The sequence below is a fragment of the Antechinus flavipes genome, chromosome 1 (assembly GCF_016432865.1).
Source record: "Antechinus flavipes isolate AdamAnt ecotype Samford, QLD, Australia chromosome 1, AdamAnt_v2, whole genome shotgun sequence".
Lineage (NCBI taxonomy): Eukaryota > Metazoa > Chordata > Mammalia > Dasyuromorphia > Dasyuridae > Antechinus > Antechinus flavipes.
In genome coordinates this window covers 302,967,644-303,039,732 of record NC_067398.1, presented here as the reverse complement: position 1 = coordinate 303,039,732, position 72,089 = coordinate 302,967,644, and the positions used below count along the sequence as shown (strand labels likewise).

Below are 72,089 nucleotides of genomic sequence, written 5' to 3'. Positions count from 1 at the left end.
ATATAATATTTCTGTGCCAGATTTGTGATCTGTGTATTAAATTCCTCTTTCTATCTAGATTTTTAAGTATTGCCTTTTTTTTGGTAACCTCAATACATAGCACACAGTAGAGGTTGTATATGTTTATTGATTGCTATGTATTTTTATATAAAACATTATTCCACAGGTGCTTTTATCCATTCTCATTCTTTTGAATAAAGTGTATATACCTGAGCCATACTCTACTCTTTTTTTTTTTTTAAACTGAGGCAATTACACACATACACACACATACACACACGCCTTCGCCTACACCTACACCTACACCTGCACATACTTGTCGTGATTTGTTGCGGATTTGTGCGGGGGGGGGGGGGGCGAGGAGGGGGGAGGGGAGAGGAAATATAGATTGGGATTAAGTGACTTGCCTAGGGTCACATAGGCAGGCAGTGTTAAGTATCTAAAGTCGGATTTGAACTCACACCCTCCTGACTTCAGAGCTAGTGCTCTAGCCACGGCACCACCTAGCTACCCCCATACTCTACTCTTGAATCTTATTCCACCAACCATAGTTCCTTTTATCCATTTTCCTTATTTTGAATAAAATATGTATAACTAAGTCATACTCTACTCTTGAATCTCATTCCACCAAGTCCCAGTGATATCCATGAGATCAAATTTGTCTTTTCTAGCTCATAATAATATTAGCTATCATTTGCATAGTGCCTTATAAATATCTTCTTATGTTATCCTCCCAACAACTTTGTGAGGTAAATGCTATAATAATTATTATTTCCATTTTATAGTTGAGGAAACTGAGGCAGATAGATTAAGTGATTTGTCCAGGCCAGACTTACAAGGCTAGTAAGTATCTGATGCTGGATTTGAACTCTGGCCGAGTACTCTATCCCCTGTGCCACCTAGCTGCCTCATTCACCATACTTTATAGGTTTTTATATGGAGACATCTGAAATTTTACTGATGATTTTCTTTTTTGAATATCTTCTATAAATGACTGGTACTTTTTGCTGTTTTTCTTCTGTATTGTATTTTCAACTTTCTTTGGTCCAATCTCAGTGTTTTTTAGATAAATAAAATGGAGCCTTGGGAGATTAAATGACTTACTTGGTAAGGTCACCCAAGTAGTAAAAGGCAGAGACAGGATTCCATTCTAGGTTTTCTGATTCCTCACTAAGATAGTTCCCAAAATAGTATTGGCAATACTTTGTGGCTTTAGTTATTATACATGTGTAATACTGGTTATTCAAGTGCTTCGTGTCTTCCTCATTTTGCTGCCATCTCCAAGCACCAGGAAGAAGTAAAAATGTGAGGGCTCCTTTATCATAAAGAAGTAGCATAAAGTTCTTAATGTTGCTCTGCAGATGCTCTATGAGAATTACACCAGAAGAAGCCCAAAGGAGAGTTTGTGGAAAACATGCCCGAGACAAAGCATTGGCAATAAAATTGCTGCATGATGACATTGATCCAGGGCTCTGGGGACAGCAGAGGATGTTGTTGGGAGTTTTCCATTGACTATTGGTCTCCAGATTCTCCTGATGATTGGCTGCTATCTCCACGGTGGTATTTGTAGGGGGAAAGTTTATCTGTCTCATGGTGGGTGATTCCATTTTCTTTTCCTTCTTTGTGACTTTGATGTTTTAATGGTGGGAGGAATAGATTTGGGGCACATAGATTCTTTTGGTGAAAATGAAGTTGAAAACTCAGATTTTTTTGAGAAAAGCTTCCATTCTTGAGAAATTAAAATTTGAGACCTGTATAGACCTTATAGATTGTTAACTGCTTGGTAGATTTAATGTTGTACTTTTAAAAAGAATTCCATTTGGTAAATATATTCTACTTGGTCACATAAACTTACAAAGGGGATATATATTTTTTAACTGGATGTGGGTAGAGTCATTTGGATAAAGTTATAAAATAACTTATGGTAACCTTTGCATTTTTAAGCCTAGACTAAATGAGAAGAGATAGAACTTGGCTGTAGAAATCTGGGTTCTATATGTACCTCAAACAATATGTTCTTGAACAGCCCAGAGGAATTGCTGGGAAACTAGTGTTGGTAGTTGTGAGGTAACAGGTAGGATACAGGCAGACAGTCCAAGTCTTCATATTTGTGAGAGAGACTGAATGGGATTGGGAATGCAAAGCAGCTCCTAATTCAGACTAATACCTGGTTGCTCATATAGAGTTTTTATCTCTGAGCTGCTCTTTGAAGTCACATCCTCTAGCCTTGGTAGAAAAGCTGTCACCATGAGATCTAACTTGTATGGGACAAAAATATTTCATATGTGAACTCTATCCACCTGCCTTTTGCCTCTGTGCGTATGTTTGGCAGCTATTTTATCTGAAAATATCAAAGCTTACTTTTTTTAGAATTGTGTACAGTTTATACTTATATAGAGACTTTAGTCAGAATAAGTAAAGGACTTTTTCCTGTTACAATAAATGACTGACTGAATGATTATGTGAAGGGGAGTGGGGAAATTCTGGCCCTTGACAATTTTTTCTGGTCTATGGTTTTATCAGGTGGTATAATCGTGACTGAGTCATTTCATCTTGTTTATTGGGTCCCAGCTTTTTTTATGGCAAAATAGGGGTGATCATGCTTGTGCTTCCTAATTTGCAGAATTGTAAGAAAATAGAAAGGCCTTTTAAAAAGTACCCTAGCAATGTGAGTTATCTTGCTCTTTTCATCTTAGTTTGATGGAGTCAAACTAGAAAAGTCCTGTGACAGGTCACTTTCCTGTTGTTATTCTTTTGTGTTTAATGTTCTATGGACTAATGAGCATGTGGTGATAATAATAATAATTATTATTATTATTAGGAAGACTCAGGATTCAGACATGGAAGAATCTCAATTCATCATCATAAAAGAAGAGTGTTGAATTGTGTTTTTCCAGAAAGCTGTGAGCATGCAGCTTGGGAGTAATCATAGGCTTCAGATTTCATTATTGTTTATAGCTTTAGTGATAACTTTTGCAATTACTTTCCGTAATCATCATAACCATCTTATCTGATTCCTTGTTCCACGCAGTCATGAAGTTCCTTTTGCGCTAAAGTAACAACAACAAAGCCAATTCATGAAAATGAGACTTTCCTTCATCTAGTCAATGTTACACCTGGCTGCTCTAGGGATGAGTCCCTAGATATTGTGCTTTATTTCTCTCCCATCTTTCCACTCTCCTCATCTACAACTAGACCTTAGGGCAGGAGTTCTTAATCTGGAGTTTCTGAATTTTTTTGCTTATTTGTATTAACAATTCAACAATTATATTCAAGCATTATACTTGTCTTTCTTTGTAATTCTATATATTTTGTTTTATGCATGAAAAATATTCTGTGACGGGATCCATAAGTTCCACTAGATTGCCAAAGAGGTGTATGATGTAAAAAATGTTAAGAACTCATGTTATAGGGCCTTTAGCAGAAAGGCCTTCCATCTATTTTGTCTGTATGTTATATGTAACTATTTATTTATATGTCGCTTCCTCTTCAGGATCCTTGAATGCAGGGACTGTTTTTAACTTTCTTTGTATCTCCAGTATCTTTTTGCCTAGCACATTCCAAATTCCTTATAAATGTTTGTTGACTTATGTTTCTTTTTCTATCTTCCTATTCTCATATTCAGTTAGCTATATCTCAAATCTAGCTCTTTTGTGATTTGGGGATTGTGTTAGAAAATCAACTTGACAAGGAATAAAGATTTCATCATATAGTTTTTGATGAAAACTGTTTCTTATGAAGTAATCCAAGTTAATCCCTTCCCTTTAAACAATAGTTTTCCCTAAACAGGCAGTTTGGGGATAGCCCTCTTGTTCCAAGAGTTATTCACAGTTCAGAAGCAAACTTCAAATGAATAAAATTATTTCCCTTTTCTTTCTCCTACCAAATCTTCTTGTGTCTTCCTTTATCTCATTTGGAACCTTCAGATATGGCATATTATAGCATTCAGATAGATTTGCCTTGGTTTCATTCAGCCCTTTGCCATGAATTAGGTTTCCAAGGTCAGTCTCTTTGCTTCTCCATTTAGAATGATAAGGAAGGGAGTGAAGGGAAAAGAAGAAGGGGTTATTGTAGGGTGGGAAAAAACCTGATAGTTTGGTTTGATTAAATGATACTCTTACATTTTTTTAATCCTTATGATTAAAAGTTCTTAGTGGCTCATATTTGACTGTGGGAGGAGTAGTTTGTCATCTGAGATGAGCTGGGTTTAGATCTTCTCTGGTATGTGGAAAGCAAGATGTTCCTTTGAATTGTACTCTTGGCCTTCTTGTTCAGAGATATCTTTTCTGGCTTCATTGGCCACTCAAGCATATTACATTAAAAAACTGAAGCTCTATGGTGGGATGCCATGGCATCAAAGAAAGTCAAAGTGTTATAATTATTGTTGTTAGCTTAAAAACTCTCTAGGATGTTTGATCAAATCTATTCCCATATTCTGTTGCTGAAATAGAAATCTCTTGACAAGTACTTAGAAGTCTTGGCCTTTTGAACTATTGCCAAAATATGACTACCTTCTCTATAGCAATCCCATAACAGTTTATTATAATCATGAATAATAATTTATAGACCCTAAAATGCTATACAAATGCCAGCTTTTATGCTTTAATACTTTCATGGATCTATGATTTCCTTCCTGTGGATCTCCTATTCATTAACATTAGTTTAATCAAATAGAGTGTTTGCTCTTATTAGCTGGGATTTGACATTGATAGACTGACCTTGCCTTAGGTCTACAGCAGGCTTTTGGGGTATTCTTGGAGTCATAAGTTATTATTAAGCCAAGAAGGCAGCCACCTATCTAGTTTAATTTTGGGGATGCTTCAAGCTAACATCTCTCATCTGTAGAAGAGGTGATTAGTTTCTAAAAAACTCTCTTATTTTGCAACGAAGTAATTTTACCTCTTAAAATGCATGTATCTCTCAAAAAAGGTCACCCAGTTACTTACATGTACAGTGGAATATTAATGAGTTTCTGCTAACAGAACCATTTCTTGATAGCAGGTTTGGATGGAGATTTGAGAGAATAGGAGGATAGTAAGCATAAAAGCAGGGACTTTGAAGTGAAGGTACCTCAGGGGCAGGAGAAAAACTCAGAAGGGGTGTTTGGCAGCATCTTTTTCATATATAATCCAGGGTGCAAATCTTTCTGCATACGATTCTTCAGTAGAGAAGACATTACTCAATGCTCATGGATATGGAATTGACAAGACCTTAAGAAAAGAGAGACCTTACTTCTTCTGGGTTCCAACTTTGAGAGAAGACAACATATGTCATACCGACTTCTTCCCTGAAACAAGACTGATAAAAGATCAATATGTAGAGGGAGTCCTTTACCAAGCTCTCACCAACTCTTTCCCCTCATGTATCATGTTATCAATCCCTAGTCATGATGAGAATCTTAATGCAAATGGAATTGAACCTTAGGTTTACACATATTTTTGCAGAAAACTGGCTTTCTTCATGAGAAGCTGTCTTAGCTTGCCTGGAAAATCAGATTTTGGTCCTTCAAATCTCAAGCTGTGGCTCTGATGGTTGTAGTATTTCAGAGCTGTTCCTGTCAGCTTTCTTTTTGTTTGCTACACTTTTCTCTTCCTACAGTGGAATGTGTGAGGAGTGTGAGATCATATGATTATCACTTCGTGATATCCTGCTTAATATATATAATAGGGAGAGGTCACTGGAGTTTGAAACGGGGGCCAAATTCAGACTCTGACACTTACTAGCTGTAACCATGGGTGTATTATTTAATTTCTCTGAGCCTCAGATCCCACATTTGAAAAATGAGGGAAATCAATCCAATCCAAGCATTTATTATTGATTATGTACTACTGTAGTATATAGTTAGAAATTTGGCCTCAAAGCCAGGAAGATCTAGATTCAAGTCTAACTTCTGAAACATACAAATTATGTGATCATGAGCAGGTCCTCCCAATCCTCTAAGCAACCAAGATTGGAGTATTGGTGAAGAGAATTTCTTCATCTTGAAATTCTCCATATCAGTGAAACTACAGCTCCAGTTTTTTCCCTTTCTTTATTATTTTGTGCCAGGTGCCAGGGCTGCAAAGACAAAGTGAAAAAGTTCTTTCTTTTAAAAATCTTGCATTCTCTCTCTGTGTGTCTTTGTCTCTGTCTCTCTCTGTCTCTGTCTTTCTCTGTCTCTCTGTTTGTCTGTTTCTCTCTCTCTCTGTCTCTCCTCAAATTATTATGTATATACTAATCTATTTACATGTTGTATGTCTTTTGCCTACCAACACATATACATATGGGGGGGGGTGAGGGAGGAAGGGAGAGAAGAAGGGAGGGAGGGAGGAAGAAGGGAGTGACAGCTTTGACAGCAGAGAACATCAGAATAGGTTTCTTGGGGACATCTAAATTGAGGCTAGAAGGAAGTGAGGTATTACAAGAGGTGAAGGTAGTGCATCACAGGCATGAGGGACAGCCTGTATGAAAGCAGAGAAGTAGATGAAATACTGAATTTGGAGATAGCCAATAGGCTGACTTGGCTAGAATATAGAATGTAGGGAGGGGAATAATGTAAATGAGCCTGGAAAGATAACCTGGATCAATTTGGGAAGGGTCACCATTGAAGATTTTTGAACAAATAGTGACATGGTGAGAGTTGCTTTTTAGCAAGGTTATTATGGCAGTTCTGTGAAAGTTAGTTTGGGGAAAGGGAGAATCTGGAATCTGAGAGTCCAATTAGAAGGCTAATAATATAAGAACATTAGATGAGAGGTAATGAAATCTAGCATGGTGTTTGTGTGAAGGGATAGATGGAGGAGTCATAGACGTTACATGATTGGGTATGATTGCTGAGAAAGAGGGAAGAGTTGGAAATGACTTTGAAGTTAAAAACCTAGATGACTAGAAGGATGGTATGCTCTCAAAGAGAAGTTTAGAGGATGGGTGGGTCTTGGGGAGATTAATGGAATAGGTTTGTTTTGTGTCTCTTGAATTTGAGAAGATTATGAAGTATCTAATTGGATGTGTCTAATGGGCATTTTGTAATGCAAGCTGGAGTTCAAAGAGACTCTGTTATTGAATGAAGATCATCATGGAGTGACCTGCACAGAGATGAAAACTGAAACCATGTGAATTGATGAAATCATCAAGAGAGGCTATAGATGAAAAATAAGCAGGTTCAGGATTCCAAAGGAGAACTGCCAGAATGAGGAAGTGGTCAATGAGAAGTCAGGAAGAGTCATCTTACTGAGTTCAAAACTGAATTCAGAGCTTACTCGCTGGACAAGTCACTTAACCCTGTTTGCCTCAGTTTCCTCATATGTCAAGTGAATTGGAGAAGGAAATGACAAATCATTCCAATATCTTTGTCAGGAAAACTCCAAAGGGGTTCACGAAGAGTTGGAACATTAAGAACAAAATTAATTCCTCTGCCTGTGATACTTGAAGCAAAGAGGAAAATAAGATGACTTTCTCATTTCTTAAGGTCAATGGATTTAAATTTGGAATTAATCTTAGAAGCCTTTGAATTGAACTCCATCATTTTACAGATGAGGGAGCTGAGGCATAGATAGATCAAGTGATTTTTCCAGAATTATACAGCTAGTAAGTGTCTAAGAATTCAGGTTTTCTTGACTCCACATTCAAAGCTACTTTTCTATAAAATATATGCCAGTTGAGTTGTCATGATATAGAAATAGGGAAAACTCAGCTTTCTACACCAATTAACTAGACATGAAAAAATTTTGCTGTAAGGCAAGCATACCATGTCTGAAGGAATCTCTCCAAGGACCATTGTTGAACCCTTTCATCTTGCTAATGTGACCTAGACATTATCACACTCGATTCCCACTTTAGCAGCTGAGACTTGATTATAGCTTTCTGTCTTTTCTGTGTTTGAGACTTGATAGTACTTTTGCCTTGACCTTTTTCTTTCTTGATCCCTGTTATCCCAGGCCCCATTTTCTCAATGTCTTACTAGGCCTTATACTTGCTGTGGAGTAAATTAACACACATAATTATAAAGGACCTACTGCTTTGTACATTGTTAATCATTATTCTTTTTTGAAATTCTTTTCATCAAAATTTCAACAAATTTCAGAAATGAATTGGCCAAATATAACTTATTATCATTATATATGTACATGATCATTCCAGTGTGTGAGATTCTGTATTTTGGTCATTTACCCTGATGACAAATATCTGAACCAGAATTTGAATCCAAATCTTTAAATTCTACATCCAGTGTCTCCGAATGACTCCTCTAATGCTTATAGTCTACACATGTGGAAGGCCTTCTCTCCATCTTCAGGAATTATGTGCTCAGGATTTAGCCTAATTAATCTGGAAGAATCAGAATTTACTATGAACTGGTAGAAGAGAATCAGAAATAGAACTCTAAATAGAGGAAGCTCAAATTTCAGGGCCTACTTCCCTCTTTAGTGAAATAAGTTTTCCTCATAGCCAGGCCATTTTAACTGATCATTAACAAAGTCCTCTTTGATGAAACTAAAAAGTATTTCTCTAATCTCCCCCATTCCTTTTTATCTGTCCATTCTCCAAGGTTAGGCTCAAGACCACAACTCCAACTCATTTTACATATGAGGAAATTGAGGCAAACAGGGTTATATGACTTGCCAGTTGTCACACAGCTAGTAAATAGCAGAGGCTGCATTTGAATTCAGGTCTTCCTGACTCCAGGACTGTACCACTTACTATAGATCCTGTCAAAATCTAAACCTTCCTATAGAATAGCAGAGAATCTATCCTTCTCTATCAGAGGGATGTTTTAATGTTTAAAAAAATCCCACAAAACTTCCTGGAGTGTATTAATGAAAAATGATCTATCAGTGAAATTAATTTAAGAGATTTAAGCATTCACAGGGGACTAACAAGTCTGCACCTGTTCATTTGACACCTTTTAATAGATTCTTTAAAAAAAATTTCTCCTTCTTCCCTGAAGGTGCCTGCTTTGTGACTTGAGCAGTTAAATAAATGTAAGGTAGGAGAGAGACATGACTTGTTAATTAAAAACGTTTGCTATTTCAATGTTATAAAAAGAAGGGCTTGGCAGAGCAATGGGAGATTGGAGGAATTAGTTGAGAGGATTCAATGATTGGGCTTTCTAGTTGCAGCGTAAAATTGCCTAGAGGGCATGGAATAGGAACATGTATTCATTAGCTTTCTATTTTTTAAATTAAATTTTATTTTTTCAATTAACCACTGTACATTTTCTCTTCCTTTTTCTTATCCTTCTCTCCTAACTGAGAAAAACGGAAAACAAAACTTCTGTGACATTTATAGTTAATCCAGACAAATTTCCCCATTGGCTACGTCCACAAAAATAATTGATAATCTTCATTGTGTTAATAATTTTCTATCAGAAAGTATCATTGTGTTGATTAGAGTTCCTAAATCATTCAAAACTGTTTGTCTTTATAGTGTTATTATTGTACAAATTATTCTCTTGACTTTGTTAACTCTGTATCAGTTCATACAAGTTTTCTCAGTTTTCTCCAGAACTGAGCCCTTTATTATTTCTTTTTTTCCCCCCCATCATTTCTTACAGCACATAGTATTCCATCATATTCATATGCTCTTAACTTGTTTAGTCATTCCCCATTAATGGGCAACTGCTCCAATTCTTAGCCACTGCAAAAGAGCTGCTATAAATATTTTTGTATATATGAAACTTTTTCCTCTTTCATCTTATTGGGGTAAAACTCTAGTTATGGGATCAGTTGGGCAAAGAGTATACATAGTTTAGTTACTTTTTCAACATGATTCTTTTTTTTCTCTTTTTTTATGGAAAACATTTTTTTTAATATTTTATTTTATTTTATTTAATAATAACATTATATTGACAGAATCTATGCCAGGGTAATTTTTTTTACATTATTATCCCTTGCACTCATTTCTGTTCCGATTTTTCCCCTCCCCCAGATGGCAAGCAGTCCTATATATGTTAGATATGTTACAGTATATCCTAGATACAATATATGTTTGCAGAACCGAACAGTTCTCTTGTTGCACAGGGAGAATTGGATTCAGAAGGTAAAAATAACCTAGGAAGAAAAACAAAAATGCAGATAGTTCACATTCATTTCCCAGTGTTCTTTCTTTGGGTGTAGCTGCTTCTGTCTGTCATTTATCAATTGAATCTGAGTTAGGTCTCTTTGTCAAAGAAATCCACTTCCATCAGAATACATCCTCATACAATATCGTTGTCGAAGTGTATAATGATCTCCTGGTTCTGCTCATTTCACTTAGCATCAGTTCATGTAAGTCTCACCAAGACTCTCTGTATTCATCTTGCTGGTCATTTATTACAGAACAATAATATTCCATAACATTCATATACCACAATTTACCCAGCCATTCTCCAATTGATGGGCATCCATTCATTTTCCAGTTTCTAGCCACTACAAACAGGGCTGCCACAAACATTTTGGCACATACAGGTCCCTTTCCCTTCTTTAGTATTTCTTTGGGATATAAGCCCAATAGAAACACTGCTGGATCAAAGGGTATGCACAATTTGGTAACTTTTTGGGCATAATTCCAGATTGCTCTCCAGAATGGTTGGATTCGTTCACAACTCCACCAACAATGCATCAGTGTCCCAGTTTTCCCGCATCCCCTCCAACAGTCATCATTATTTTTTCCTGTCATCTTAGCCAATCTGACAGGTGTGTAGTGGTATCTCAAAGTTGTCTTAGTTTGCATTTCTCTGATCAATAATGATTTGGAACACTCTTTCATGTGAGTGGTAATAGTTTCAATTTCATCATCTGAAAATTGTCTGTTCATATCCTTTGACCATTTATCAATTGGAGAATGGCTTGATTTCTTATAAATTTGAGTCAGTTCTCTATATATTTTGGAAATGAGGCCTTTATCAGAACCTTTAACTGCGAAGATGTTTTCCCAGTTTGTTGCTTCCCTTCTAATCTTTCAACATGATTCTTAACTGTTTTTCAAAGTGGCTGGATTAGTTCATAACTCTACCAGCAATATATTAATGTACTTATTTTCCAGCCATCCTTCCAGCATTTGTCATTTTCTTTCTTTCTTTCTTTTTTTTTTTTTTTTGACAATTTTGCTAATTAATTAGCTTTCAGTTAGGGTTTTTTTTTTTTTTTAGTACTCCTTGCCTGATACTCTGTTCATTTTGTGTCATGGTGGCAGTTGAAAACCATCATTCTTGAAGTGCATAGAATGAAATATTTTTTAAAAATCTCTTCTCTAAGGAAGGCTTCAATCTGATTCAATCTAATGTAATTTATTTCAATTCAGTATTTACTAAACTTCTATAATGTTCATCAAGACAATGAACTGGATATACAAAGACAAAAAATGAAACTTTTTTTTCCCCTCAAGAAGCTTACATTCTGGTGGGTAGACAGAATATATTTAGTAATAAATATCATTCAATCAATCACTAAATATTTATGAAGCATCTCTTATGTGCCAGGCACTAAGGATACAAGTACAAATGAAACAATTCCTAATCTCAATGATTTTTCACAGAGAGAGACAAAGAGAGAGAGACAGACAGACAGACAGAGAGAAAAAGAGAGACAGAGACAGAGACAGAGAGAGAGAGGGAGAGAGAGAGGGAGAGAGAGAGATGGGGTGGAGGAGGGAAGGACAGCTTTGACAGCAGAGAACATCAGAATAAGTTTCTTGGGGAAACTTCCTATAAAGAAGGTTTTTGGAAGATTCAAATCAAACAATCCAGAGAAAGCTGAAGTTAGATAGAAAGTTGAGGCAGAGATGAAGCTAGAGCTGAAATTCTTAGTTTTATGCCCTTTAAGGCTTCTATATGTTTATCTGTGACTAATATCAGGAATATCCAGTAGGAAGAACAGAAACCTTTTATTTGAGGGAAAAGTATAGAACAATAAATTCAGAATGTATCTATTTAAATGTGGGTAAAGAAGGCAAAAACTAAAGTGAATTAAGCATTTCTTTAAAATACTTGGAGCTTCAATTAGCTTAGGGGGAATTGGGACTCTGTCCCAGGGTCTCCAAATTTAACCAGTGTCAATAGCACTTTTATTCCTTCAGTTCATAGAGGAGAAAACAAACTTAGTACCAATTTAGTTAGTAAGACTAGTTAAAATAGGAAGTTTCCAGATGGCCTTGCTTCCTTGCCTGAAACCTTACTTTGCCATGGTATACTATATACTATATACTAGGTGATTTCTTTCAGGGCCTATCCTTACCCTCTCTAAGTGACAGTTTCTCCTGTAGGAGCTATTGTCCTTGTGTCTCTCCTTCTCCCACTCATACCTCTGGCTTAATGTTTATACTGATGTGCATTTTTGGTTCCTTTTGATCCTATACTAGATTTGCTAGTTGCAGCTCTTAAAATAACATCAGAAACATGAGTGCAACATTACCAACTTTGTTTTGCAGAGACTAAAACAGAATGTTTCAGATTAAGAATAGTAATGCTTGCATTACAGGTATAGAATACTTTTGAAAAACTTTGTAATCTTAAAAGTTAAAAAAATTTTTTTTTGGTTTTTTTGCTGAGGCAATTGGGGTTAGTGATTTGCCCAGGGTTGCACAGCCAGGAAGTATTAAGTGTCTGAAGTCAAATTTGAACTCAGATCTCCTTACTTCAGGGTTGGTGCTCTATCCACTGCACTACCTAGCTGCCCCACAAAGTGTTTTCTTAAACGAACATAAATCTCCTAACCTCTCCTAACCATTAGTCAGTCCCACTGCTGGGGGTGGGGGGCGGAGAGGAGGGGGAAAGAAAAGCCAAATTCTTTATAATAAATATATATAGTCAAGCAAAACAAATTCTCTTATCTGTCATGTTCAAAAATATGTCTCATTCTTCACTCTGAATCCATCACCTCTCTGTTAGGAGATGGATAGCCTGTTTCATTGGTCCTCTGGAATCATGGATGGTCATTGCATTGGTCATAGTTTTTTATAGTTTTCAGAATTATTTATCTTTACACTATTAGTATTATATAAATTGTTTCTCTGGTCTAGCTTCCTTCACCCTGCTTATACAAGTCTCTCTATAGTTCTTTGAAATCACCTCTTGCTTAATTTCTAATAGTACAAAAATATTCCATTATCATATACTATAACTTGTTCAGCCACTACCCAATTAATAAACATTGCTCTCATCTCCATTGTTTTTGGTCATTACACAGAGAACTGTTATAAATGTTTTTGTATAAATAGAACTTTTTCCTCTTTTTTGTTCTCTTTTGGGTATGGGTTTAGAAAGAAATGCTATAGTTGGGCATGTACTGTTTAGTAGCTTTTTGTATGTATTTATAAATTGCTTTTTGGAATAGTCATACCAACTCATAGGTCCATCAGCAGTGCATCAATAGACCAGATTTTTTATATCCACTCCAACATTTACCATTTTCCTTTTTGAGGATTATATTTGCAAGTTTGATAGATTTGAGGTGGAAATTCATAGTAGCTTTAATTTTAATTTTTTTATTTAAAAAAAATTAATTGTATTTTATTCTTCCAAATACATGCAAAGATAGTTTTCAACATTCATCTTTGGAAAACCTTGTGTTCCAAATTTTCATCTGACTCTTCTTCTCTCCCCCTCCCCAAGATAGCAAACAATCTAATATGTTAAACATGGGCAATTCTTCTAAACATATTTCTAGATTTATTATGCTAAGCAAAAAAATCCAATCAAAAGGGAAAAAACCCACAGAAAAAGTAAAAAAAATACTCAAGCAAACAAACAAGAGCAGCAACAGAAAGGCAAAAATACTATTCTTTGATTAACATTTAAGTTTCCATTGTTCTCTCTCTAGATACGGATGCTACTTTCCATCACAAGTCTATTGGAATTGCCTTAAATCACCTCAATGCTGAAAAGAGCCAATTCTATCACATTGTTGATCATCACATAATCTTGTTGATGCTATGTATTATGTTTTCCTGGTTCTACTCACTTCATCAGTTCATGTAAGTCTTTCCAGGCTTTTCCGAAATTAGCCTGCTTATTTGTTTCTTATTTCCATTTCATTCATATACCATAATTTATTCAGCTATTCCTCAACTGAGGTGCATCCACTCCATTTCCAGTTCCTTCCCACTATAAAAAGGACAATCACAAACTTTTTTGCCCACACGTGACTCCTTTTCCCTTTTTTTTTTTTTTTTTTTTATGATCTCTTTGGGATACGGGATCAGTAGAGACATTGCTAGATCAAAGGATATACACAGTTTGATAGCCCTTTGGTCATAATTCCAAATTGCTCTCTGGAATGGTTGGCTGATTTCATAACTTCACCAACAAATGCATTAGTATCCCAGTTTTCCCACATCCCCTCCAACATTTATCATTATCTCTTCCTGTATTCTTAACCAATCTGAGAATGGTGAAGTGGCACCTTAGAGTTGTCTTAATTTTCATTTCTTTAATCAATAGTGATTTAGAGCATTTTTATATGACTTTAATTTCTTTAATTAAATTAAATTAATTTAATGTCTTTAAAAGAAATGGCTTTAATTTCTTCATCTGAAAATTGTCTGGTCATATGTTTTGACCATTTATCAGTTGGGAAATAGTGGTATTCTTATAAATTTGAGCCAATTCTCTACATATTTTAGAAATGAGGCCTTTATCAGGAGCATTGAATATAAATCCCCACTCCCAGTTTTATGCTTCCCTTCTAATCTTGGCTGCACTGTTTTTGTTTGTACAAACCCTTTTTAATTTAATGTAATCAAAATTATCCATTTTTCATTTCATAATATTCTCTAGTTATTCTTTGGTCACAGACTTCTATCTTCTCCACAGATCTGAGAGGAAGACTATTCCTCATATGCTAATTTGCTTTCATATCATGTCTAAATCATGAACTCATTTCAACCTTATCTTGGTATGGAGTGTTAGATGTTGGTTAATGACTAGTTTCTGCCATATTATTTTCCAGTTTTCTCAGCAATTTTTGTCAAATAGCAAATTCTTATCCTAGAAACCAGAGTTTTTGGGTTTATCAAACATTAGATTACTATAGTCATTGACTATTGTGTCTTGTGAAACTAATCTATTCCACTTATCAACTACTCTATTTCTTAGCCAGTACCAAATGGTTTTGATGACATCTGATTTATAATATAGTTTTAGGTCTTGTATAAGCTACTTCACCTTCCTTTATAGTTTTAATTTTTATTTCTTTACTTATTAGTGATTTGGATGATTTAAAAATATTGCGATATATGTTATATAGATATATAAAATATTTATGAAAAGTGAAAATTTATCTTAGTTATTGATTTTCCCTTGGATTAGACCAACACATATTGTGTGACTTATTGTCCTCTGGTATCAACAGAAGACTATTCCAGATTTCAGCTCCTGGGTTCTATCCTATTGGCATTCATTCTAGTCTCAAGTATTCTAGTGTCTAGTATTTTCTCAAAGGTCCCAGAAAAGATTATTAAATAGATGCAATTAACATATCCCTACATAGACTAGAATGCTGCTCTCAAGGATTTATTAATCAATCAATCAATTAATTAATCATCAAGCATTTAATAAGTATCTTCTATGTGCCAGGCTCTATGCTAGACACTCAGGATAAACACAAAATAAATGAAACAATTCCTACTTACAGAGCTTATATTTTCAATTTAGAATTCCACAAATAATACTTTGAAGCAGTGATAATTTTCCCCTGAGAATCTTCAAATTGGAAGGGACCTCAGAGGTCATCCAGTCCAATCCATACCTAATTGGAGCATATTTAGGCCCTTTTCCATATAATAAATTTTCAAATACTTGAAGAAGGTCATCTTATTTCCTCTATTTCCTTTCTTTCTCAGGTTAACCTTCCACATGTGTACTTTTCATGCATTCAAGTTTTTAAAACTGTTAATTAATTAATTATTTTTGCTGAGGCAATTGAGGTTAAAGGACTTGCCCAGAGTCACATTAAGTGTCTGAGGTCAAATTTGAACTCAGGTCCTCCTGTCTTCAGGGCCCAAGCTTTATCCACTGTGAGATCTAGCTGCCCCTTTTCATGTGTTCTTTAGATTCTCATGTGACCCAGTCTTCAGGTTTTTCATTATCTAACTGCCTTCCTCTGAATGTGCACAAATTTGTCAGCATCCTACCTATAACATGGCATCCAGAACCATAGATGATATTGCACTGGTATGGTCTGATCAGTGCAGAAAATAGTAGGGTCCCCCAATTTATTAATGTATGAAAACTCTCTGATTCATCCATATCACTACAGAACTTATAAGAGATTAAAGAAAATGGAAAAGGATTCTATGGACAAAAATAGTTAGAATATTTTTTTTATTAGTGCTCTTTTTCCTAAACTTTAAACTCAGGGGGATGTCTCTTAACTGGGGTTTGACGTGACAAATTATGGTATATTGAAGCAATGAAATATTATTGTGCCCTTAAGAAATTATGCAATAGAGGAAAATGGGAAAACATCTATGAAGAGATGTAGACTATAGTGAGCAGAACTAGAAGGACAATTTATACAGCGATGACAACATTATAGAGAAAAACAATTTTGTAAGACTTTAAAACTGATCTATTCAGTGATAAAATCTGAGAACCAATGCACCTAAAATGCAGAAGACATAATTTTTGAATGTGGTCAATGTAGGAATTTGTTTTGTTGGACTGTGCAACAGTCATTTGCTATGAGATTGTTCTTTTTAAAAAAATGTTCAGTTGAAGGCAGTGGGCAGTGTGAGAGAAAAATGATAAATGTTAAAATGTAGTTTAAAAATAAATTAAAAGAATACTGTGAGATTATAGGATCATAGATTTAGAACTGGTTACTTGTCCCAAATTATACAAGTAGCATTAGGGAAAGTTGTTTGAATCCCAGTGCTTTTTCTATGGTGCTTATATAAAATTTCTTGGTCCAAATACAGTGCCTCCCTTAATGTAGCTAAAGATCGTTAGCTTTTTTTTTTTCTTTTTTGTCTTTTACCCTTTGATTTACCTTACCATGGTTTACATTACCCCTTGGATTCATATTGAATCTTGTTCCACTAAAACCTTTGGAATCTATTCATTAATTAAATATGAGTCCTTTCTAGGTACACAGGGAATCTGCAATGTATTGTGAGAATACAGATATATGTAAAATATATTCCTCCTGAAAGCTTTTGCTCTGGAGGAAAATAAAACCAGAGTGAAAATGAAACAGGATAACAATAAGGAAACTGTTACAAGGCAGTTGTAGGGAATGAATGGGATAAAAAGTTCTTTATGGAATCACAGAATCTCTAGTAGGGGTGGGGCTTCAGAGATCATCTGGCCCAGTGGTGTCAGATTCAAATAAATTGACAGGCTATACACACAAGGATCCCTTTGGGCTGCAAATTAACTTAGAAAACCGCACATTAATCTAACTCATGTCTTATTGTATTTACATTAATTTTGTTAATATTTTCCAATTATACCCTATAGTGGTTCTCTCCTTACTCAGGAATGTTCTGAGCTGCAGTTGCTGCCTGCTGGCTGAATGCTTGACACCTCTGATCCAATCTAACCAATCCACTCAACAGAATACTTTCCCCAGAATCTCTAATAAAAGGTCACTCAACCCATGTTGAAAGCTCTCTAATGAGAGGAAAGAAAGCAAGATAGCTCATTCTGCATTTGAATAGATCTAATTGCTAGAAAGTTTTCCCTTATATGGAATCAAAATCAGCCTTTCTATAAATTTTACCTTTCAGAAGTTGTAGAGAGAAATACTTCAGATCTAAGGAGCCAAGAAGGATGAGCATAGATGTTACTGGAGCATAAATTCAGAGCTTAAAGGATCTAATATTCTAATTTTTCAGATGAAGAAACAAGATTTAGAAGTTTGCCCAAGATCATACAGCTAGTAAATACCTGAGGTAGCATTAGAACTCAGATCTTCCTGAATCTAAGCCCTGAGTTTTATTTCCTTCACCATGTAACTGACCTTTAAAATGTGATCTAAGAGTTGGGGAAGAAAGGGAAAACTGGACTAGGGAGTTTTTAAGTCTGTGTAATGGATAGACTGAGGAAAGGAGGAATAATGAGAATGTCAGGAGTTTTCTCCTAGGCAGTCCTCCTCAGCATAGTAGCCTTCCTTCTATATAAGCACTAAGATAGTCCTGTGTATTGTCTCCTCACATCTTCCCTCTTCCTTGGGTACTATAAAGAACAAGGCTCTGATATGAAGGATGCGTCTTAAAAATTAATATTTAGGCCACTGGAAAATCAATATACTCTCTATCAAGGAAATAGTCCTGTTATCTCTCTTTTATTGCATCCATTTCAGGGACAAATGGAGGCTTTCATACTGGATGTTATCTGTTCTCTTTCAGCATAAAGCTTGTAATAAAAGATGATGGTATAAAAGGTGTTGTCCATCTACAGAAAAAGAACTGGTAGAGCTTGAATGCAAACCAAAGATATATTTTCTTTATTTTATTTTTCCTGTTCTTTTTGTACATGTTTTCTTTCATATGTAAATTACATGGAAATGTGTTTTTCATGATTGCATATGTATAACCTATGTCAAATTTTGCTTTCTCAATGGGAGGGAAAGAATTTGGAACATAAAATTAAAAAAAGTTAAAGTTGTTTTTATATGTAATTGAAAAATATTAAATAAGATAAGAAATGATGATGTTACACTCTAGATATTCTACTGGCATAATTTTCTAAGTTGTGTTTATCTGGAAGGCTGGAAGAGATAGTACTTTTTTGAATACAATGGCTCTAAAGTAATTTTGAAGTCTTTCTTCCCCTTTCCCTTCCGCCACTGATCTTTTTTTGAGAAATCATCTGATGAACATGTGCTAGAATGGGGAAACGGAATAGAAAAACAAATCCAGACAGAATTAAGGGAATGCATCGGATGGGGCAGGGAAAGATGAGGAGCTGGGGTCTTAGAGATCCACTAGAAAGATGATGGAGCTAAAGCAAAGCTTTTGAAAGAGATCTCATGTGGCAGCTAAGTGGCAAAATGGTTAGAGTACTACCCCCTGGAATCAGGGGACCTGAATTCAAATTTGACCTCAGACCTTTCTTAGCTATGTGATCCTGGGCAAAACATTTTTTTAAAATTAATTATAACTTTTTATTGACAGAGCCCATGCCAGGGTAATTTTTTTTTTACAACATTATCCCTTGCACTCACTTCTGTTCCGACTTTTCCCCTCCCTCCCTTCACCTCCTCCCCAAGATGGCAAGCAGTCCTATACAAGTTAAATATGTCATAGTATATCCTAGATACAATATATGTGTGCAGAACTGAATAGTTCTCTTGTTGCACAGAAAGAATTGGATTCAGAAGGTAAAAATAATCTGGGAAGAAAAACAAAAATGTAAGCAGTTTACATTCATTTCCCAGTATTCTTTCTTTGGGTGTAGCTGCTTCTGTCCATCCTTGATCAATTGAAACTGAGTTGATCTCTTTGTCGAAGAAATCTACTTCCATCAGAATATATCCTCATACAGTATCATTATTGAGGTATATAATGATCTCCTGGTTCTGCTCATTTCACTTAGCATCAGTTCATGTAAGTCTCTCCAAGCCTCTCTGTATTCATCCTGCTGGTCATTCCTTACAGAACAATAATATTCCATAACATTCATATACCACAATTTGCCCAACCATTCTCCAATTGATGGGCATCCATTCATTTTCCAGTTTCTAGCCACTACAAACAGGGCTGCCACAAATATTTTGGCACATATGGGTCTCTTTCCCTTCTTTAAGATCTCTTTGGGATAAGCCCAGAAGTAACACTGCTGAATCAAAGGGTATGCACAGTTTGATAACTTTTTGAGCATAGTTCCAAATTGCTCTCCAGAATGGCTGGATGTGTTCACAATTCCACCAACAATGTATCAGTGTCCCTGTTTTCCCACATCCCCTCCAACATTCCACATTATCTTTCCCTGTCATTCTAGCCAGTCTGACAGGTGTGTAGTGGTATCTCAGAGTTTTCTTAATTTTCATTTCTCTGATTAATTATGACTTGGAGCATATTTTCATATGGCTAGAAATAGTTTCAATTTCTTCATCTGAGAATTTTATGTTCATATCCTTTGACCATTTATCAATTGGAGAATGGTTTGATTTCTTATAAATTAGACTCAATTCTCTATATATTTTGGAAATGAGGCTGGGCAGAACATTTAACCCTGATCTGTTCCCCTTGCCTACCCACAAAGAAAGAGAAGTCTGGAGCTATATAAGTGAGGAGAGGATGGGGAGAAAGGGAACTTGTTAAATCTAAAAAAAGGTAACAAGATAGAAGTGTGGTAAAAGAAATCGGGAAAGAAGGTGTTGAGGAATTTCTCAGCCTAAGTTCTTTGAGAACCCAGATCTAAATGATTGGAGGACAAAAAATGAGCAACCAAACTGAAAGAAAAATAGATTAGATTAAGGAAGCCAAGCTAGCTGATCCCATCTTCACGGCATAGAGATTTGGTATACATAGAAATTTTTAGTCTTGCCTAGTTCTCAGCATATCAGCAGCATTTAGGGGAATTTTGAATGCACTAATGGGATTCTTCGTGATGCTATAAGCAAATTGTTCAGGAAAGTGCTTAACTGGATACAACATTTACAGGGTTGTATGAGTATCATGTACACTAGGACTTGCCTGAAGGCTTTCTCTCTGGGAGATTTACCAAAGTGGGTGAAACAAAAATTTGAAAGTGGAAAGTGATGGCTGAGAGTTGTTTTTTGGTTTTGAAGGTTTCACCCTTTTTAAAAAAAAGTCTTCTTTAAGTTGTTTCCATCAGTCAGAGAGGCTAGTGAGATTAGAGATGGCAGAGATACTATCATTCATTACTTTTTCAACTTAACTAGAATGTTGGGCTTTTTTTTTTTTTTTTGACATCTTCGTGACAGGTTTTCCTAGTGCACTCTGACTGAGATGTGAGCTACTTCTTGGTACTGAGTGTGGGATCCCCCTCCAGGGAATAATCTGGTTGGATGTCACTTTCTTGGTTGCAGTAGAAGCAAGGAGGGAAAGATAGTAGCCTGAGACTCTAAACACATTGTTCAGTGATCCATCATTTTGGGCATAAGGCTAACTCAATTGGAAGAGGGTACCCATCCTTCCATAGAATCCCTATAGAGGTAAGTATGGTAGAACACTATGCAACAGTCTTTCCATGGGTAAGAGTATGATAGTGAGTTCAGATTTCCTCCAGGAGCAGGGTGGTGGAGCTAAAGATAATGACCCTGAGGTTTGCTCTGTGACTAATAAAAATATCTCACAGTCTCTGATCAGTTAGCTCAAGATAAACCCAACATGGTATAAGAAAAACAATAATCTCCTGAACCTGCTACTTGAAGAATCCATGAGGAAACTCTAAATTCCCTGACAAGGACCCTCCCTCTCAGAGTGAGAACAACAATAACCACCCCAAACTTCTTTCCCTGCTGGTGGGGAGTTTGAGCATCAACTAGCCTCCTATTTCCCAGAAGTCTTTCTTCTTCATGTCTCCCTTAGTCATCCTAGTATGAATCAGCCCACTGTCCAGGTTTAGCTTCCTTGACCCTTGTTGCCAATGGTCCTACTAGACACAAATGACTCTATGGAAACCCTCCTGCTATTAATTGAGGAGAAAGGGCTAATTCTTTCAGAGGCTCCTGGAAGGTGCCCAAATCCACCTGAGACTCCAGTGAACTTGTTTCCATTATTCTCACTGACTTCCCTTCCTTTTGTGATCATCTCTCCTCTATAAAGTGAGTTTGCTTTACTGTTTTATTGTGAACTCTGTGCTTCCCATTTGATATTTTGAACCCCCCCAAAGTCTGTTACAATATAGGTATATACTGAGACAATGCCCCGCTTTTTAAATTATTTATAAATATATAACATTTTATGGTTTTTAAAGGTCTTTCTTCACAACAAACCTCCAGGCATAAATAGTACATTTGTTATTATCTCCATTCTGTAGATAAGGAAATAGGTTTCCAGGGATGAAATTATTTGTCTAAGGTCAAGGACTGAGCAATGATTTTATTTAAAAGATTTAGAACTTGGGATTATTTAGTCTACCCCCATCCTACTTTATAGCTGAGGAAACTGAAGCTCAAAGGAATTAAATAATTTCCTGAAGATCATATTAATGGATACTTGACTTAGTCAAGGTGTCGTATGGTTAGTATTCTTTCCATTATACCACACTATCAGGTTGTGGTTCCCTGAACAGAACCCAGACATCTAGTTTACGGTTTGTCTCTGATATGAACGATTAATAATTGCCTTAATTAATTAATAACTAATAAATATACATAGTTTTAAATTTAATGCATTACTAATATTTTCTCCACTACTTTTTAAAGGCTAGACAATAAGCAAAATAAGAAACTAAGCCCTGATTAATAACATTTGATGATTTCTGGGGTATTAGTGCTCATACTGAAAAATTAGCAATCAGTTTGTATAGACATTTCAAGCTGGCTCTAGCACATTCCTAGGTATATATCAGTCAATAATCCAGATATATGATTTTAGAAATATAGGATCAATCAATCAAATTAATCAAGTGGCAAAACAGAAGATTGATAGAGTCTGGGCCTGGAATCAGGAAGACTCATCTTTCTGAGTTTAAATCTGGCCCCTGGTACTTACTAGCTATGTTACCCTGGGAAATTCTCTTAACACTGCATGTTTTCTCTCTCTCTCTCTCTTTCTCTCTCTCTTACTGTCATTCTCTCTCTCTCTTTCTCTCTTCTTCTTCTCTCTCTTTCTCTTTCTTCCTCTCTCTACCTCTTTTCTTTTTATTTCTTTTTAAACATAGCTTTTTCTTTTTTCCAAATACATGTAAAGATAGTTTACAACATTCATCTTTGCATTCACTTTGTGTTCCAAATTTTTCTCCCCTTCTTCCCCTCAAATTTTCCCCCTATATGGCAAGCAATCTAATATAGATTAAACATGTACAATTCTTCTGAATATATTTCTATATTAATTATGCTGTGCAAGAAAAATCAGATCAAAAAGGAAAAGAAAAATGAGAAAGAAAACAAATAAACAATAGCAGCAACAACAAAACGGTGAAAATACTATACTTTGAAATCCATATTCAGTCTCTATAGTTCTCTTTCTGGATGCAAATGGTTCTTTTTATCCCAAGTCTATTGGAATTGCCTTATAGCACCTCATTATTGAAAAAATCCAAGTCTATTGCAATTAATCATGATATAATCTTGTTGTTGTTATGTACAATATTCTTTTGATTCTACTTACTTCACTTAGCATCAGTTCACGTAAGTCTTTCCAGGCTTTTCTGAAATCAATCTGCTTGTTATTTCTTATAGAACAATAATATTCCATTACATTCATATACCATAATTTATTCAGCCATTCCCCAATTATGAGTATTTACTCAATTTACAATTCCTTGATTCTACAAAAAGAGCTGCTATAAACATTTTTGCACATGTGGGTCCTTTTCTCTTCTTAAAGATCTCTTTGGGATACAGGCCCAATAGAGATACTGCTGGATCAAAAGGTATGCACAATTTTATAGTTCTTTGGGTATAGTTCCAATTTGCTTTCCAGAATGGTTGGGTCATTTCATAAATTCATCAACAATGCATTAATGTCCAAGTTTTCCCATATCTCCTCCAACATTTATAAGCTGAACCCATCCTGGGAAGAATCCTTCCAAGTTCTCCTGACCTCAGATATTGCTTTGAGGACCCAGGAATGTGGTTGGACTCATCACACTGGAGTCAAAGGACCTGTGGATGCTCCATAAGAATGGACTATAGAACCTAATCCTACAGAGGAATTGAAAGTACATTTAAAAACAAAGACTCATTAACCTCGGAAGCAACTGATGCACTGTGTATATGCAGATTTCTTTTGACTTCTCTGATTTGGGGTATCGTGTTGGGATTGTTCTATATGTTTTGGACAAAATATTCTGCCAGAACTATCTTATTACATCTCAATGGTAAGACAGTCCTCTCAGAATCATGGAGCCAAAACCAAAGCTTTTGTCTTTTCCTGTCATCTTAGCCATTCTGAAGATGTGAGATGGTACCTCAGAGTTATTTTACTTTGCATTTTTCTTATTAATAGTGATGTAGAACATTTTTTCATATGACTTTATATAGTTTTAATTTCTTTATCTGAAAATTGTCTGTCAATATTTTTTGACCGTTTATCAATTGAATGGTTTGTGTTCTTATAAATTTGACTCAGTTCTATACACAATTTAGAAATAAGGCCTTTATTAGAAATATTGGCTATAAGAGTTGTTTTCCAGCTTTCTGCTTCCCTCTGCTGCATTGATTTTGTTTGTATTACCCCCTTTTAATTTAATGTAACCAAAATTATCCATTTTGCATTTCATAATATTCTCTAGTTCTTGTGCTCTCCTAATTTGCTTATATTATCATCCTTTATATCTAAATCATGAACACATTTCATCAGGTTTCGCTTTTTTGGCTGTTCACTGAAGTGTCTCTGGTTTTGTATGGTTAGAAAGTAAGGCAGCATTAATATTTTTAGGGTATATTTGTAAAAAATGCCAGTGAAACCAAATCCAAGAAAGCTTTTGAATACCTTTAAACATAAGCCTATGATACTGTATTGGAATTTCACAACTCTACATTTGTTTTCTTGTTTAACTATGACTTAGATAAAAGGATTCTAGTGATTCTAGTGATTCTAGGCTTGGTCCTGTTCTTTTGGACTCATTTTGGGGAAGGCATTTGGAGAAGTGGGATTCCTTATTCTTGGTTATTAGGTAGAAGCTATCAGGGAGAATTGGGACTTTAGTTTGGTATCCTCACCTCTGCAAATATAAAATCTGTTCAGTAGGTGGAAGCAGATAGATGAAATGACTTTTTGAAGTTCCTAAGATGACATGATAGATATCCATGTGTTTTTTCTTTTTCTTTTTTTAAAAAATAATTTTCAAATTTATTTTTAAAATATATGCAAAGAGTTGTTAACAATTACCCTTGCAAAACCTTGTGTTCCAAATTTTTCTCCCTTCCTTCCCCAACCCTAGACAGTACAATATAGATTAAATATATATAATTCTTCTAAACATATTTCCACATTTATAATGCTTCACAAGAAAGAGCAGATCAAAAAGGAAAAAAAATGAGAAAAAATCAAACACACACACAAAATAAACCAACAAAAAGTGGATATATTATATTGTGATCCACATTCAGTCCCCATAATTCTCTGTCTGGTTGAAAATGGCTCTCTCCATCATAAGTCTATTAAAATTGTCCTGAGTCACCTCATTGTTGAAAAGAGACAAGTCTGTCAGAGTTGATTATTACATAAACTTGTTGCTGTGTACAATGCTCTTTTGGTTCTAGTAGCCTTTACTTAGCACCAGTTCATATAAGTCTCTACAGGCCTTTCTGAAATCATCCTGCTGATCATCTTTCTTTCTTTCTTTAAATAATAGCTTTTTATTTCCAAAATACCTGAAAAGATACTTTTCAACATTCACCCTTGCAAAACCTTGTGTTTCAAATTTTTCTCCCTCCCTTCCCCCACCCTCTCCCCTAGACATCAAGTAATTGAATATATGTTAAACTCCACATGCTTTTTTCAAAACTACATATCCTTGTGTTAGGAAGGAAATAGTAGTGTCCTTAGTAGGGAACTTAACAATGTTCTTATTGACTGATAATCACTCTATCCAGTTATTTCTTCAGTCCCTTTTTTTCTTTTCTCAATTTTTCCAAAATATCATCCCTTTACAATTTCATCAAATAATCTGCCCTGATACTTTTTACCATCATAGGATCATAAATTTAGAACTGGAACAAACTTTAGTAGAGTTCGATAGCTTCATTTTACAGATGAGGAAACTGAATGTTTAAGGTCATTGAGTTAATAAGTGTCTGAGATGGGATTCTAATCAATTCCTTCCAGATCCCAGGTCCAAATCCTGTTCACTGTTGAGAAATTGAGGTGAGGAATTCCCTTAACTTTTCTCTTCCAGTCCTCAAAAAATTTTCACTTTCTCCTTCTTCCCTGCTTGATCTTGTAGCTTTTCTAAGATATTAATCCCCATTCCCTTTTGATCTTCCCTAAGAAGTTGCTCCAACTGTATCATTATTTTTATTTCTTCTGATAAGCCCATTTCCATTTGCCTACAATAAAGCTCATATCTCTCTAATCATAAGAACCTTTTTTGAACCTTCTACTCCATCTATGTATTATTTTAGTGCCCTGTTCTCTCTTAGGACCAAACTACTTGAAAAATTGTCTACACTTTATGCCCCTATTTCTCTGTCTTCTCTCTTAATGTCTTGTGTCTAATTTCTGTCCCCACCATGCCCCTGAAATGAGTTTCTCAAGGTTTGCTAATGACCTTGCTAATTACCACAGTGACAATTTTTTCCATCCCTGACCTTGGAATATTTAGCACACTCTCAAGTATCCAAACTCATTGCACATGGCGTTGCTATGTTTGGAGGCATCTGGACTTCAGTCCTCATATGGCAGGATCTTGAAGCCCTCTACCATCCTAGTTGTAATCTTACATTCTAGGTATGAGTACCTTCTAACTATGATTCCTTGATCATTTATGATCAATCTGCTGTTTGTGTGTAGGTAACAATTGTACATGTTACTGAAGACAAATCAATTATTCAAGATATCATTCCTGTCTTCATGAGGATCATAATTTAGTAGAAGGATATGGCATATTCAAATGACTGTAACATAATATTTTATAAGTGTATGAGGAAAACATAAGCAAAATGCTATGGTATGTCCAAGGGAAAAGTCATTACCAATTAGTTGCACTGCAGTGCATAGAGAGCTGGAACTGAAATAAGTAACACCTGAGTTCAAATCTGGCCTCAGATATTACCTGTGTGATCTGTGATCCATGTGAGCAAGTCACTTAATCTCTGCCTCTCTCATTTTCCTTGTCTTTAAAATAGGATAATGATAACATGTACCTTCAAGTTTTCAAGGGTTGTTGTAAGCATAAAATGAGATAATTGCAAATTTCTTTATTTTAAAAAAACTCATTAGTTTTCAACATCTATTTTTATAATATTTTGATTTCCATTTTCTCCTTCCCTTCCTTCCCTGCCCCCTCCCCCAGATGGCAATTAATTTGACATAGATTATTTATGTACAATCATACTAAACATTTTGCAAAGTACTATGTAATCCTTGTAAGAAAAAACACTATATAAAGACTGGCTATTATTATACTTATTTTGTTCATTATCATTGTTGTTTATTTATTATTGCTGTTGTTTAAGTTTGACTTAAATGTATGAGTAAGAATTCAAAAGGGAAAACAGAGAGAGACAGAGACAGAGAGACACACATAGAGAAACAGAGATACAGAGAAAAAGAGAGAGGGAGAGGGGGAGAGAGGGAGAGAGAAAGAGAGAGAGAGAGACAGAGAGAGAGAGAGAGAGACAGAGAGAGAGAGAGACAGAGAGAGAGAGAGAGAGAGAGAGAGGAGAGAGAGAGAGAGAGGAGAAAGGAAAGAGAAAAGAAGGAGAAGGAAAAGAAGGAGAAGCATTTCATAGATCAGAAATAACATTAGCAAGGGAATGGAGGAGGAAACTTTGAAGACATGAACATAAGTTTTTCAGTTTTAATATATCATAAAGTATGTAGAAGGGAGTGCTATAAGATAAGAGAAAGATGGGGTGGCACTGATAATGAAGCCTTTTGAATTCTACATCAATTGTTCTGAATTTTACCCATTATGCGACAAAGAGAAATTGTGGGATTTTTGAGCAAAGAAATGAGATGGTCACACCTTTGTGTCCAATCCCTGGATTGGACAAGGAGCAAGTGGAAAAGTAAGAGAAACAGGAGAATGTCAAATCTCTGATAAGATTATGAGAGAGTGTCTGTAAAAACACTGCAGTATCCAAGTGTTGATATATGACTATTATTGCTGATCAAACATACATGATAGAAGTAAGAATGCGGTCAGGCAGGAGAAAGACAATGACCATAAGACTTATTTTTTTAATCTGAATAGTATTCTTTTAATTTTTTTTTGGGGGGGGGACTGGAAAAACCGTGTTGGGTCAAACCTACAAAGCCTTTTGAGGTTTCTTTGTTAGATTTCTCATTTACATTTTAATGAATTTTGGGGAATGGGATCTCAATTAAGGAATTAAGGAATAAAAAGGACTTTCTAACTCTGAGTCAGATTGAATCTTGAAATAGGAAATTGAGGTAAGGGGATTAATCGCTTGAGCAAGACATTAAGGTTTAAAACAGATATAATATCTATGAGATTTACTTAGTTGACTAACTGTTCTTTGTTTCAAAAGAGATTAGCCCTTGTGAATGGGGACTCTCTTTTTGGAGAGGTGAAACTCTCTACTAGTCAGATCTCTAAGAACAGATCTTTGTATGTGGAATAGAATTATTGTTTTTTCAGTCATGTCCTACTCTTCATGGCCCCATTTTGGGGTTTTCTTGGAAAAGATGCTGGAATGGTTTGCTATTTCCTTTTATGGCTCATTTTACACTTGAGAAAACTGTGGCAAACAGGCTTGGAGGACTTGCCCAGGGTCTCACAGCTAAGGAATGAGTCTTCCTGACTCCAGGCCCAGCACTCTATCCACTATAGTGTCACTTAACTGCCCCACAGAAAAGAATACCTAAAGGTTTTTCCTTCACTCTAAAACTAGGTATATAAAGGGCCTGATTCCCTAAAAGACCTTGAGTTTAATCCCTGGAGATGTAAGTTTTAAGATGGATGAGAAAGCAGTGGCCTCTCTCTTCTTAGAGTTGGAGATTAGATAAAACTAGAAGCTGGAAGAAGAGAAAATAATATCTATGACCTTATAACCAGGAGAGCCATGACTGAGAGAGACAATAAAGCCAGAATTTTTTGTGTTCACATGAGACCAAAAAGGAAAAATGCCTTGTAGAACTAAAATTACTATTTCCATCTAAGTGTAGAAACTACATGCTGGGCGGAAGTCACTATATACCCCATGGGATGAACATTATATGAGCATCGTAAGATATGGGTGAAGTGGGTTGCTCCTCTACATGTACTGTGGCTACATATATTTCATTCATTCTTTCTAATGATATATGAGTTTATGAGAAAGTTATACTGGGTTTATGGGGAAAAAGATCCATTGTTTTCTTGCTATGATATTTACTAAATGCTTTTTTTGTCTCCTAGTTGGTTGGAAAAACAAATACATTAGTGGGAGCTTTTGTTTTTTGAATGGATGAGTATCCATAATGCTTTGAACCTAAACTTTCTGGGAGAATTTCTTTGGATGAGAAAATATTTGTTAAGTGGTAGTTGTGGGGCACATATTCTTATGTTCTACCTTATGTGATGGGTAGTAGATATGGTTTATTTGGCCTCAGGGAGTAGGAGTAGGAGCAATGGGTGACAATTGCAGAGAGGCAAATTTTGCTTTAATATGCAGAAAAAAAATCCTATTGCTCTATTGTTAGTGAAATGGCTTGCTCTAGAGGTAATAGCTTCCTTTCACTGAGTCTTGAAGTGGAGGATGAAGGACCTTTTGGGGATATTTATAATTGAGATTTCTGCTCATGATGGAGTTGGAATAGTTGCTCTTTGAAGTCTCTTCCAACCAGAGGCTCTATAGGGAATAGCTTTTCTTTTTAGACAGAAAGCTGACTATCTTTGCATTTTTCTTTTGCATTTGCATTTGAGTTGGAGAAAGTCATTTTCAGCACTAAGAAAGGCCCTTAAGTATGAAACTAGCAGTAAATTTTGAAGAGCTTTATGAAATATTCCTTGCATCACTCTGTATTTTGAGTGATTGTGATTTCCATTTGTATATACGAAGTGTCACATTTAACTATTTTGAAACTTTACTTTTCCTTTATTGGCATTTCAGAAGAGAAAGGACAATGCTAATGTCTTCCTGGAACTTCAGAATACTGTTACTTGATTTTGGGACAAAGACAATGCATTCAAAATATACTTTAGTGTTTATTTGTTTTAAAACTTTTCTTTTATCGTTTTTTTTTCTTGGCAGAGAGAGTGAAAGGAAGACTTTCCATGGTTCTTATGAGATAGACTTCTTTTTTTTTTCTTTTTTAATAGCTTTTTATTTACAAGTTATATGCATGGGCAATTTTACAGCATTGACAATTGCCAAACCTTTTGTTCCAATTTTTCCCCTCCTTCCCCCCATCCCCTCTCCCCGATGGCAGGTTGACCAATACATGTTAAATATGTTAAAGTATAAATTAAATACAATAAAAGTATACATGTCCTAACAGTTATTTTGCTGTACAAAAAGTCAAACTTTGAAATAGTGTACTATTAGCCTGTGAAGGAAATCAAAAATGCAAGTGGACAAAAATAGAGGGATTAGGAATTCTATGTAATGGTTCACAGTCATCTCCCAGAGTTCTTTCGCTGGGTGTAGCTGGTTCAATTCATTACTGCTCTATTGAAACTGATTTGGTTCATCTCATTGCTGAAAGTGGACATGTCCATCAGAATAATATTGTTGTTGAAGTATATAATGGAGATAGAGACTTCGAAAGGCAGTGAATAATATTTTTTTAGTTGCTCAAAAACAATAAAATTCTTTTTTTTCCCTTGAGGCAATTGGGGTTAAGTGACTTGCTCAGGGTCACACAGATAGGCAGTGTTAAGTGTTTGAGGTCAAGTTTGAACTCAGATCCTCCTGACTTCAGGGCTGGTGCTCAATCCCACTGCGCCACCTAGCTGCCCGAGTCAACAAGTGATTATAAGAAATTGTAAACAAACAAAAAAAAATGTGTTCAATCTTGGCTTGTGGCATTTATGTGTCTGACTCATATGGGTTTCAGTTACTATAAAAATCAAAGTCATAAAATGTCAGCCAGAGTTGGATATAGCTTTTGATTAAAAAATTAATGAAAGATAAGTGCTGACAGATGGTTTCTAGAAGGCCCGTGTATCCTTGGAATGGAGCAGGTAAGAACTAAATCATCTCAGGACAAATGGACTTGGTCTTTGGGGCTGAATTTTCACTTTATATGAGATTGAAAGCTGAGTTCTTGAGATTAAGGAGTTGAGATATTTTTTCTCCTACCTTTGAAATTTTATGTTTTTGTGAAATTAAGATTATACTCCCATCATTCTTTTCTCCATTTTCTCTCTTCTCAGAAATAGTAAGACTGAGAAACGAGGGAAATAATTTGGTTTTGACACCATCTCTTAGTTGGATAATAGAAAGTTTTGCCTCCATTCCTAATATCATAGCTCCATTCTCATGATGATGAAATTTAATGTACTTTTTTCTCTCTATTGATACTTTTTGAGGGTCTTCTTTCTTATTGTGTTGCCACTTAATATGACATTTAGCTACTTTGATAAAATGCATCCCTGCTTATGAGAGGGTGGGACTGGAGAATTGAATTTGAGTAGCATTTTTTTTAACATAGGCTTTTTGGAAGCAATATTTCCTCCTATTATCTTCCCATACACTTTTTGTTGTATAACCTGGAGGAGTGATTCTCATGGTGAGAGTTTAAAGTACAATGTCAGGTTAATATGGAGAAACCTATGCAGCTTTTTAAAGTACTCATTACAAATCACAAGAATCGTATGAGCAGCAACCTACTTCATCTCTGTTCAAGGACACCTTTGACCAGTTATATGCTTACTTTGCCTACATTTTCCTCTGATTATCTCCAGGGAAGTTGTAGTGCTCCTTGGATTTATAAGTATTTACTAACCACAAAGAAGATGCTTGATTCCACCTTGTCAGGTGGGCAGTGAGGTTTCAGGCTGTCATTTCCAGTGAAGGTAATCTCAAAGACAATGTCACTAGGCCCTGAGGCTGATAACAGTAGCCCTCTTTGTACCATAGTTTTGCCTCTGACAAAAAGCTCAGTCTGAGGGTAACATGAAAGTTTAAAGAGCTAACTCAGTCATAAGTTGCCTTAAGAAAAGCATATAGTCCAAATTATTGTGCAAAATAGTTCCATTATATGTGTGATGGTCAGACCACTTAAGAGACTCATATTCAGTGCTGGAAACCCAATTTTAGGAAGAACATTGACAGATTGGATTATATCCACTGGAGAGTGATTAGGATGAAACAAAGTAGGGGGTTCAGTTAAAGGAAATGGGAATATTAAGAAGAGATCAGGAGGAGAGTGAAAGGGTGTTAAAGAACATGTTTTTTAAATATTTGGAGGGCTGTTTTACAGAGAAGGAATAGACTTCTGCTTTCTTTATAACAGAGGGCAGAACTAAAGTTAAAGGGTAGAAGTTACAAGGAACATTTTAGTCCAATACTGTATAAAACATAAAATTCCTGACACTTAGAGCTCTCCAGGAATGGAATGGCTACCCTGTAAGACAGCAAGCACCTCAGACCCTGGAAGTATTAGGGCAGAGGGTGGATTTGTAAGGGATAGTATACCAAAAATTTTGGCGAGGGGTGGGAAATTATATTAGGTTATTTCTAATCCCATCTGCCAGTATGAAACATTGAAGAGCACTAATTCTGGTGTTATAGGATCTGGCTTCAAATCCTGCCTTTGATGTATATTACCTAAGCAAAACAAGGTGTTACTTAATTCCCCTGGACCTCAGTTTCCTTATCTGTATGATGATAAGTTGAGACTAGTTGCCCTTTTAGATTCCTTTCATCTCTAGTGTTGTGGTCCTAAGTTCCAAGATTCTATGATTTCTTCAATACTAATTCAAAAGCTATTTGATCTATGGCTCATTTGGGAGGTCAACTAATTAGATCAGTTCCCTGCCTCCGGGGTACAAAGGCCATTATCAGGATATTTTTTGTTTCTTGCTGGCAGGACTTTTGTTTGCTGCTTGAGAAAATCATTAGCCAGCCTGGTTCTTGGGACTCTTCTTTCTATGACAGCCTAAGGTATAAATGAGCCTTCACTCAGATTTATTTTATTTCCCTAATCTCTAATTCTTTCTTATTTTGAATTTTAATATTTAATTTTCCCAATTACATATAGAAACCATTTTTAACAATTTTTTTTTGGAGGCAATCAGATTAAGTGACTTCCCCAGGTCATATAGCTAATAAGTGTCTGAGGATAGATTTGAACTTAGGTGCTCCTGACTTCAGGACTGATACTCCATCTATTCTAACCCCTAGCTGCCTTAACAATTTTTAACCTTAGCTTTTTAAAATTATAATTTTGAGTTATATTCTCATTTCCCCTCCACTCCCCCATCATTGAGAAGCAAAGCAATTTGATAAAGGTTATACATGTGTAGTCATGTAAAACATATTTCCATATTAATCATGTGAAAGAAAATAGAAAAATCCCTAAGAAAAATAAAGTAAAAAAATTATATGCTTCAATCTGCATTTAGATTTAGTTCAATCTGCATTCAGTTTTTTCTCTGGAGATACATAGCATTTTTCATCATAGATCCTTCAAAATTGTCTTGGATCTTTGTATTTCTGAAAATACTTAAATCATTCACAGTTGATCATCATTACAGCTGTTGCTATTACACTATATAATGTCCTCTCGGTTCAGCTTACTTCACTTAGCCTCAGTTAAAGTAAGTCTTTCCAGATTTTCTGAAACGATTCTGCTTGTCATTTCTCATAGCACAATAATACTCTACCACAATCATAAACTACAGCTTTACCACCCATTATTTCCCAAACACTCAACTTTAGCTGGGTTTATTTCTGTTATATATGTTCAACTTCCCCCTGCCTCACTCAGTTCCTTGTCTCTACATTCACCATTCAACTTGTCTCAAATCCAAACTTTAGTCTGAGGATGTGATAATCATCACAATAACTATAACTATACAGTAAGATTTGTTTTAGAAACACTTTGAGATTAACAGAATACTTTCATGACAACAATCATGTAAGAGAGATAAGGCAATGTTCTCTTTCCCCATTTTATAGAGCACAAATTTAGAGCCAGAAAGAACCTTAGAGGTTATCTAGTAGAGAGGTATCAAGCAGATGGTCTGTAGGCTGCATGTGGCCCACAGTAGTCTCGAGTGTGGCCCAAACAAGATGGAAAAAGTAATTGGGAAATATTTAGCAAAAGAAATAAAACTACAATTAAATAGGTCATATTACATTATAAAGCTAAGTCCACATGTGGCTCATAGGGTTCCTCATGTAAAATTTAAAAGTCTTAATTACTATTTGATAGTGATATCATTCACTAGTTGATTCCCTTATAATGGAATTTTCTTGGATTAGATTTAGAGTTAGGACAGCTTGGTGGTGCAGCAGATAGAGTGCTGGACTTGGAATCAGGAAGACTTGAATTCAAATATGGTCTCAGACACTTATTAACTGTGTGATCCTATTGTTGATATTATTGTTGAGTTGTTTCAGTTGATTCTGTGATTTCATTTGGCTTTTCTTGGCAAAATTGTTGTTGAGTTGTTTCAGTGACCTTTTCTTGGCAAAGATACTCCTCCTCCAGCTCATTTTAAGGATGAAGAACTGAGGTAGAGAGGTTAAGTCACTTGCTTAGGGCCACAAAGCTAGTCAGTGTCTAAGGCCAGATTTGAATTAGGGGAGATGAGTTCTTCTATCCACTGTACTACCAGTACTACCTAACCACTTAACTCTGCTTCAGTTCCTTTTCTGTAATAAAATGAACTGGAGAAGGGGAATGGAACACTACTCCAGTATCTTTGTCAAGAAAACCCCAGGGGCAGCTAGGTGGTGCAGTGACAGAGCACTAGCCCTGAAGTCAGAGGACCTGAGTTCAAATATGACCTCAGACACTTAACACTTCCTATCTGTGTGACCCTGAGCCTCAGCTAAAAAAAAAAAACCCAAAAACCCAAAAAACAAAAATAACAAAACCAATAAGGTCAGGACCTTGACAGAAACAATTCAATTTGGAGTCAAGAATGTTTGGGGTTGAGTTCTGCATCTGACATTCAATAGTGGGAATATTACTTAACCTCTCCAATCCTTATTTTCCCTATCTATAAATTCCAGATAATAAGACCCACAGTATTTTCTTCTTAGGGTTGTAATGAGGATCAGATTAGACGATGTATTTAGGATGCTACAAATTTCAAAGGACAGCCAATGTATCTCTGTAGAGTTCAAAATTTGAACAGCTTAGCATGGCATTCAAACTTGTGAGATATCCTGCATAAACATTGATAACCATTATTGTCCTAATAACCATCATTGTTTTTATTATTATTAATCCATAGTTTTTACATGAGGAAATTGAAGACCAGGTATAAAGTCATGGGCCCTAAGTCACAGAGGTAATAGGTGGAAGAACTAAAATCGTAACCCAGGTCCGTTAACCCCAGATCCAGCACTTTTCTCCGATATATCCCATTAGATGAGGACGACAATCTCACAGAGGATAAATTAACTTGACCATAACACGTGACAAAGCCACAGTCTCTAAGTTTCAACTTCAGTTCTAGTGTTTGTTTGTTTGTTTTTTTCCTCTCCAACAATTCCTTCTCAAACTTATTCTGATTTGGGGTCCGTTTTCTCCATTCTGCTCCAAATGCCTCCCCCACAGAACAGGCAGCTGAGATCTCTTGCTGGTATTCTTTGTATCCTGTAGGGGGCACTATTTTTCTATTTATTTCTTCTCCCAGGAACTTCGGAGGAGTCTAACCAGCCACCTCTTATTCCCCGGGCCGGAGTAATTGTCAGGCTCTTTGCAAAAACAAAATGCTGTCTAAATGAACAATAATAATAGTAATAAGCAGGCACAATAACAATGATGATAGTAGGAGTAAAGATGATAAAACCAATAGGCATTTTTTAAACTGCAAATCTTTCCTCTCCTTAGCCAAGAGCGTCTCTTTTAAGGCTGTAACTGCGTCAGTAAAAGCTGCAAAAGGTCCTTTTCATTCCTGGAGGCTCAGAGTGATTCAGACAGGGCCTGGAAAGCAGAGCTCTGAACACTGGTCTGGGGTTCTTCCCAGGCATTTGGACATATTTGCTCCGACCCATCGCCATTATTTGACAGCATGTTTGGCTATAGTTATAGTTCAAGGGAGCATCAGAGAAAAGCAAATATCAGGGTTTTCGTGGAATTGAGGACTGAAGAAGAAATAGCAAATCTCAACAAAAGGAGAACTGAAGGATGAGTTCACTGTGTCCATAGGCTGTTTGGGTTTCCTTAGATTGTAAGTTAGTAGGATAGACTCCCTAAAGTAGATTTGGGCCTTCTTAGGAGATAATTAGCTATTTTGATGAGCTAATCCAAGTTAGTAAGCTAAACCTATCCTTCCCTCTTTGATGTTTTGTTGTTGAGATGTTCCAGTCAGTCTCTTTGTGATCCCATTTGAAGTTTTCTTGGTAAAGATCCTGGAATGATTTTCTATTTCTTTCTCTAGCTCATTTTACAGATGAGGAAACTGAGGCAAACAGGGTTGATTCTCCCAGGATCACATAACTAGGAAGTGTTAGAGGCCAGATTTGAACTCAAGAAAATGAGTTTTCCTGGTTCCAAGGCCAGCGTTCTACCCATGGTACCACCTAGTTGCCCCATCCTTTTTGGTTTCTTTATTTCCATAAAAAGTAGCACATTCTTCTAGCCACCATGTTGGAGTTATTCTGGATTCTTCACTCTCTTTCACTCAGCATATCCTATTGGTCACACATCTTAATGATTCTTTTTATAAAACATCTCTCAGCACCTGTCCCATTCTTTCTACTTATAGTTCTTGTTCAGGCTTTCATAATCACTAAACCAGGTTGTTACAATAGTTTCTCAGCTGGTCTCTTTGTTTTCTAAATCTCCCAAACCATCCTCTGTACAACTTTCAGACTAACATTCCTAAAGCACAGGTTTGATAATATTACACCTTTGCTCAAAAAGCTTCATTGACTCCCAAATATTTTGAAGATCAATATTAGCATTTTGGTTTGGCATTTCAAATGCTATGTCTCCAGATTGAGTAAACACTATTCCCTATCATGCTTGCTCTACATTCCTGCTTGGTTTTTCCAATACGTGACATCCCATCACATGTCTCTGTATCATTGCACAGGTTCTCTGTCCCCCATGACTGAATGCTCTCCTCATTTTTGAAATCTCTTGGCACCTTCAAAGCACAGTTGAAGAGCTCCCTCCTTCAAGAGAGCTTCCTTGATTGCCCGAGTTGCCAGCACCCACTTCTAAGATTATTTTGTATTTTACTTTGTATATATCCCGCATTTACTTCTATGTAAGTGAGTATCTTCCTAAGTAGAATGTAAGCTCTTGAAAAGCAGGAGTTGTTTTGCTATCCTATTTGCATTTCTGAAGCTTAGCTAAATATGTGCTTAAATAAAGCTTTTTGATTGAGTAAAATGTAGGGTAAAGAACACTGAACTCAGAGATCTGAGGGGGGTAGTTTTAGCTCTTTCAAGAAATGAAACATACACACTCACACACATTTCCACTCTCTGGGCCTCAGACTTCTTACAGATGAGAGAATTAGACCAAATCTCTAAGCTCCCTTTGCCCTGAGAACCCATAGTATGATTGCTTCACTGTTTTAGTTCCCATGAATTTGTTCCTTCTTTGAATTCTGTTTGCAATACTTATCAGTACTATAGAATTTAAATTCTTATATTTGATTCTCTAACATTATTTTCCAACAGAAGATAAATTCTTTTGATTAGATACATTATCATTATTTCACTGATATTCCCCTCCTATGGACTAGGCTAGACACATAGAAAGTGCTTGGCAATTTATTGGTTGGTATAGGGGAATCATGGTGTCTCTGACGCTTCTTCCTGGTGATAGCTTTCCAGAACCACAGTATTTTACTGGGTTCTCATACTAATACAACAAACATTGTTGGGCCTTGTGTCAGCCAAACTTGAATTCAGATCCAGCCTTAGATGCTTACTAGTTGTGTGACTGTACAAATCACTTAACTTTACAGTGGTTTCCTCAACTGCAAAATGGGGTTAATAATAGCACCTATTTCCCAGGGTTGTTGTGATGATCCAATGATATAATATTTTTAAGGGGTTAACACAGTACCAGGCTTATAATAGAGGCTTAATAAATGCTTGTTTCCTTTCTTCCATTTTAGAGATAAAGAAACTGAAGTGTCAAGAATGACTTAACTTTGGTCATATATTACAATTAGTGGCAAAACCATAACTTGATCTTTCTGTGATCTATTTAATCACACAAAACTAGTTTACTGATTAACTTAGTGAGTTTATCATTTTCATCCTGTCCATGAGGTTCAGATATTAAGTTAGCGAAGCTTGCTTTTGGTATTCTCTGCCTTCAAATTCTCTTTCTAGTGTAGTGTAAAGTTCATGAGGTCTGCACTTGGAGGACCTGAAGGTTGAAAATTAGTGCCACCATTTACTGTCTATATGACCCTGAGCAAACCATTAGCTCTTTTTAGTTTTAATTCTTTCTTCTACAAAATGAAGGTTTTAGACTATATGATCCCTAAAGTCCAAGCCAGCTCCAGATAAATGATACTCTCCTCTTTGTTCTATGTTGGCATTTTTTTCAGGACCACATAATTTGAATCTAATCATTTCTGATTGTTGCTCTATGCAACATGATACATTGTATGTATAACTTTTCACAAAGGATGACTGTACTAATGCAAGGTCTTGTTTCTACATTTTGAATCTGACTTCACTAGCAAGGAAAACTTTTCTGATTGATATTTCCCACTTGTATCTTTCTGCCACTATCCTTTTTATGTTGTTGTTCAATTCTTTCAGTTGTGTTTAATTTTTCAGACCCCATTAAGGGTTTTCTTGGCAAAGATACTGAAATAATTTGCCATTTCCTCCCCCAACTCATTTTACAGATGAGGAAACTGAGGCAAATGGGGTGAAGTGACTTGTTCAAGGTCACACAGTTAGTGAATGTCCGAAGTTGGATTTGAAATTAAGTCTTCCTGACTATAAGTCTGACATGCTATCCACAACACCACCTGGCTGTCCCCCAGCACTCTTACTTCTCACCCATTTATTATCACCATCAGGGAAGGGGAGTCTTTCTGACATGGAAACAGAAGGATAGCATGGGTTGCCCACAGTCTTAAAGAAGGCATCAGCCACTCTCCCAGAGTTACAGAGAATAACAGGATGACCAGGGTCTCTTGACTAGTGTTCCTAAATTTCCATAATACTGTGACTATAGAGTTGGTAGATCATGTAATTGGATGAGGCTTTAGAGGCTATGTAATCCAACCCCTTCATGTTGTAGATTGAGATTCAGAGATGTTAAGGATTTACTCAAAGTTATGCAGGAAATAGGTGACAATATTCAACTTCCCCTCAAATCTTCTGACTCCAAATCTTGCATATTTTCCATTGTTCTAGACTGCCTTTCACATGAATGATGAGTTAATTGAGAGGAATGAGAGATATGAGGGGAGAGCTCATTCTGGCAAAACAGCACACCGTGTGTGTGTGTGTGTGTGTGTGTGTGTGTGTGTGTGTGTGTATGTGTGATGCATGGGGTGTGTGTGTGTGGGACGCATGGGATGTGTGTGTGTGGGTGCTATTCCTACGTGCATTCTATGTAGTATCTGTGTTTGTATTCCACTCCATTATATTGTACCTAGGGAAGTCCTATGCTGTATTGTGCTTCAAGCTACCACTGAACTGGTCAGTGCTTACCCTGTTGTTGTTTGCCCTTTGTTCTCCAAGAGGACCAAGACTTCAGGGATGCTATGACATACAAGTGAATTGGATTTAAGTGAGGGAGTTCTGTGCAAAGTCATCAGCCTTACTTTCCCCTCCAGGGCCATCTGGCTAGATGTAGATCAGGACAACTGGAGATGGCCCTGGGTATAGTGGGAGACCTTGGCCTTTTTAAGTCAACAGATCTGAATTTGACTGAGGTTGCATCCATTCAGTGGTTAAGGCTAGGTAATAATTGAGGCAAAGAATCTCCTCTTTCACCTAACAAACAAACAAACAAACAAACAAACAAATAAATGTTTTCTCTGTTACTCTGAGGAAAAAAACAAAAAAACTAGTGATAGCTGTGTCATTGATACAACCTTCTGAAATCTCTGTATTCCTCTGGAAAAGCAATGTGCATTCTTATTTGTCTTCTCTTTGTGAAATCAACCCATGACTCTTATTTGACTTTACATTTTTTTTCTTAAAATGACAAGGGAAAGTTAAAGAAATTTAAAATAAAGAGGGAAGTTATATCGCTGCAGAAATCTTAATTATGCTTTGTCTTGATCTTTGGCTCCCCCAAATTGCCTGACTGACCCATTTCTTCCCTATTTTATCCCTGGAATCAGCCTTTTCTAGGACTTGTAGTCTCTTTATTTTTGTTCTGTGTTCATCTATAATTTGCCTTTCCCTTTATAGAAAGAATCGTAATCCAAATTTCCTTCACATCCTTTCCAAATTCAGTCCTATCAGTGCATTTAATAGATCCCAGAGTTGGGACAGTATGTGTTAACTGTATTTATGGATACTCAGGCAGAATCCAATTACTTCTCAGATGGACTTTTAGTTTTGTGAATCTCTCTCTCTCTCCCTCCATCTCTCTCTCTTTCTCTCTCTCTCTCCCCTACCCTATCTTTCTCCTCCCTCTATCTTTCTCTGCTTCTGGAAGGAAGATCATAGTACATTTCCCTGAAACTCCTACTAATAATAATTATTACACATACATATATACATATACATACATATATATGTATGTAAACATAATGCACAAAGAGAAAAAGAGAACAAACATTTTTCTTGGATGACGAAGTATGAGCAAGAAGAATGCTTGCTGTGAAAGAAGAAGAGTTTCTAGAACATTTCTAAGAATTGCTGGCTTATTTAATCATTGATCTCCATTGCCCCTGGGACTACTTGAGGAGATAAAATTAACTAAATAGAGGTTTTCAACACAAGGACACTGTATTCCTGACCAGCACTGGAAAGCTGTAGCAGTTTCTGATGTTTGCTTTGACCTTTAAATCTTGGCTATGCTGGATTGTTTATGCTTCAGCATGTTTGTGTAAATCTTCTGGATTGAATCCAAGTCAGACCCATTTAAAATATTATTGGTATAGAATCTGAGCCATAGGGAGCCATAGCTATAGCTCAGCCACAAAAGCCACTCAAATGCATGAAGCTCAGCAGTGATGACCTGGACTTGAATTTGACCTGGAAAAGCAATTTTACAAGATGATATTGGTATGACAGAATCTTATCCTCATTGATGGTCAAGTCTTTCCTCATTCAGGACAACAGTTCAGCTAAGATGTTAAATAAATTGAACACAGAAAGAGACAAATATGTCCTGTGCCATAGGCATTCAGTAACTGTTGAATATTCAGTCTAGGAAGTTTCAGCAGTTATCAGAGAAGCAAATAAATATTAATAACAGTTACCTCATTTGATCCCCACAACAATCCCGGGAGGTAAGTACTATTATTGTTTCCATTTTACACATGAGGAAACTGAGGCAAACATAGGTGAAATGACTTGTCCAGGGTCACACAGTAAATGTTTGAGACCTAATTTAAATTAAGTTGTTCCTTACTCTATATCTAAAACTCTCTCCCTTGCCCCAACTAGCTGATTCCACCATTGGATACCCAAATCTAGAGGATGATTTGAGTCCTTTTTGGAATGGTCACACCATGCAGAATTCACTTACTATTTGTGAGGTTATAGACAGTTTTCTCTTCCTGTATGAGACTCTATTTTTTTCCTCTGCAAAATAAGAAAACTGTACCAAATGATTACTAAGATCTCTTCAAGCTATAAACTTTTGTGATGCCACCGTAAGCAGAAAACTGTAGTTTGTGTGAGGACTGGAAGTTGACAAATGATATATTACAGGATTACAGAATCACTAAATCTTCCATGTCACCTAATTTGACCTACATGTGGGCCTGAGTCCCTCTCTTCTACATAATTAAAAACATCACATTTAGCATTCCCTTGAAGAGCTCCAGACAACATTGGGGGAACCCACTATCTCCCAATGCACCCATTTTCCTTTTAAGAGCTCAAATTGGTAAAGACAATTTCCTTAAATTAAGTCTAAATCAGCCTCTTTGAAACTTTCAAACATTACTCTTGGGTCTTCCCTCTGGAGCTAAGCAGAAAAAAGTATAATCCTTTCACATGATAGTCCTTCAGATACTTGAGGCAATTTATTATAACCCTTCCAAGTCTCTTCTTCTCCAGACTACACATCTCTAGTTCCTACAAACTGATTCTTTTAGGGAATGGTATCTTTTCCTTAGGATATATTGTGTTTTGATAACATCCTTCCTAAAATGTGACTGTCAGAACTGTGCTTCTCTGCATGTGGTCTAGTATGTATCAGCATTGGCTACCATGTCACATTTTGACTCATTAAATTTACAATCCACTGAATCTCCAGAACTTTAAATTTTTTTAATACAAAAACTGTTGATCACCATAATTCCCCTCTCATACTTGTATAAAAGTTGACTTTTTTTGAGCCCAGGCATAAACTTCTGTTTGTCAGTATTAAATTTTATCTTAAATAGATTTGACTCATTATTTTAGCTTTTCAAGTTTGCTCTGTCACCCCACATGTTAAATAAGCCCTCCCACCTTTGTGTCACCTGCAAATTCGACAGATGTAACATCCACATTTTCATCCAAATACTTAGTAACATGTTGGCCATCACAAGATAAAAGACAGGTCATCTTGTTGACTCATTAATTACTCCTATTTGAGTCAGGTTATCTAGCTAGTCATTGAATTATTCTAACTTTATTATTATCTATCTTATATATCTCCATCTTATCTAGGAGATACTTTATAGCATTTAGGTATTTATCTATCATGAGATACTTTATCAAATGCCTTTTCAAATATAAGTATATGTCCATTTCTTTCACTTGATCTACTAGTCTGGTTCCCTTTTTCATGCAACCTGAGAAACTGCCGGTTTTTAAATGCATTTAATAATTTTGCCATCTATAGAAGTCAAGCTCATTAACGTATGGTTTGCAGATTATCTTTTTTTGAAAGACTACTTTAAAAAATCAGGATATTTGCTCTTCTTCTATTCTTCATGGTTTTTCCAACATCCCTGGCAGAGTCTCAGCAATCACATCTTTCATTATCCTAGGATATATAGTTTATTTGGACTTGGTGAAATGGAACTTAAGAATTTATTGCTCTGGATTGAGCATTTTTAAAGTAGATAGTATATCCAACTTGTAATTAAGTTATTGTTCAATTGTTTTTCAGTTGTGTTCAACTCTTCTTGTCCCTATTTGCTGTTTTTGTGGCAAAGATGCTGGAGTGGTTTGCCATTTTTTCTCTAGCTCATTTTACAGATGAGAAAACTGAGGCAAATTTGGGTTCAAATGCTAGTTCTCACTTAACTAATTGTAATATCATAGGAAAATCATTTAACCTTTCTGAGTGAGCCAATAGATATTTATTAAGTACTTACTTTGTGCTAAGTACTTTGCTAAGGACTGGGGATACAAAGAAAGATGTAAAATAATCAATTCTCAATGTAATTATAATATTTGTAATATCCACTTTATGGGACAGTTGTGAGGCTCAAATGAGAAAATGAATATAAAGCAGTTTCTTCCTCTGGAAAATGATTTCCTTCTTTTTAAAATTTTATTTTATTTTTCTTAATTTAATATTTTTTCGAATGATTTACAATGCCTTTAGGTAAGAAGCATTTCTCAAGACATTTCAGAGAATAAAAAACAAAAGCCAATCATAAGCATTTATTAAGTGACTATTATATGCTACTATATATATCTCACAGGAACTGTGCTAAGTTACCTACAAGGTTTAAACAGCAGTTAGCAAGAGCTAATTGACATCTCAGGAATGCCCCACCAAAATCATGAAAATGGCTATTCTACTCTTCTTGCCCAAAGGGCTCACATCTGGATCTCAGATTGCTTACTTAGGGCAGAGTTAACTACAATGGCACCAGGTCTATGACACAACTTCTTTGTTTGCAACACTCCCCACTGATATTCAATGTGTGTGTGTGTGTGTGTGTGTGTGTGTGTGTGTGTGTGTCTATGTTTGTGCGATTGTGGTTAAAGCACATGATTCCAGTCCCTCTCAATATCATTTTCTGAGATCCCTTTCAGATCTAGAACTATATAATATTTCAAAAGATTTACTATAGTACACAGGGGATTGTAAATTTAGAGCTAGGATAGACTATTGAGTCCAGGGATTATTAAATTTTTTTGTCTTCTAATTCCCTTTGGAAAAGTCTGGTGAAGCCTATAGATCCCTTCATAAAGTAGGACTTAAACAATTAAAGGGAATTACTATTCAGTCATTTTTTCAGTCAACTGATGTTCATGAGCCCATTTGGGATTTCTTTGATAAAACTCTGTATTGTCTTGCTTTGTCTTTCTCCAGCTCATTCTATAGATTAGAAAACTGAGGCACACAGGGTTAAGTGACCCTGTCCAGGACCATCTAGCTACTAAGCATCTGAGGCCAGATTTGAATTCAGGAAGATGAGTTTCCTGACTCCAGGGCTGATTCTCTTTCCACTTTGCCATTTGGCTGCCTCAATGGAAGGGGCATTTCAATTATATTTCATTTAGAGGTTAGTGAAAATAAAGACCTAAATTTTTGTCCTGTGTAACTGTGAATCTTTGAAGAATCCCTAATCTCTTTCAACTCCCTCATTTTACAATTGAAGAAATTAAAATTCAGAGAAAAATCACTTGAGTGATTTGTCCAAGATCACACAGGTGTTAAGCATCAGATCCAGGACAATGTAAAAGAAGTCCACTCCTATGGACTTGGCTGGCTCATACATAGCTTTCCTTTCCTTCTTGATTAAAGAGGCAGTGAGATGGGAATTGGGATGGGAAGGAGGTAGTATAGCAAAGTAGTTGGTAGGAAGAAAACAAAATTGAATCAGACTTGCCAGAGGAGAGCACTGAGGATGCCATGCACTCTTTCTTGTTATTTTTTCTTTTTCTGTCATGTCTGAGGGACTCATTTCCCTAAAGTACCTTTCCTTGCCTGTACTCAGCCCAGTCAGGCTTCATTTTCTTGTGGTCTTCTGCCAGATTTAGGATTTCATAGCCTGTTCCAAGCCATTGGAAATCTGGTAATAAAGGAACCCTTTCTAAACTCCAGGTGTTATGGACTGGAAACAGGGCCTGCACAGCCTTGGTTTAATTTTCTGTGGCATTAATATTAATACGAGGCCATTTGCTCTTGGTGAGGATGTGTGGGAGTTACAGATGGAGTACCCTTTTTCTCTTTAAGAAACTGACTCGTGCTCCTAGCCAGCTGGAGGGAGGTAGAACTTATGTCTTGAAATTTCTTTCCCTCTTGGTAACTTTTCACTTAGGCTCAGGGCCAGCTTCTGTCTTGGCAGAGCAGGCAGCTGCACAGTGGTGTGACTTTAGGGATGCTGGGAAATCCCTTCCCTGCCCACCTCTCTCCAAATATCTTTCCCACTGACCTGTCACATCTGAAGTTTTGCCTCTAGAGATTGTTTTTGCTCTTCTTGTTGTGGCAAAATTTTATTAAATTAAACACATAAAGAATGGCCAGGTGGGACTAGAATACTCATTCTTTCCCAGAGGTAATGCCAGGGAGGGAAAGGACCAGAAAAGCCTCCACACTTCTGATTAATTCTTCCTTCTCTATCTTCCCCCTCCCCATTATGTAGGCACTAAAAGAGATATAAAATTGTGATGAGTGTCCTTAGGCACATGGAGTTTTTATGGAGTATATAGTAGACCTGGGCTGTAGGATTTCCTTGTCAAAATGTATTTCAGTACCTTTTACAGGATAAAACAAAACCTGTTATCAGTTATTTATACCTCAGTGGGGTTTGGTTCATATAATGCTTTCCTCAGAGAAAGGAGACACAGGATAGATAGGTTTTGATGGAGATGGGACAGAGGTATGGAGTGCTATTCAGAAAGGGTAGATCTTATAGAGCCCAACTTCTTAAATTGTGGGTTGCACTTCCATATGGGGTCTTATAACTGAATGTGGGGAACATGAAATTATGATTTATTATCAGTAAATGTTTGTTTTGTATACCTATTTTATATACTTATATAAACTTGGGGGTCATGTAAAATTTTTTGGGGTGAAAAGGAATCATGAGTGGGAAAAAGTTCCAGAAGCCCTGTAATAGAGCATCTCCTCTGGAGTCAGGAGGATCTGAACTCAGATACTTACTATGTGATTCTGAGCAAGTCACATATCCTTAATTACCTTAGAGAAAATAAAAAAAGAAAGGGTAAATCTTGGATTGGGAGCACATTGGTAAATCACAGGCCGTTGTGGTAACATAAAGGCCCTCTATGTTCAAGGGAAGGAGGACTTTGAAAATGGAGAAGAAAGAAAGAAGTTAAAGGGCACCAGAAACAAACTTCATCTCCTCACTGAATTTTGCATTAAGCTCCTCTTGTCTTTTGACTATATTTCCTCCCAAACATGGAAAATATAGAAGGTGATTAAGTTGGTGCTGGATGAGGAATGCGTTTACTTTAAGCTCATTTAATCTCTGCAAAGATTAGTAGATAACCCAATAAAAGCAAGGATGTGAACTAATGAAAGAAAAAGTGGCATACTATGCACTGTGTATTATTCTGATCACTGAGAGATAATATGAATATGAGCAACCAACATAGTCCTTGTCTTCAAGCAGCTTAAACTCTTAACAGAAGAAACCAAAATAAAGGGATGTGATATCATGGGAGGAATGTTTCAGACAAGGAAGGTAGAAGGAAGGGTAATTGGAGTCAAAATGCAGCAAATTGATGAACTTTCTTGGAATGGTTGTATTAATTTGATACCTAGGAAGAGAGGAATGGTAAAGGAGGGGATGGCATTGAAATGGCCCAGAAATGTAAATTATGAAGAAATGGAATACTGCACTGGAGATATATGAAAGATAAGGAAGGAAGTAGATCCAGGAGATAGAATGTGATACTATTTGGAAAAGAACCAAAGATAAATTTCCCTCATTTCATCCTTAGTTAGGAGTCAGATATTAATAATAAAACTGACATTTACATAGCTTTCAGCATTTTAAAAGGCTTTTTAATACATTATCCAATTTGATTAGAAAGTGTTATGATGAATTAATTCCTATAGAGGAGATAGTACTTTTAATAAGTTGCTCTTCCATGGGTATCTGATTTTTTAAAAGGGGGTAAATCCAAAGGAATGTATATCTAATGGTAGAATTACAGACAAAAAGAAAGCATAGTCTAATGCAATTTTCACCCCCGATTCCTGCTTCTGTCTTTCTTCTTCCATTTTTCTCTGAAAGTTTTAATTCATTATTTATTATGATGGAATATAAATCCTTGGAGGAAAGAACTTTTTTTGTTTTTCATTAGGATTGAGTTGTATGGTATTCAATTTATGGACCCAAGATAACAAATTCTGAAGAAAGCTTAAAGAAAGAGGAGATGGCAATTGAAGTTAGGATACAGTAGGGCCATGTCAAATTCCATGCCCTATAACCATATTAGGTTTACTGAGAGCTTCATCAAATTGACCAGGAGCTCCCCTGACCTCCTCCTTCATCATGTAAATGTAGTAAAACTTTAGATTAACTAATTGGTTGGGGGAGTCATATATTTATTCATTTTGGAATTAAAAAGAAAGTAATTTTTATTTTTACCCTCAAGATTTGAAATGGTGCAATTTGGATCTATGATTTCAATGGTAAGGAAAATTTCTGCCAATCTGTAACTTTTCTGCAGTGATAAATAAAAAAACCCTAATATTTTTATAGAATTTTAAAGTTTATAATTGCTTTATGTTTAGTATTTCATTTGATCATCCAATAACCCTGTGAGGTGCTATTATTATTCTCATTTTCCAAATGAGGAAACTAAGGTAGACATTGGTGAAGTGATTTGCTCAAGGTCATATAGCAAATAGGTGTCACAGAACACTTGACAGCTTTCTCCACCATGCTGCCTCTCTTAAAGTTGAAAATTTTGTTATATGTATCATCCTGCTTTAGCAAGCAGTGTCCAGTAAAAATATTTAGAATTTTAATTTTTTTTCACAGTCCATTTCAAGTGCCACCTTCTGCAAGAAGTCTTCCTGATCTTCCTCCTCTGGCCTCTTTTATAGTCTCCCAGTTGGCCTTCTCATGCTGGATATTGATTACCTTTCTGCTCAATCCTCCCAACTGGTGAGTTCTAGCCTTCAACTACCATTTAAGAAAGTGCCTAGACCTTCCATACTCACTTTTTTCGTGGTTCTGTTCTAGGTTCTCTGGACTTTTCTACCTTGCATGGGCTACTCCTTTCCTTTTGTGTTCTCCTCATTACTATATAAGTGCTATCATAATTGTTGTCTATAATTGTTGTTTCCTTCTTTCTAGAGCCCCCATACCGGGGTGATTAAAATATCTCCTAGGGGAGAAGTGATGAGGTGGGACTCTAAAGAATGGTGGAAAAATGGAGTCCGTTTATTTCAAGGGCTTTCCCCTTTTTATAATGTAACAAAAACAACTCTGAGCATGTAGCACCACATAAACAACGTGCTATGTAGTTTGCCACCTGGTATCACTGTTCCACCTGCTATCCCTCTGTTTCAATCTCAACACAGGTTGTCACTGCCCCCTGACTTCTCAGGGAGGACAAGAGCCCTTAGAGGAAATGGGGAGCTGAACCAGACATTGTTAGCAGGTTCCTTCTGGGCTAAAAGGCTTATACCTTACCCAGAGTTTCCCCACTGACTGTGACCCTCTACATATAACAATATGTGTAGAAAGTATAGAAGTTTGGAAAGAAATTCCTGGATTTCTGCATTCTATGGATGTTTATATTTGTAATAAATACCTAATATCAGCTTAGTTTCTGTCATTTGCTTGCAGAACTAAAGAAACAAACAACAAAAAATCAAGCCAAATAAAAACATGGTTAATAGAACTTTACAATTACATGAAATATCACTGTATTGGATAAACTTATAGATATAACTGATATTTCAGGACACACTTGGTTTAGTCCAATATATTCTCCTTCAGCTGATTTTCTTCCTTTCCACAAGAAAGTCAGAAATTCTATTTTGACTTCTGGATGTACTCCCCAAGTGACCTCTTCCTTATTGTTTCAGGCAATAATGTGGCTGTTCCCAGCAGACCTTATCAACTTTACTAGTTTCTCTTCAATTTTAGAAAGCAGCAGCCATGGGCATTTATGTCAGAACAATCCATTTCCTCAGCTTAGTCAGATGTGAAGAACAATCATATTTGAATTGAAGAGGAGCTATGTTAGGAGGTCTTATAGCAATGGATTGAAAATATAGGTTCTGTAAGATCAATCTCTCTGAGCCTCTTTTCTTTCCTCTTCCTTTCTCTCTCCCTCTGGCTTCTTTCTCTAGTTACTGGATCCTCACTTCTTTCCCAATTGGGGTCCTCGGAGAGATGAAACTTGCTGAGGATGACCAACAACCTTTTCTTTGTCTTACTGTGTGTAGGGATTGGGCTCCAAACTAGATTATGTGGTTACCAATTCTATGACTACTGAAGCCCCTGGGGGCAGTTTTGCCAGTAATGGCTTATTTAGCCTGGTTAATGGGCAGATGCTCCATGTCTCATCTCAGAACCTTTGTACTACCTCGTCCACTGTACCTGGAATGCTCTTCCTCTTTAACTTTGACACTAAGAATCCCTAGGTTCCTTCAAGACTCAGCTCAAACTGAAGACCTTCCCGGGTCCTCCTCGGCTGCTAGTGTCTTCTCCCTTAGTGTTCCTTTCTATCTAGTTTGTATGTATTTTGTCAAAAATTACACATACACACATATGTATACACACATGCATATTATATATCAGTATACACACATGCATATATATATCTACACACATACTACATATGTATGTGTATGTATATATATATATATGTGTGTGTGTGTATATATATATATATATATATATATATATATATATATATATATATATGTATGTATGTATATATAAATATATAAGTTCCTTGAGGACAGAGACTATTTTTGCTTTTTTTTTTTTTTTTTTTTTTTGGTATTTTCTGTATTAGCACAATGCTGGGGACATAGAAAGTGATGGATTGATTGACTTGGATATCCTCTGGAAGATACTGGCTCCTTGCTACGTAACTTATACAGGTACATAAGCCCCTGGAAAAGTCTTCTTATTGTGACTGCTATATCTAATCTTTGGATTAAATTAGAGATTAGATAGGAAGATTGGCTTTTTGAGGTAGTAATTCAGCAATTTCTTTACAGAAAACCCTTAATTCTTTGACACATATTTCCATCTATTCTCTCCTCAAAGATCAAAAGGAAAAAACAAAACAAACAAAAAAGATCAAAAGGGTAGGAAAAAGGAAAAAAATATAGTTAGTGTTGTGGTGTGTGTGTGTGTGTGTGTGTGTGTGTGTGTGTGTGTGTGTAATGGAGAGTGTTGCAGGGTTTTATAGGAATATTGAAAAATTAGTTACAAATTCCTCATTCTTCTACTTCAAGTTCTATGACAGTATATGAACAATAATACAGAATTGATGATTGATGATCAAATCAGAACAATGGGAGAGTCAAGCCCTGGTGAAAACTACATGATTGCCACCACTATCATCATGATAACAATATTTAACATTTAAAGTTAGCAAAGTGCTTTACATGTCTACATATCATTTTAATCTCATAATGACCCTGGATGTCCATCACAGGGAATTGTGTGTGAGGATACAAAGAAATTGGAGTTCATTGGAAAGGATAGTTGCTGAATTTGATGAGAATGTGGAGTTTGTGAAGAAGAGGCTAATGAGCCAGGCTGTGGAAGTATTTGAATGCCAAGTTAAGGAATTTTTAGAGGGGCAATGGAGAGTCACTGAAGATTTTTGAGTAGAGTGAGTGACATGGGAAGATCTGTATTTGGAGTTCCTTTTGAATTAAAGTTCACATTGGGTATGCTTTTTTTAAATCCCCTTTGCTATACACTGAGTAGATTTAAGAATTATAAAACATTAGAATGTCAGAACTAAAAGTAACATATTATTTAGTCTAACATTCTTAATTTGTAGGTTAGCATACCAAAGTGGATGACCTCAAGTCTTTTGTTCAGTGATTAAAAGCTTTCTAATACTATGCTGAAAATGACATGACTGTGTGCATCTATATTAATTGAGTCAATTGAGTCAGTAAATTGGTAGTGCCCTTAACTCTTTCCCTGCTCCCGTATCCAATCTTGGTAGGAAGGAAGTCAAGAACAAGCCCTGTTTCCTTAGGGCCAAGAAAAACTTAGGAAATCATTAGCTTGATCCAGGATAACATTAGCTCCTTCAGGGCAGGAAATATTTTATATTTTGTTTTGTATTTTGTCTTTGTATTTTTAGTACTCGGCACAGAAGAGGCATTTAATTAATGCTTGTTTTCAATGTTCCAGGAAGGAAAAGGAATAAACATTCATTTAGCACCTATTATATGCCAGGCACTGTGTTAAGAACTTTGCAAAAATTATCTCACTTGATCTGGGCAGAAAAATAGGATGGGACTGGGAAGATAATTTAAGCTTTTTGGATAGTTAGGAAAAGTTAGACTTTTGTGACTAAAAGTAGCACTTAGATTGATGATCAGTAGCTTTTATTGCACTCAAAATATTGTTTCAACAAGTATTCATTGTGAACCTACTATGTGCAACTAACCACAAATTTACCTAACATGTGCTTTATTATCAGGGCAGAATATAGAATAGAAAGGGAGAGCTATGTTGTTGCAATTTCTAGATTCCTGAGTAGTGATAGAAGTGAGGGCAAAGGCAGAGGGACTACAATTCGATCATGACTCTACCTAAAAATTGTCAGCTGGATGAATGAACTCACCAGTCAAGCACAGCTAATTGGATTAAATGAAGACAGACATGTCTGTATAAATATTCCATGCTGTCTATGTCAGTAAAGAACCAAGAAGTGGTTTATAGAGAAAAAGTCTGAACTTTTGCTGAGGAATGGAAGAGTAGAATGTTGCTGAATAAAACTGTAACAAGCACCAGGAAAATGGTGCTTTCTCCCAAGGTGCTGACGTACAAGAGGCACATTTTTTCCTCTTGGAGACATGCTTCCTCCCTAAAGTGGTTGCCATCATTGTGCATTGCTTCTCTGGACCTTTGGTTAGAAAAACCACCAAGAAGTTATGTAAAGCTAAGTGGAAGCTGAGGTAAACATTTTAGAGAGAACATTGATGAACTAAAAAGAATCCAGAAGATGGTAACCAGATTGGTTAAGGTCACTAAGACTAGAAATATTTATTTTGGAGAAGAGGAGACTCAGGAGATGCATGATAGCTGTTTTCAGGCTGTCATATGGAAGAGGGATTAGACTTCTCTTTGGTTTCAAAGGGCAAAACCAGAAGCAATAAGTAGAAATTTGCAATTTCTTATTAGGATAAAATTTTTATTAATTGGACTGCTTCAAGTGATAATGGGTTTATCATTGTATGTTTTTCATCTGAGGCTGAATGATCACTTGTTCAGTATATTGGTGTGGTGATTGCTTTTCAAGGAAGAGTTGGTGTAGATGATAACTGGGTTCCCTTCTGATTCGTGTATATGTGTGTGTGTGGTATGTTGACACACACCAGTATATATGGGCATTTCCATTCACAAAGAACAAAAATAGAGGATGGTACATGAAATCACAAACATCCATTACTTCAATATATTATAGATTCAAAAGGTTATTTTGAATCTGTCAAAGGTTTCCCTTTGAACCACCTTTGATATTCTCTCATTTAATTTTTTTAATTTATAGAATAAGAGAAGCATTTTTATAACATAGTATAAGAAAAAAGACAATCATACATGAAATTGTAAATTTACTTTATAACTTACAATTCCTTTCAAATATACACAAAATTATGATGTAAATTTTTTCTTCCTTCCCTTCCCTCTTCCTACCAACCTAGAGACATCTACAATGGTGGGATGAGTCCATTCTGATTCTAAGAATCCATGACTCAAACATGCCAAATGAATAATTTAGGTACAAGAGCATGAGGTGATCACCAGAAAAGAGTTTTCTACATATAGTCTGTGTTTAGATGAAACATCAATTCCTTTTTAGTACTTAAAGGTGTAAATCTTTGAAATCAAGAATCTGAAAAATGTTCTCCCAGTCAGTAGAAATTCTTGCGGGTGTGGAAGCACCCTCCAGTCCTACTTTTTTTTTTTTTTTTCTGATTTAAAAGCTCTTGCCCTATGTAGAATAAGTCTTGGGGGGGGAAAAAAACTTCTTGTCAGATCTACTCTCTGTCATTGGTCAGAAAGAAAGAAGTTGGAGTAGAAGTGGCCCAATGCTCGACCAGACTGGGTTCTGAAATTTTCCATTTGGAAGATGAGACCCAAACATTTATTAAGTGCTTACCCATGTTCCAAATGCTGTGCTAAGAACTTTACAAATATATCATTTGATCCTATAGCAACTCTGGGAGATAGGTGCTATTATCATCCCCATTTTACAATTGAGGAAATGGAGATAGATGAAGGTTAAATGATTTCTCCAGAGCCATACAAATTACTGAGTGTATAGGCTGGATTTGAACTCAGGTCTTTTTGCCTCTCAGTCCAGTGTTTTAGTGACTGCATCACCTAATTACATGAATTGGTGAACTCCATAGAACTCTCTCAATCTTTTCTCTTCTGGTCCCCACCTACCCAAATTAGTGGATCATCTGCCTTCTTTGCATCTCCAACATCAAACTGTACATATAGTAGGTATTTAATAAATGTTTATTAAATTGCTTTGTTGAATTGAATTCCACTGTCTTTCCTTCAATTAGCAGGATGGATCACAAAGGAAAAAACAGATTGCCCTCTGCTAGAGTCAAAGACAGATGTTTCAATTTGTTTTTGCAGGAGCCTGAAACTATTTAGGTTTATTATTGTAAGATGGTGCTGACGAATAGAGGCAGACATTGCAGAGGCCACAATTCCCCAGAAAGAAAGAAAAATGATGATGACCACAACTGCCACCCACTCATAACAGAGGCAGATATTATGTACACATTGACCAACTGGAGCTGGAATAGTTCATACTTAATTGTTTTTGACTTTGCAAGAGGAAAGGGGCTGGATTAAATATGCAGCAGATTTCTCAAGCAGAAGATTCATGGTTTCCATCCGGAGATCTAATTAAAGGATGCTGAGTGATTAAAAATGACCATGGCACCCTCAAGAGAAAGCAACTGAATGCACTGGAGTGATAACGTCCTCAGGGCTACATCAGAGCTTATCTTTGTCCCCCAGTAAATGTAGTGAGTGAGGAGGACGTGACAAGCCCACAGATAACTTTCCTTCTCCATTTCTGTCCCCATTGAGGAGTCTGAATTTAAGTTTAATATCACTACTTGGTGGTCTGTGGGGGCCCGAGTCTATTCTATCACTGCTTTAATAATTTGCATATCACAGTCAAGCAAGGAATCATCTCTATTGAAAAGAGATGTGGACTTTATGAAGAAAAGATTTTCTCTTTAGGTTATTGTCTAGACTTAACTTTTGTTCAATTTATTTAAAGAAGCTGTATACTCATTTATTTCAGTATCTCAAACTATTAATTGCTAGCCTTTTACAAACTTGTAACTTGTTTTTCAAGAATCAGAGATTTCTGTACTTTAGGCTATGTCACTATTAAAGTACAAATACCTGATTACTGGCAATTATTGGTAGAGAGATTACATATTTATTTCCAAATTAAAATAAGACAAAGGCCATGAACTTTTTTTTTTTTTTTTAACTTTCTGTAGTTATCCCAAATACTCTTATTTGTACAGAGCAGAGGAGCAAAGTGAGAAAGGTTAAAAATCAGTTCTTCCTCATTCATTCATTCATTCAGTATCTTTCAGCTCTATTTCTTTTTGAGGATGAAGAACTCTTAAGTCTAGCCAGGGACATATGATAAGACCTAAAGATCAAAATGGTTTTATTATCATAAATTAGGTGAAAGTTGAATTGAGGGACTCAAAAAAGCCTTAGTTGGGGTATCTTTCACTTTGAACAGATGTAAATTTTTGTTTTTGTTTTTGTTTTTTTTTTTGGTTTACAGGAAAGAGGCTTATCAACCACAGCAGCAATCTCCTTGCTCAAAAACTAGATGGAATTCAGAGTGGCAGATGGCCTGAAGACAATACCTCCACCATACATTATAGCTGAGACAAATAGAAAGAGGTGGCTGAAAAAGCCATAGCTGAAGGGGAGAGATTGGCTAATCACACAACCTCCTTAACCTAGTGTCTATGAATTTGTTTTATATATATATTTTTTGATAATCATATCTCGATATTATAAATTTCCTTTATAATACCATGTATTTTATCTTGTGGCAAATGTATTAAAGGGTCTAAGGGTTTCACCACACAGCCAAGGGGGCATGAGCCAAGAAAAAAAAATCAAGGACTGCTTTTCTATGGGATTGGGGCAGTGTTTGGAATAACTAGACTGACAGAATTGTAGTTCTTCTTTGCAGGAGAGAGGCTTGTTAACCATAGCGCTCCAGTGGATATTGATTAAATAGGATATGTAGAAACCATGAAGATTTCTGAATTACTGAATTATCTCAGCTCAGGCTGGAGTAGAGACATGATGATCAATAGGTAGTAGCTCAGACACCATGACCAGCAGGGAGTGGTGAAAAGCATTGCTAGAATGGGATCAGACCCAGCAGATATCAGCATATATAGCATGATGATATCAGAAGATTTGTTTCCTTTGGGGCACATGAATAAAGATCTCCAAAACAATACAGTTATTAGCATCTTAACTCAGGAATTGGTAACTTACAGCATTTGAGTGAGTTTTAGATGGTAGTTTAGTGGATATATTCAAAAGAAAAAGTAAAAGAGCATTTGCTCTCAAGGAGATTATGATAAGATCATGGTCAAGTATCAAAAAGCCCAAAAGCACTGAAGCATTATAAGTCAGACAATGTATTCCTCACAAAAAACTCCCCAGCTCTTCAGTCCCACAGATAAGGCAGGAGTGTGGACATATAGTGGTATGCATATGCTTACTTCTATCAAGAGCCCAGAACTCTAAATCTCCATTCTTATATCTGATTGTTGTAGCTGGGTGGAATCACAGGGATCTGATGGGAGGGGGAGTTTGGAGGCAATCAATCAATGGAGCAGTGTAGCTGTAGCTGTGACTCTTATTTTTTGAGCACAAGGACATGATGATTTGGAAAGTTTGTTAAATTGATCAGGAGAACCTTGTATATTTTGTCTAAATGAAGCTGTTTTAAGCTGCCTGGTACATAGGCAGGTTAATCAATGATCAAATATGGAGTTGTTTCTGTCAGTAAGGACATAACTGGCAATAGGCTGGTCCTCGCAATTCCATTTTTTAAAAATAATTATAACTTTTCATTGACAGAACCCATGCCTGGGTAATTTTTTTACAACATTATCCCTTGCACTCACTTCTGTTCCGATTTTTCACCTCCCTCCCTCCCCCTCCCCAAGATGGCAAGCAGTCTTATACATGTAAAATATGTCACAGTATATCCTAGATACAATATATGTGTGCAGAACTGAACAGTTCTCTAGTTGCACAGGAAGAATTGGATTCAGAAGGTAAAAATAACCTGGGAAGAAGAACCAAAATGCAAACAGTTTACATTCATTTCCCAGTGTTCTTTCTTTGGGTGTAGTTGCTTCTGTCCCTCGCCGATCGATTGAAACTGAGTTAGATCTTCTCTTTGTCATAGAAATCCGCTTCCATCAGAATACATCCTCATACAGTATTGTTGTTGAAGTGTATAATGATCTCCTGGTTCTGCTCATTTCACTTAGCATCCGTTCATGTAAGTCTCGCCAGTCCTCTCTGTATTCATCCTGCTGGTCATTTCTTACAGAACAATAATATTCCATAACATTCATATACCACAATTTATTCAACCATTCTCCAATTGATGGGCATCCATTCATTTTCCAGTTTCTAGCCACTACAAACAGGGCTGCCACAAACATTTTGGCAATACAGGTCCCTTTCCCTTCTTTAGTATCTCTTTGGGGTATAAGCGCAGTAGTAGCACTGCTGGATCAAAGGGTATGCAGAGTTTGTTAACTTTTTTGGGCTAGTTCCAGATTGCTCTTCAGAATGGTTGGATTCATTCACAACTCTACCAACAGTGCATCAGTGTCCCAGTTTTTCCCGCATCCTCTCCAACATTCATCATTATTTTTTCCTGTCATCTTAGCCAATCTGACAGGTTCACAATTCCATTTTATTGAAATTATACAATCTGTATATAACTCACTTGTTCCAAGAAGCCATAGCACGCCCAATTGGTACATCTTAATAAAACCATCTCAGCAGATGGGGTAAATCAGATTGCAGGGAACGAACGGGCCCAAAACCCTTTGGTGAATTAGGGGGATGTCTGCTCCAAGGAGGTGAAGCATTCTTCTAGCAGAATGGGTAGGTGAGAACAATTTGTTCCAATGGCCATGAAGGTGACTGAAGGAGACACAGTTGGAGCACTTAGACTAAATGGTCAAACATCCAAGAATCAAGATTGTCCACTACATGGCAAGAAACTGGAAACTGAGTGGATGCCCATCAGTTAGGAAATGGCTGGAATTATGGAATATTATTGTTCCATAAGAAATGATCAGCAGGATGATTTCAGAAAGTGAGGCATAGAGAGACTTACATGAACTGATGCTAAGTGAAATGAGCAGAATCAGGACTGATCATTGTATTGCCATGTCTAAGATTATATGATGATCAATTCTGATGGATGTGGCTCTTTTTCAACAATGAGATGATCCAGGTCAGTTCCAGTGATCTTGTGATGAAGAGAACCATCTACACCCAGAGAAAAGACTGTGGGAACTGAATATGGATCACAACAAAACATTCTTACTTTTTGTTATTGTTTACTTACATTTTGTTTTCTTTCTCATTTTTTCCCTTTTTGATCTGGTTTTTCTTATGCAGCAAGATAATTGTATAAATATGCATATATATTGGATTTAACATATTTTTAACATGTTTAACATATATTGGATTACTTGCCATCTAGAGGAGGGGGTGAAAGGAAGGGAGAAATTTAGAACACAAGGTTTTGCAAAAGTCATTGTTGAAAATTATCCACGAAAAATATCCATGAAAATTATGTTTTGAAAATAAAAATCTTTAATTAAAAAAAGGAATAAAAGGATATTTAAAAAATTATTTTTGCATATATTTTGAAAATAAAAAACTTTTATTAAAAATGGGAAAAATATTGTCCACTACATGCTGGGCCATTGTTAAATGTCTTGATTTTTGTCTTGCCACTGAATTTTGATGACTTTGGAAGAAAAAATGAGACTGATGCTTTTGTATAACTGCCTCACTTAAATTCAATTCACACAGGATGTCACTGGTCCTGTTCTAAATGAGAGATTAACAATAAATACAATCTATATACAGATGTATAAATATTAAGTAATTTTTTTGGGGGGGAGAAAGGAAAGCTGTAAGAACTGAGGGGATAAATAATAAACTAATATTTTGTCACTTGATTCTCTGTCACTTATCACTCTCTTCATTTGAATTTAAACCACAATAATAGAGAAGTTCTCTGAAGGAATGTAGACAAAAGAGTAGAGGGCTGAAGACTGAATAAACACAGTTAGTTCATGGAGACAGCAATGTTGCACCAGTAGAAAGAATGGCCTCTTATTGATTTTATTTTTTATGGGTTTTTCAATGGTCATGATTAAATAGAAATAAAGTTGTGCATAATTGGATAAATTAACTATGTAGAAGAAAGTGAAAGAGATGGGGTGTTCTAAAAGTGGGGTAGCCAAGAATTTAAATCCACATACAGCAAACCCCTGAATGAGATAGTCTTAATCTAGAGTCTTATGAACTTGTTTTAAAAGATTTTGGTAACTGTATTGTAGCATAATTGGTTTACTTTATGTTTCTATATATTTTATTTTATGCATTTGAAATCATTCTTGTGAAAAGGGGTCCAAAGGCTTCACTAAACTGCCAAAAGGATTTATGACACACAATAGTATATGACTAAAAAAACCTTTTGCCACCAACAGAAAGGCCCATGTTAGAATACAGAGCTAGCCAGTTCTCTGAAAGATTTAATTTGGTACATGAGAATGTCTTCTGGTGAAGGGTAGAATTTTAAACTTATTTTTCTTTCTTCCCTTTTTAAAAAATTTCTGGTGGAGGGTAGAATTTTTAACTTCTTTTTCTTCCCTTTTTAAAAAATTTCTGGTGAGGGGTAGAATTTTTAATTTCTTTTTCTTTCTTCCTTATTTTTTTTTTTTTTTTTTTTTTTTTTAGTTTCTGTTCCCATTCTCCTCTTCCTCCCAACTGATTGAGAAGGCAAGAAATACAATACTCATTATAATGTGAAGTCATGCAAAACATAATTCCACATTAGCCAAAAATACATAACTTCTGAAGTGAACTTGTGATTGATAGTGCTTGTTTCTTGTTATTGAACAGGATCAGGCATATAGTCAGTAGTGTCCCTGGTGATTAAACATGTAATTTCAATTAGTCATTTCCAAAGCCAACTAACATTTGTAAGATTGCCCTTCTACTTGTGGTTTCTAAAAAGAATTTAGGTGGGAAGTTTGCTGTTGGGATCCCAGTTCTGAAGTTTGTTTATTATGGCTGTTGACTCCATTTGAAAGGTTACTATGGCTCTGTGAAAATTGAATTTTGGCCAAGCAAGATATAAGAAAGGGATTGTTAATAGAGTGTGAATCAAGGAAGGAGCTCTTGGCCTTTCTTGGTGCATACTTTATGTCACAAACCATCTATCACATGATGTTTTGACAGCTGACTCTTCAGCCAGGACATGGCATATTTTGGAAAAGTATACACACACAAACATTGAACATTTATGTTGTTTTTGCAGCTGGGGAACTTTTTAAAAACACAACCTTGAAGCACAGGATGAATAAAGCAACTTCTCTCTAAGTGGCCAGTAAAAAATTCTTTGGACTCTTAAGAGTGTATGAAGAGAGGTGTTTGACTTCAGCCTCTCAAATGTAGGTAAGAAGTGACCCCTGAGACAATATGGGTTTTCAATGTCTAGTGGTTTGGGTTTCCTTCCTGTGTGAACTTTAGAGCATCTTCTGAGGATGTATCCACTACCTTAATCACAGTTACATCCAGATTTATCTCCTTATCTGTATACTGAGGAATATAACATCTTAATTAGATTATTAAAAGAGTGTCATAAGAAGAATAATATCTTGAAATTTTTTTGTTCATTTTAATGATTTTCTTTGGGAGAAGTAGAAATGCCTAAAAAAGAATATGGAGAAAAGTGGGCCAAGAGCAGGACATTTGGAGAAATTGAGCAACAGAAATTTGCTAATATTTCAGGAGAATTCAAAAACAGTTTTGCTTTTGCTGGACATCTTGTCTGAGAGATGAATGAACATCTGGACATTTAGCTGGTAGCTGAAAGAATGTCACCTTGTTTGAATTTAGTAATTTTCAATTAATTCTTTTATGAATTGCTAAAAGCTTTGGAAACTTTATAGTGTGATCCTTTGTAGTTGCAAGATTACAAGACTGAAGCTTTTTTGCCATCAACAAACCATCAACATTTGAATAATGACAATTTGTTTATCATCTCCTGTAAGAGAATCATGATTGCTTTCCATATGTCTACTTTCCTGGAGGAGTTAGGAGGAACGAATAGCCTTCTCTTTATAGCAACATAAAAATATTGATACTTCACTGACCTGATAAGTACCAGGATTTTATCAGTGTTCCTTCTCTAAGATCTCAGCCATCTTCTCCACCTTAATAAAAAGTCTTCACCATTTGTTGTGGTTGAAAAAATACTTTTAAAAAAGATAGTTGGATGAATTGAAGCATGGAGAATATTGGAAATCTTTAGCTTTAAAGTGAAAATGTTCTTTCTTCTTAATATTTATATAGGAAAAGCTTTTTTTCTTCAATGATTAAAAGTTTATAATTCAAAAAAAGAGGGTGTGAATTGAAGTATTTTGTATGTGTTATAATTGAAATCAAGGCTGTTGCCTGTCACTTCACAGCCCTTTCCAAAGCTGATCCAAGAATCACACTGGAGTGGGTACAAACAAAAGACTAGAAGTAATAAAGCAAAGTGGGCTTTTCCTTCCTTTTTTTTTTTTTTTTTTTGGAAGGCTATAAATGTATATATTGCACCCTAACTAGGACAGGGTAATTGGAGCTTTGACCCAGGGCACTGAAATTTAGAGGCTACTAATGGCCCTTGATCAATAAGTGTAAATGACTAAACATAATACCTAGCTAGCAAGAATGATTAATTAAAATGGGATTGTATCAGATTGTGACTGGCAGTAGTATCTCAGTTGAATTTCTCACGGGACTGGGGCTGCCCTATTCTGTTCTTTCCCTTGTGGCAGCCTCCTCAGCAGTAGGCTCTTCATGTCCTCAGGTCTCTTTCCATGAGACCGTGTCTTCTCCAGGGATTCTGCCTCTAATCAGGCCTTGTGCCTTAAGGTCTAAAGTATCTCTCCAGGGTCTATCTGCTCAACTGAATTTGTATTATAAAGCTGAATTGTACTACTTGCTTTGGGATTATTTTTTTGTCACTTGCTTTGGGCACTGGAATTGCTTTTTATGGCTCTGTGTGTGTGTGTAATGAGATTCTCTAATATAAGTGTATATATGACTAGATTTTGTGCAGAGGTAATGGTGTGTGCAACAATATATTGTATACTTTCTGAATGTATTAATCATTCAACAAGCATTTACTATGTTGTTACTATGTGCAAGACACTGCACTTAATGTTGGGGGTAACAAGAAAGATAAAAATTGTTTTGGGGTAGAGGGAAGAGAAGAGAACAATATGTAAATTATTTGGTACCTGGAAGCTATGTACAAAACAGATGAAAGAGATCTGAAAAAAGAATGGTATCAACCACTGCATATGAGTGACTTTTTATATGTATGTTAAATATTTTCATAGGGCAGGGGCAGCTGGTGGTGGAGCAGATAAAGCAACTGGCCCGGAGTCAGGAAGACCAAAGTGAAAATCTGACCTTATTAGTTCTGTGACCCTGGAACAGTTACTTGATTTCTACTTGACTCAGTTCCCTTAACTGCAAAATGGGGATAATAGCACTTATCTCCCAGGATTGTTGTGAGGCTCACATGTGATACCATTTGTAATATGCTTAACAATGTCTTGTACATAGGAGGTGCAAAATAATTATTATATGGGTCAGTGTGTGTGTGTGAAGAACACTAAAGTAGATTATAAAAAGGGAATGTGCATATAAATAAGCTGTCCTGCAGAGGAGCTCTGTGTGTTTGGTATTTTGTTGTTGTTGAGAAGAGCAGTGCTCACTGTGCTAATCCACAGTGAGAAACAGCATGGCAAAGTTACAAAAGCTCTAATAGAGCTTTTGCGTATGGGAGCATTCAGGGGGCACCTGCCCCTCTGGTGATGAGGCCTTTTCAGGGTACTATTTTCACCCAACTCACACTTGGGGCTCCAAGAAGCTGTAGCAAGCTCAGATGCCATACCCCAGGAAACTGTTTCAGCAGATGGGCTAAGCCAGGTTGAGGGTAAACAACAGGCTCAAAGCTCTCAGTGAATTAGTAGGGTGTCTGCTTTAAGCATGTGAAGACTTCCTTTGGTGGACAGGCAAATGAGGGCAGTTTGTTCCATCAGAGTCATGAAGATTGCTGAAGCAGGCCCTGTGGAAGGCTTAGAGCTTGGGCAGGCGTTACAGATGCCAAAGTCATTCTCTGAATCCCGGGCCATTACTGGTCCTCTTGTACCTTTATCTTGCCACTGGACTTCAGTGGTTCTGGAAGAGATAGTGAGGCTGATGACTTTGTGCAATTCTGTCTCACTTAAATCTAAATCATATATGAGTCATTACCCTATGACGGCATTGATCCTCTAAAATGAAGAATAGTCAGAGGGCCTGGGTTCAAATCCCAGCTTTAACCTCCGACCAACTGCTGGACATATCTGTAAAATGGGAACAATAAAGTGTCACTACCTTTCTAAGGGAATTGTTGTGAAGAAAGTGCTTTCTAAGCATGAGTTTAATGTTTATATGGCAGGCTTTTTTGATAAATGGGCCAGCTAGCTGGTGCAATGGATAGAGTGAGCATGGAGAAGGAAATGGCAAACCACCCCAGGATCTTTGCCAAGCAAACCCTAAAAATCAGACGTGATTGAATTGACTGAACAATTATTACTAAATAGAGGGAAGCAATATTTAAGCATGCCATGGGCAGGAGTCCTTGTGTCCTGAGATGTTCAGCATGAGAAGGAGAATCCTCTAGAGTGACTGCATCAGGCATCGGCTTAGAAGAACTCCACAAACTCCTTTGCAATGATTTATCTGTCAGTTCCTTCCTTTCCTCTATTGGAAGGTGGGGAGAAAGTCAGGGGACCTATGCATGCATCAAGCTGCCTTCGGGTTTCTCAGTAAGTTCAATTAAGGAAAGTCAATCTTCCTTCCCAATCCCATCCCTTACCCCGCAAATGTTGCCTCTGCTCTGCTATGCTATGCTTAGAGCTTGCATTGTAATAGGAATGATGAACATATGAGCCATTCTCAGAGGCTGGGTTGGATTCACAGACTATAATGCAGGGGAATGAGTGAGGGGAATGGGAGGAATCCTCTCAATCTTGGGGTCACCCCCGGGATAGTGATGCTTCATTTGCTGTTGTCTCTTAGAATAGTGTCTGTAGAAAGAGAAATAGTAAAACAGAGAAAGAGAAAATATTTATTCAGCACTTACTAGTGCTAGGCACTATGCTAAGGAACGAGCATACAAATATAAAAGCAAAGATGGTTCCTGCCCTCAAGGAGCTTACATTCTTATAAGGGAAGGCAAAAGATAAAGGGAGCTCAGAAAAGAAGTGATACCTGGGATATGAATAGCACTAATAAGTGACAAGGAGGTTTGGGGTACAATAAACTATAGCAAAAAGTTCATTTATTGACCTAAGCCAAGGGAACCAAGCGGAGAACAAGTTTCTTGTAGGGTGGCGATTTGGAGATTTGGGTCATGGTAACAAAGCGGGTAGTGGAGGTCTGGGCCCCGGATTAATAAAGCTCTCTGGTTGATTATCAACTTGGATAGAGAACACTTTGAAAATTTTAAGTGTTTTATATGTATATATGTACATGTATAAATGTACATATGTATATATGTATATGTATATACATTTATAAATGTATATTGAATTTCACTGTTGCTATGTCAGCCTGGAGAGGAGCTCTCCACTTGTATCCTCATTTATTGTTTTCTAAATACCTCATAGGCATTTCTACTTATGCTTTTGATCATGGGCATTTCGTCCATCAATGTAGTATGTAACCATTTTATGCCTTCTCATCCTGAGTGATTCTCATGAGCATTCTTCCACAATTTTTTAATAGAGGGAGATTCTTATTCAAGTATAGATTAGACCAGGTGGTCCCTGACATCCCTTTTACAGCCTTGCCATTCTGTGATTCTGATTGTATAATTATTTTTATTGTTTTACTGATTATAATCATTTCCCCAAATACATGCATTTGTGACAGACCCTAACCTCCATCAGGTTTATGTGTGTTTTCCCATGTAGTCTATATGTGGGCCTGTTCACATTCTATCAATGATACCACCTGTATGACTGGGAAAATCTTATTACTTCACTATGCTTTAGTTTTTTCCTCTGTTAAATGAAGAGGGGGTGGACTATTTTTCAATAAAAGGAAATTGTGTGAGTGATGATCTCAAGCAATAATTTTGTTTTGCTTCCTGCTTTAAGTATTTAAAACAGGCATCTGCAAACTTAAAAACTGTTTATAATTTTTTCAATGTAATTGGTTTCCTTTCCATGTGTTTTATTTTATACATTTAGAAGTCCATAGATTTTTACCAGATTGCCAAAAAAATCCACGACACCAAAAGGGTTAAGACTCCCTAATTTAAGGTATAGTCATCATTATTTTAATAATTAGCACAGAGGCCAGACATATGTTACTCAGTAAACAACCAGAATGCCTGTCCAGTTCCACAGGAGCTGCCTTAGTCCAGCAGATCTACTCTTTTCCCTGCTTACTCATTGTTATGGGCCAGGACATTATTGGAACTGGGGAGGCTTGAGTTAACCTCACCCCCCTCTCATATCCCAAACTAGGGCTTACGTGAGCCATGGAGCAATAGAACAGACCTGGGCCAGTTTGAGTTAAATGTACCTTCAGGTGTATTGACCTGGGACCCTGCTGTGGAGCCTTGGGGGAAGGACATAAAAACAATTTTAGGACTTTCATAAAGGGCTCCTAGGAGCCCAGAGAACCTTCTTGCCTACTGCTTTTAATTTCAATGCCAGGGGCATTTACTTTTCTTTACTGTTCCCCACTGACTTGTGATTACCTTTTACCTAGGAGTTATTGGATGCTTTTATTAAAAAGGCATGGTTTATTTGAATCCCCAGGCTCTGAGTGATCCATTGCAATAGATGTGGAAACATGACTAAGACATTCCCTGCCCAACCTTCCATTCCTCTACCCCCAAATTCTTTTATATAATGAATGTTTTTCCCATCTTCATGATGAGGCAGCAGAACAAATATCTTGCCCAGGTCATAAAGAATAGTAGTAGAGTTTTTCCCTCAAAGCTATGGGCCACTTAGGGGGTTGTTCATTTTAGTTTTGTCCGACTCTTTGTAAGCTCATTTAGCATTTTCTTTTCTGACTGCTGCATTGGTTTGCTATTTCCTTCTTCAGCTCATTTTCAGATGAGTAAATTGAGGCAAACCAAGTTAAATAACTTGACTAGGGTCACACAGCTAGTAAGTGGCTAAAGTCAGAATTGATTGAACTCATGAAGATGAATCATCCTGGCTTCAAACCTGGCTCTAACTGCCAGGTAAGGGCAGCATAGAGCTTAAGAATTGGCTGCACAGTTTATCTTCAAGACCTTTTCTGAACAAAAAAGAAAAGAGAAGGAAGTATTTAGATGTAGTATAATTCTATAGTCTTATTTTATATTTTTCAAATCTCATTACTCATTGTCTTTCACTAGGTCCCCTTGAGAATTTTGTGGTTAATTTGGGTGTGCTTTTTTAAAGCTCCGTTTAATAGAAGAAACTGAGACTGAGAGAGATTCAATCAGTCAGTGATTTGTTTTTCTTGTTTTTCTCGTGTTCTTGAAGAGGACCATCACATCAGGGCGGTGTTGTCATGACAAGCAGGTGAATTGGATTTAGGGAGGGAAGGTTGTGCAAAGTCACACCATTCTCACTTTCCCGCCAGAGCCATCTGGGTCCAGTGACCAGATATAGATCAGGATTACGGGAGATGGCCCTGGAGACAGTGAGAGACCTTGGCCTTTTTAAGCTATGGTCTTTGGTTAGGTCAGTTCCTATTTCCTCACTCAGTTTTCTTTCTGCAATCATTGTGCTCAGTTGTCTGAAATTTTTTTAAGCCCCCAGATCTAGTGCATCCTGAATATTTCTTCTTGATCTGTACAGAGAGGGGTAGGATTAATAGAGCAGGAAGACAGGGTTCTAGTCTGGAATTCAATCTATTAGGGACAGAACATGCTAAACACCTCTTGTCTTGACTTAAGCAAACCTAGCAAATGAGCTGTCTTCCTATATCCTCTACTTTTTCACCAGTTCCCTCTCCTCAGATTTCTCTTCCTTCTTCTCTGTAGCCTGTGGACCCTCTATCTTTCAGCAATGCAAGGGAAAAAAAAAGCCAAGAGAGTGCTCCCAGTATCAAATGTGCAGATCATCCCCCTTCACACAGGTTGGAGCTACCTCTTCCAGGGGCCTCAAGCTCAGCTTGAGGGAGCTGACTCAGTATTGCACTGCCCAAAAGACCAGAGGTTGCCAGGAGCCCAGGTTGCCTGTGATTCCACAGATGCTGACATTAGCATCAGTCTTGGTTGCATCCCTGTTGGCAGGCAGCCATTTCATTACCTGTTGGTGGGAGGTCAGGTTGGTACTTTGGTTCTATCTGCTCAGAAGACAGATAGAGCAGGGCTGCTCACCCTTTGATGGATTTGGCTATTATTATCAAGTGTCTCTGTCACTCAGTTCATTTGTTCTTTAGGAGAAAGGTACAGCATCTGGGACCTAACTTATGCTTTTGCCCACTAAGGCAAACAATCAGAGGCAAAAGAGTAGAATGGAGGTGTACTTTTTGTCTCAGGCCATATCTTTCTTTCTCTGTCTGACTGTCTCTCTGTTTCTGTCTCTCTCTCTGTCTCTGTCTCTGTCTCTGTTTTTGCCTTTTTGTCTCTCTCTCTCTCTCTGTACCTGTTTCTGTCCCTTTCTTTCTTTTTCTTTTTTTATTATAGCTTTTTATTTACTATATACATGGGTAATTTTTCAGCATTGACAATTACAAAACCTTTTGTTCCAATTTCCCCCCTCCTTTCCCCCACTCCCTCCCCCAGATGGCAGGTAGAATAATACATGTTAAATATATTAAAGCATATGTTAAATACAATATATGTATACATATCTATACAGATATTTTGCTGCACAAGAAGAATCAGACTTTGAAATAATGTCCATCTCTCTTCTGTATCTATCCCTGTTTCTGTCTCTAGCACAGTGCCTGTAGATGCATGATAAATACTTATTGATTGATTTCTCCCTCCCTCTCTTTTCCTTGGTGCTTTGTGACCAGAATTAGCTCTACACAAAAATATTGTGCGTTTCAGCCATACTAATTTTCTTGTGATTCTTCACACACAACTCTATTTTCTTTTCCAGAACTTTTGAACTGACTGTCCCCATGTACCTGTAATTCACTGTCTTTCACCTCTGCCTCTTATAATAAACCCAAATCAAGCACCACTTTCTACAGGAACTCTCACCCCAATGTTATCTTATCCTTAAGTTATCTTGTATTTATTTTATAGGAACTTTGTAGATATTATGTATGTAAATGTTGTCATACCCTTCCCTCCAATAGAATGAAATCTTTTTGAGAGGACTATTTATTTGGATTTTGTGACCCTAGAACAGTGACTGGCATATAAGTGATCACTATGTGCTGAATGAATACATTTTAAAAAAATTAGTAAGTGCTTTCTAAGCATTAATGCGTAATAGAACATTTAGCATCTCTACTGCTTATCATATGGGCCATCTTCCCAGATGTCCAGTACCTTCCATACCTAGCTCTGGGTCTCCAGGTCATTTAGTAATTTCTCTAATCTAAGTAAGATTTTTAGCCACAGGTATTGAACAAACTCAACTATTCATATGCTTCTTTCTTTTAGGGGCAAAGGAGGATCAAAAGAAGTTCTCTTTGGTTCTGAGGGGGGAAAAAAGTCTTCCCAGATGCAGTTGTTTATCAAAGGACCAACTTCTATGAATTGACAGCAAGTTGTCCAAGGTCTCTCTTCTTTAAGAACAAGAATCAGGATAAAGCTCAGCTAAGACCATTGGAGTCTGGACCAGATACATCAGCTTCTCACTATTTGTTCCTTGCCCTAGTATTTGCCTTGGCCCATAGCAATAGGAAGCATGGAGAGGGGAGGGAACATCACTAACTGGATGAATACCTGCGCCATATTACTAAGCTGAGACAAAGAGAGGAATACTGGAAGCCATAGCACTGTGCTAGCTGTTGACCTGTTGTTTTCTAACTTCTAACAATTCCATTCACTTTATGCATATACTTTATGATTTTCTCATGCCAATTAATGTGCTTTTTATCTCCCTACATCAAGTAGTAGTCACATTTCTCCATCTCCTACCATTTTTCAAACACCAGCAATCTTCTTTTTCCCTCGCATGATCTTCTTGCAGCAGAGAAGGAGAAGAAAACAAGTTTTATTAAGCACCTATTATATGCCAGACATTACTAAATACTTTATAAATATTCTCTTATTAGATCATCATAACAAAACAGAAGGGTAGCTGCTAAGATCTCTGTAGAGGGATCTTCCCCCTTTATTTTTTGAAGGATGATTCCTCTACTCTTTCCCTCATTTAGCCTTCCTCCTTCCTTAATCTTTTCCTCATTTCTTCTTCCTCATGTTCAATTATCCTCATGTTTAATAATCCCCATGTTCAAGTATAAATATATTTTTGTCTCACCTTTGATTTTGGGATTGGACAAGCACTTGGCTTATATGCTTCTCTTAACTGATGGTAATCTATACTACTCAGCTCTTGATAAAAGGTGATAGACTCAAGATGTGGAAGGAGATATGTTTTGGAAATGGACAATATGGGAATTTATTTTGTTTGATTGTGCATGTTTGTTATAAAGGTTTTCTATTTTTTCTTTTAAATTGAGGGGTAGGTGGGAGAGGAAAAAGATAAATGCTTGTTAACTAAAAAATAAAATAAAATATTAAAAAAAGATTCCTTCCCTCAGTTCCTTTTGTTGGACTTGGGCAAATGTATCTCTTGCTTTGCTCTTTACCTCTATTCCTTAATTAGCTTGTTGTCTTGTCCAACTTAGGTCCTATTTGAACTTTGCTTCTGAGACCGGAATGAATTGCAGGTAGGCAGAAATCAGGTCCCAGTCTTCTCAAACATGAATGGATGAAAAGCATTTATTAAGCAACTACTCTGTGCCAGGCCTTGTGCTGGATATATAACTGCATATCTGCCCCCCCTTTTCTTCCCTCCCCCAGCTTTCATTTTGATAGGAGACAACTGTGGGAAGGGTGGCTAAGAAGGAAGTTTTGAGGAGTTACAGGGATGACAAGTTTGATCTCTAGAGTGACTGATTCCCATTCCCTTCTGGAAACCAAGGTAGCTTTGATTTAACTGTACCTAGAGAAGGAAGAGAATGGGAAAAGGGGAAAAATGGAATGTCAAAATGGAAAAATGAGTCTGAAGCCTGATCAAGTGACTAGAGGCACTGAGACATAGTAACTTCTCACTACACAAGATAGCAGTTTCCCAGGGTGATTTCAGAATTTTCCTTCTTAGACAAGAAGACATCTATTTTGAAAGAATAAAGAGTGATGCAATGAAAATACAACTAATGTGACAGCTAAAGAAACCTTAAAGGCTCTGTAAGAGAACCCTGAGTTACTACTGCTGCTTCCTTTTCCCAGGGCAGAATAGCCTGGCCATTCATAGTTCCTTCCCTCTCCTTGGGTCAGTCAGAAGCTCCAGGCTGAGGAGTGGCTGAATTCTGGGAGCCTCTTGCTTTCTGATTCTCTTACAGCAAGCTCAAGAGTGATTAGCCTCTGAATCTGGCCTGATTCTGGTGAATAAACTGGCTTTTTTTGAGCTTCACTGGCCTGGCATCTGATAGACTCCAAGAGATAGATGCCTAATAAAAGAGTGCAAGAGTTCACATTTCTATAGTGCTTCATTTTATCCCCCTTAAATGTTTACAGGTATTAATGTTCTAGTTTTACAAATGCAGTTTGTAAACTTAATCAATTCGTAAGCTATCAGAGGCTGCATCTGCACCAGGGTCTCCTGATTCCACATCCTATGCTCTTTCTACTACAATCTGCTCCTGAAGCCACTGTTGGGGGAACTGGAATGGCACAGAGTTTTTTTCTTCCATAATTCCTCACATTCAGTATGATTTTACTTTATTGGCAAGCATAGGACCGTACACACATATATACACATAGATATACTACATACATAGACATACATAAACTTATATATGCAAATACATACAAATACACACATATATAAACATATCATATAAATATCTCTATTTATATATGTATTTGTAAATATAAAATAAAATAAATTTTGTAACCCCTTGCTTAGTACATTGCACAAAATGGGTAGTTGACAAACTTTTGCTGAATCGAGTTAGAAGGGACTTCAGCATCCATCTTGTTCAACTAATCCACATTAAGAATCTCTCCTCTCATCCAGCTCTGCATGAAAAGCTCTAAAAAGAGGGATACCCTACCACTCTTGAAACACTCTCTTCCATGAATAAGTCTAATTGTTCAGAAGTTTTTTCTTCCTGACATCAAGCTTAATTTTTTTCTCTTTGCAACTTCGTTAGCCCTCTGGGACCAAACATATCATATTTAATTCTTTCTTTACATGACAGCCCTTTAAATATTTGAAGACAGTTATCATATCTTTTTGAATCTTTTCTTGGTTAAACATACCCAATTCCTTTAATCAGTTTTCATATGATGTGTACTCAGAGCCCTTCAATATCCTGACTGCTTTTCTCTGGACACCCTCCAGCTTTTCAAAATCTTTCTTAAACTACACTCAGTATAGTGCTGGCAAATAGTAACTGCTTAAAAAAATGCTAGTTGATTGAATAGCTAAATGAATGAACAAGTATTTATTATGTGCTAACTATGTGCCAGATACTATGCAAAGCATTGGATAGACAAAGCACTTATTAAGTGCTTTTATTAGGCATATGCTAAAAAATAAGAGATTAAAAAAAAAAAAACAACCTTCCCTGAGGGAGTTTACATTTAAAGAACTTACATTCTCATGTAATATGTTGCTCAGACTTAATTTTGTTGTTTGTCTGGTTTGGCTGTATCTGACTTTCTGAGATTCCATTTGGGGTTTTCTTGCCAAAGATACTGAGTGGTTTGTTATTTTCTTCTGCAGCACTTTTACAGGTGAGGAAATGGAAGCAAATAGAGTTAAATGACTTGCCCATGATCACGCAGCTAAGTAAGTGTCTCAGGCCAGATTTGAACTACTCATAATGATTAGTCTTTCTGACTCCAGACCTGGTCCTCTATTCACTGTGCCACCTAGAAGACCCTGAATATAATATTCCAAATGAGGTCTGATGAAGGCAGAGTATAATGGGATTAATGTCTTTATTCTTCTTAAAGCAGCCCAAGTTTGCATTAGGTTTTGTTGGAGGAAACAACATCACATTATTGATTCAAGATTGAACTTGTTGTCCACTAAAATCTCTAGATATTTCTCAGAACAGTTGCTGTCTAACCCTATCTCCCTCATTTTGTGCTTGTGAAATTCACTTTTTGCACCCAAGTGCAAGACTTTACATTTATCTCTAATTAGAGAACTTAGAGTCAGTTCAATATTCTGCCCTGCCAAGATACTTTTATATCCTGTTTCTGTAGTCATGTATGTACATCATGTGAAAAGGAAATTTGTAAGAGTAGAAAGAATTCTTTAGTAGTGATCTCTCTAACCCATCTTTCATAAATATATACATATGAGACATTTCTCTATATTCTGTATGTTTCTATCTTCCCACTCACTGGTTCCCATCCCAAAATGAAGTTTTTAAAATCATGGGATTCCAAATCCTTCTAAGT

The 72,089-nt window shown here is 36.5% G+C and overlaps 1 long non-coding RNA gene across 1 annotated transcript; it reads left to right on the top strand.

Annotated features, from left to right (window-relative positions):
• Positions 1-13,712: 13,712 nt before the first annotated feature.
• LOC127539393 (uncharacterized) lies at positions 13,713-55,232 on the top strand. Its single transcript, XR_007947914.1, has 4 exons — positions 13,713-13,926; positions 47,903-48,028; positions 49,896-49,983; positions 54,915-55,232. It is a non-coding gene; the product is annotated as an uncharacterized LOC127539393 (long non-coding RNA).
• The last annotated feature ends 16,857 nt before the right edge of the window (positions 55,233-72,089 follow it).